Source organism: Adiantum capillus-veneris, chromosome 29 (assembly GCF_014529385.1).
Source record: "Adiantum capillus-veneris isolate H3 chromosome 29, ASM1452938v2, whole genome shotgun sequence".
NCBI lineage: Eukaryota > Viridiplantae > Streptophyta > Polypodiopsida > Polypodiales > Pteridaceae > Adiantum > Adiantum capillus-veneris.
The window spans coordinates 55317547-55389057 of NC_140959.1; the positions used below are offsets into that span (position 1 = coordinate 55317547).

General features: G+C 44.0%; 3 protein-coding genes across 12 annotated transcripts; 1 reads left to right on the plus strand and 2 right to left on the minus strand.

The window, feature by feature from the left end:
* Positions 1-901: 901 nt before the first annotated feature.
* LOC147419222 (uncharacterized) lies at positions 902-39686 on the plus strand. Of its 10 annotated transcripts, none has more exons than XM_086506281.1 (3): positions 902-2697; positions 3297-3342; positions 38499-39686. In XM_086506281.1, the coding sequence occupies exon 1, from the start codon at positions 1043-1045 to the stop codon at positions 2627-2629; it is 1587 nt and encodes a 528-aa protein (XP_086362407.1). In that variant the 5' UTR covers positions 902-1042; the 3' UTR covers positions 2630-2697; positions 3297-3342; positions 38499-39686. The 10 variants fall into 10 exon arrangements, with proteins under 10 accessions (XP_086362407.1, XP_086362409.1, XP_086362405.1 ...); XM_086506283.1 differs by having other exon boundaries at positions 38504-39686; XM_086506279.1 differs by having other exon boundaries at positions 3304-3342; positions 38504-39686.
* A 6376-nt stretch (positions 39687-46062) lies between these two features.
* Positions 46063-49962, minus strand: LOC147419223 (protein NARROW LEAF 1-like). The gene is made up of 6 exons (XM_086505379.1): positions 49480-49962; positions 48795-49368; positions 48232-48375; positions 47719-47959; positions 47135-47638; positions 46063-46720 (listed from the first exon to the last, which is right to left on the minus strand). Exons 2-6 carry the CDS (start codon positions 49296-49298, stop codon positions 46305-46307), a joined length of 1809 nt encoding a protein of 602 aa, XP_086361505.1. The 5' UTR covers positions 49299-49368; positions 49480-49962; the 3' UTR covers positions 46063-46304.
* On the minus strand, positions 49365-50031 carry LOC147419224 (uncharacterized). The gene is made up of 5 exons (XM_086505789.1): positions 49960-50031; positions 49862-49888; positions 49640-49733; positions 49480-49558; positions 49365-49368 (listed from the first exon to the last, which is right to left on the minus strand). Exons 1-5 carry the CDS (start codon positions 50029-50031, stop codon positions 49365-49367), a joined length of 276 nt encoding a protein of 91 aa, XP_086361915.1.
* Between the last annotated feature and the right edge of the window lie 21480 nt (positions 50032-71511).

Sequence of the window (71511 nt, forward strand, 5' to 3'; positions counted from 1 at the left end):
ACAGGCTTTTAGTCTCCTTTTGAGCGAGGAACCCTCATTTTGCATCTGGTTAAAACAGTTGGGAGCTTCCTTGCCACAACCATCTCTCGCATATCCTGCAATCAACACGCTCTAGAAGGCGACATCTCATCCATGACTTCTGTTGCTCTCATAAGGTCACCACATTTGGCATAAATATCAACCAAAGCATTGCCTACATGTTTCCCTGACTAGCAACCACATCGTGAATTCTCGCAACCATTTGAAGATCTTGTTTAAGGCCACACGCCTTCAAGGTGAAAGCATAGTTGATTGCAATTGGAGACATGCCTTCCCTTTGCATCTGGTAAAAACAGTCCATGGCTTCCTTGCCATGGCATAGGTGATTGCAATTGGAGAGAGGCCTTCCCTTCACAATTAGTGAGCAACATCACAAAGCTTCCATGGCATAGCCATGTCGGACATCGCATTCTTTTTGTGTTTTCATAAGGGCGCCACATTTAGCATACAAACCGACCAAGCTCATTGTAAATTCTCTGGCCCATATTGCAAGGCTTTCCATAACCATGCTGGGCTTATCCAACAATCAACCTGTTTTAAGAAATGACATTTTGGACAGAACACTCAACAAAAACTTTATGTGCTTACATGAAATTCATCAACCTTAAAAAGAAAATTGCAAACAATATTGTGGAGCTCAAAGTCCGTCCTACTGACGTGGTACAAATGTTTGTTTAGTCAGAAAAGAAAAATCGTTGCTTTTGACTCGTCATCAAGCTCTTCTTGTCTATGCTTGACTTGTGTAGCCATTTGTCAAAGGATCTGCCGCCGAAGCACTGTAGATACAAGGTTGAAACGCAGTGACACTTACAAGATATTTATCGCCTTTGAAAATTGAAAATCAGGACTGTGTTTGCGCGCGACTGTGTGTATGTGAGAGAGAGAGAGAGAGAGAGAGAGAGCGCATTAAAAATAGCTCTGACCACGTAGAGGCTTGAGAATTCGAGAATTCAAAAGAAGCTGCTACGCTAACGAAGTGAATATCTATCACCGATAAGCAGTGATGGCGTCCTCACTTACTGCAGATCGTCACCTCCTACCATGGAGTTCAAGTTCCCTCTTTCAGCAGGAAAGCAGTTTCACGAAGCTTCCACTGCTGCAGCTCAGCGCAATGCATACATATTCTAACAATGGACTCGGCACTTCCACTCACATCATCAGAAGCCAAACAGCTTTGCCCTCTTGGAAACATGGAACCCTTTTTCCTTACTTTTTGAAGCGTGAGGGCACGGGGCTCTGCTCCAGGGTTGTTGCACAAGCAGGAAGAAGCAAACCAAGAAACCCACAACCCATCCGACCTCGCAGACTCAGGCGTGTGAGGCGTCCAGGTGGGGACCAACCAGACCCGGGTGGAAATATACACAGAAGAAAACACACAGAGCCCGAAAAGCGAGATCCCTATGTAAGGCACCCCGATGACTACTACAAGTTTGGCCCCTTCGGCCCTTATGATTACAAGGCTGATGTAGAGGGCCCTATGATACCGGCAACCTCACACTGTCAAGACTATTATGTCATGTGGTCCTCTGTCAGGGATCTCAAGCATCAGGAAGAATTAGAGATTGAGGATGCCTGCATAAAGTACCACAACCGTGTCCGTTTATTTGATGGGAGCGTAGGGCTTAAGTTTTTCTATGTATTTGTGAGACTGCCTTATCATGTTGGGCAGGAGCCGCCATGGAGGCAATGGACACTTGTTGCGGAAATAACTGCAGAATCTGGAGAGGAGTTGGACAAGGATAAACTGATAGAAAAGCTAGATTACTCTATCAGAAACAAGATCACAAAGTTTACGGCGTGGTCCCGTCCGGATTTAATCTATGTAAGGCCAAAGAAAGTTGGCTACCAAGTTCGATTTGAGCCTGAAATAGAATTCATAAGGGAACTAAGTAGTCTCTTGATGAATTCTGTTGGAGAGCCTGATGAGGCAGCCAGTTATTATGGAGTGTTCCTCCGAATTTTAGGACTAGATGTGAATGCAAGGCATGAGGACATCACAGCCAAGTATGAAGCGTCTCCTTTAGAAATTCAGCTTGCATGCCTCGAGCATTTGTTATCAAATCATCCTGTTAAGCTCCTATATCCCATTCCTTATCCCAACCGCAACCTTTGGAGTCGCAAACAGTCACCAGAGAAGAGCACTAAGGCAAACACTTCAGAAACTTCCTCAGAAATGGATGTGGAGGTTGAAGCAGAAGGGTCTAATGATGTTGTTGATGTGGAGGAGTACTCAGAGATTGAAGAAGATGAGGGTGAGTATGAGGATGAGGATGATGGTGAGGAGGACGATGAGGATAAGGATTGGGACAACATGAATGAAAATGAATTCAAGGCCCATGTGAAGAAAGGTTTTTCTGACCGTAAAGATGAGGAACCCAAACCCCTTGATTTTAATGATTTCTCAAAAGATGATGAAGACTCTGATGATGAGGTGCTTGGAAGCAAGGGTAATGTGCGTTTATCTTTTATGCTTAACGCAGCTGCAAGGCCATACACATATGTCAATTTTATACGGGAGATGGTTATACTTCGTGGAGTGCTCTTGGAGAGAAAACAGCAAAGCAGGTCAAATACCGTTGCTTTGAAGTAACCACACACACTTCTTTGGAGAATTGGTGCAACGTCAAATGCTTTGAGATAAAGTGCAGACAAAGAAAGGTGCTTTCTTTTTACCTCTCCACTCCCTCTCTTTTTATTGCATTCACTTGGACTTGGCATATGGAGACACGGAAGCTTTTGTTTTGGCTCTCTATGGCACATGCACATACTTTAACTTGGTGTATATAGACACCGAAGCTGCGCCCCTAATTCCCCCCCCCCCCCCCCGCCCCCCCCCCTCCCACACCCCAAACCCAAATCCCAAAATCACAACTAGTAGAATTACATGATAGTAGATTTGTTTACATGTATGACATCATGTTGGTCCAACCAATTGTGGGTGAAAGAAATCTTCAGGGGGAAAGCATGTCTATGGATTAAGGCTTGAAGCACACATCGTTTATTTGCGCACTTTTGTTGTAAGGGATGGGTTGACACCACAATGGGGTCTGACCAACGCTGTCAAGGCCATTTACGTGGTTACGAGAGTGCTGTTCGCCTCTTCCTTACTGCACTATTGCACAAACTGGTTGTACAATTTTTTTTAAACTTATGCCCATGCAGTGAGCCTGCTTTCTCAATTGCTATAAATTATTTTCTTTTCGATTGTTCTAAGTCGTTCTTTTGAAGAGGTTTCTCTTGGGGTTGATGTGTGCAAGGATACAGGGCTTAAATACAATCTGGACTTGGCTGGTCCTCTATCAGGTTTCTCTTGCCTTCTCTTTATCTGGATCCTTGGATGAAAAGTATTGATCTCTTTTTGAATCTGCATTTTCCAGGCAGGATAGTGCAGAGACATTTGCATTTTTTGAGGTGATTAGCAGGAGGTCCTTTGTCTTCATTTCCTACAATACAGAGACGCCTTGTACTTGCATTTTTCAGCCTTGGAGAGGGAGTGTGTGGCTGCAGTGTCTTCCTTATAGAGGATGGGCTTTGGTGTGACCCTTGGTAGTCATAAGAGTGGACGTACTGCTGTGTTTTCAGACTCCCAGTAGACCCTTGTATGTGCGTTTTTAGTCCATAGAGAAGAGTCACACCTGTGTTTTTTCAATTGTGGCGAGAGGAGACTTGTTTGCCTCTGCTTTGCCACTCAGACGGGGGTCATATGGTGCTGTATTTGGACTCGTGCCATCTTGCAGAGATCTCAGTTCAGGATGTCTATTTGGTGTGTTTTCTGGCTTGACCCTGGTCATATTCTATTGTGACATTGCATACACTTGATATGTTGGAGGATAATAGCGAGAGTATGCATTTGAACAGCGAGGCAGATCTTGCATTGAGATTGCAGAAGGGGATGGTGGGTTGTGGTGTATAATGTTGCACCACAAGACATGTTCTCTTTGGGAGATGGTGAGAGCTATCCTATCAAGCTTTCGAACCCTCTTTAGTTTCTGATGGTGTATCCCTTGGGCAGGTGCTTTGCTTTGGATCTAGCTATGCTTGCCATCTTTTCCTTGTTATCTACCTATCCCCATGATGTTACTGAAGATTCGATATACCAAGGAGGATTATGTAACCGGCTTGGATACTCCAAGTGAGAAATCTAAAGCAACACACGTGAGAAACTGCAACAATCAAACTTGAAATATAAAGTGCGGTGCCCCTTTTGTTACTTCTTTCTTGATTGCTTCACAAGATTACAATTGCCGAGGAGGGTCCTCTCTCTCGCAATGCTCCAAAGCTAATTTGTCGGAAGAGAGGCCTTGGTCATCTAATTAATTTATTAAAGGCCCTTGGCCTAAAAGCATAGAACCCGAAAAGCTATTGCCCCAAAAGCCTCTGATATGAAAAGTTCATGCCCATGAGGCTGCTTTCGCAAATTGTGGACTGTCTGTACAATGCAACGTCAGCATCCGCATTTTGCGTTGCTAGTCGTATAGGTGTCACATCAGCAGGCTTTGCACAATTTCCTCGTTTAAGGGTTTTAGGCCCCTCGGGCGGTGTCTTGAAAGTTTGTCAGGGCTAGGGTTATTAACAGGCCTAATCCCTTAAATGTGATATATCACATGACCAACTTGTGACAAACTATCACTCACGGGAGCGCACACAAACAATTAATATGCCGAAAATAAATAGAATTGGATGGAGACAGAGAAGAGAGAGGATCGACACAATAAAGGGGAAAAGAAGATGGGTCGGTGTCACAAAGTGATGACGTGGCATGACCTAAAGGACGGACTCTGGACAGAGAGGGATCAAATCCCTAGGAAAAGATGTAGAAGAAGTTTTACCAACTTTCAAGTCTTGCCGAGGGCCTATTTTAAAAAGTTGAGTTCCTACTAACTCATGGGACCCCGTACAATGGGGCCTAAGGGACAAAAGAGGATTAAATATAAAGCAGGTCCCAAAAATTGCGTAAAAAGGCTGATGATGTGGCAGCTGTACAAATGCCCGCGAATCGCTCTTCTGACGTGTTAGGCCACACGAATTTCTGCAATTGTGCTTGCAGCTTCTAGCGCTAGCTTTCGGGCCAAGATGCTTTTAGACTTGGAGCTTTTCATGTACATTGCTTTTGGGAAGGCCAAGGAAATTAATTGCCAAGGCCCTAGTCTCAAGCAGATGAGCTTGGGAGCACTGTTGAGAAGAGGACCATTGGACATTGTACTTTGTGAGCATTAATAATAAAGAAATATTGAAAGGGGTGCTAGTCTTTGGGGCCAGTCTCTTTGGGCGCGGATTTTCGCCTTGCTGTGTTGTCTCTCTCTCTATTTTGTTCAGTTCTTTCAGTTTTCTCAAAGTGTCCAAGTCTATTATAGTGGTATCAGGGCTCAATCAATTCTCCTTCTACGAAGGACATGGATTCAGTTGACAAATCTTGCTAGGAGGAAACTGTGGTACTCGACCACTTTGGTTCGTGAGAGAATTTTTGAAGATTCGGAAGAACACGGCCTGTCTCCACTTGCCGAGTACGAAAGAATGGAGATGCAGCGTCAACAACAGGTTGATGCTTGTGCCCAACATATGCTTCAATACTCCAAGGATCCTCAATATGCGAAATTTCTGGTCAAGCACCCACTTGACGAGATGCATTCCCGATGTTCACCTCTGAAGTCAGCTTTGGAGAAGACAGATACACCAGGGACTTCCACTCAGAAGGTGTACTCGAAGGATGAACCCGAAGAAGCAGTTGAACCGCGAGTCAGCAGACTCATGAAGACCAAGGAGCAACCGCGGAAACAGAGTCGAGCAGCCGACTATCCAAGCTACCTGTGTCGGAGATCTACTTTTGTGAATGCCAGGAAGGCGAAGACGTGTAATATTTGAGGGTGTTTCCAGTTCATCCTTATCCTCTTCTGACAGCTCAGATAGTTCTTCCTCTGCGTCCAGTGAAGGCAAGAAGAAGGCAAAGAAGAGTCGATCCCACAGAAGTTGGGACGAGGATTCTTCCTCCTCGGATAGTTCGGATTTTGATGAGCCGATGTTTTCAACCAAGAGGAAGTACATTTACAGAGCCAACCAATGCGTCAAACTTGACCTTTTGGCATACTAAGCAACTGTGCACAAACTCTTCCACATCCTTTTTGAGTCTCGGCCAAAAGAAGTCTCTCTCTACCCCTTTCACGGTGGTAGCAATGCCGCGGTGACCCGTAAAAGGTGGACAGTGGCATTCAGTTATAACCTTTTCCCTCAACGGCTGTGTAACGCACAACATGGTTTTTCTCATCAAGTAGCCATCCCGAATGGAATATCCTGCTACTATCTTCCCATCCCGTATCTGTGTGAAAATATTTGCAAAATCTGTATCTGTGGCATACTGATCGACCATATCCTCGAAGCTCCTATGATATATCGCGGAAATAGCCAGAACCAACGGCTTCCGAGACAAAGCATTTGCCACCACATTCTTCTTTCCCTGCACATGGACAATCTGGAAGTGAAACTGTGACAAGATGTTTGCCCACCGCATCTGCTTTTCCGAAAGCTGCTTCTGTGACAAGAAGTAGCGCAAACTCTAATGGTCTGTAAAGACCGTAAAATCCACTGCGAGTAGGTAATGTCGCCACTGAGGAAGAGCATGGATCATTGCCAAAAGCTCTTTCTCATAAATCTGTGTTGTCATTTCCAGCCTTGAGAACAATCGGCTCTCGTAAGCAATGACATGGCCTTCTTGCATTAAGACCAGACTACGACCACAAGCATCACAATATACTTCAAATGACTTCTACAAGTCCGGCAAAGTCAAAACTGGTCCCGTAGTCAATTTCTCTTTCAATGTCTGAAAGGCAGCCACCTCTGTGGGTCCTCACGTGAAAAGGACTCCTTTCTATGTCAAGATATGCAAAGGGGAAGCAACCTCTGCAAACTTTCGAACGAACCGCCTGTAGTACGAACACAGTCCCAAGAAGCTTCTAACTTCATGGACATTCTTCAAATCGGGCCAATCACGGATAGTCTCTATCTTGGCCGGATCCATTTGCACTCCTGCTGTTGAGACAATGTGTCCCAAAAAGTGTATCTCTGGTAGGAAAAATTCACTTTTCTTTGCATTAATCACTAACTTGTGATCTCGTAATGCATGAAAGACCTGAAGTAGACGATCTCTGTGTTTTGCCTCATTCTTGGAGAAAACAATAGAAAGTGCCAACAAATAGCTTGTACTCTCGAAAAATCCTGTCCATCATCCGGTTAAATGTCGCAGGAGCATTGGTTAAGCCAAAAGGCATCACCAAAAACTCAAATAACCCAAAAGTCGTCTGAAAAGCTGCCTTGTAGACGTCTCCCGGTGTGATCCTGATCTGATGATATCCACTCAACAGGTCAATCTTGCTAAAGCACGAGGATCCCTGTAACCTGTCGAGTATATCATCGATCCTAGGAATGAGAAATGTGTTCCCGATGGTGATTTTGTTGAGAGCTCTATAATCGATGCACATTCTCCAAGATCCGTCTTTCTTCAAAACCAACACTGGAGAGCAATACGGTGAAGTACTAGGCTAGACAAGACCCTTTTCCAAGTGGTTCATAATCTCTTCATTCTGTGCTCGGCTCACACGGTAAGGTGACCGGTTCGGTGGTGTGCTTCCAGGTATCAGATCAATGGTACGATCTTCAGGACGAGCAGGTGGTAACTCGCCTGGTAGGCCTTCTGAGAAGCAATCGGCGTGATAGTGGAGAAAATCTTGGGCGGTCTTTATCAAGTTTTAGACATATTTGTCTTATCGTTATCATTCAGTTCTTTCATGAAAATCGAGTAAACAAACAGATTGGATTTCATTAATTTAAAAATGGCTGAAGTTGGTACAATAGGGACAGACTCGCCCTTCAGTTTAATATTAAGTACAATGGTTTTTGAAGGAGTACGAGCGGAAGTGTGACGCGAGAGAGAGTGCGAGAAGAAGAGCACGACGATATGGTGAACTCGCTCTACTGTAATGTGTAGAGCATAGTGAGTTCTTATTAGGTTTTTACAAAAGAATATGTGTACATACCTGGCGGCCCGCCCACTTACCTGGGCGACCACATTGGGCTTTATACTTCAACAACTTCCCACTTAAAGTCCAATGTGGTACTTTAAGTGTGAGAGAAGCTACTATACAAGCTAATATACAAGAGATGTAGAGTAGTGATGTACTACCCTACACCTAACTGTTGCGAAAATGCGCAAAGCTCTCTGAGGGAAGTCCTTTTGTAAGTAGATCAGCAAGATTTTTTGTGGTGTGAACTTTGACAAGCTGAAGTTGCTTATCCTCGAGCATTTCCCTGATGAAATGATACTTCACATCCACATGCTTTGTCTTTGAGTGATAAACTGGATTGCGAGCCAATTGTATAACACTTTGACTATCACAATATAACACAGGCATCTCTTCTTTGATTCCCAAATCTGTTACTAGTCGATTAAGCCAAATTGATTCTTTGCATGCCTCTGATGCTGCAACATATTCAGCCTCTGTAGTAGACTGAGTAACACAATCTTGTAATCTAGAACGCCATGATACTGCTCCACCAGCCAATGTAAAGACATACCCTGACGTAGACCTTCGGTTGTCTAAGTCACTTGCATAATCTGAGTCTGTAAAACCCTTTACACTTAGCTCCTGACTCCCATAGCATATACGCATACTCTTTGTAGCTTTCAGGTATCTCAATATTCCTTTCACTGCCTCCCAATGTTTCTTGCCTGGGTTTGACATGTATCGACTTACTACTCCCACTGCAAATGCAATGTCTGGGCGAGTAGCAATCATTGCATACATCAAACTACCCACTGCAGACGCATATGGAATCTTATCCATTTCAGCCTGTTCTTCCTCAGACATAGGTCAATCTTGTTTGCTAAGTTTCACATATGGTGGCAATGGAACACTCAGTGCCTTTCCCTTCTCCATATTGAAACGTTGCAAAACCTTGTCAATATACTCTGTTTGAGATAACCAAATCAACTTCTTTGATCTGTCTCTCTCAATGCGCATACCAAGTATATGACTTGCCTCACCCATGTCTTTCATGTCAAACGATTTTGCCATCTTTGACTTCAAAGATGAAATTTCTTCCAAGTGCTTGCCAGCAATCAACATGTCATCCACATACAAAATAAGGATCAGCCAACTGCCATCCTTAGCCTTCTTTGTATATAGACAGTGATCGAACTCACTACGTTTGTAGCCTTGAGAAAGCATAAACTTGTGGAACTTATGGTACCATGTCCTCGGTGATTGTTTTAAGCCATAAAGACTCTTTAACAACTGGCATACCAAGTCTTCCTTGCCTTTCTCAACAAACCCTTCTGGCTGCTGCATGTAAATTTCCACATCTAAATCACCATGCAAGAACGCTGTCTTGACATCCATTTGGTGCAACACCAAATCTAATATGGCAACCAATGCAAGAAAGCATCTCAATGTAGTCATCTTGACCACCGGAGAGAAGACTTCATCAAAGTCAATGCCTTGTTCTTGCTTAAAGCCCTTGGCAACAAGCCTTGCTTTGTACTTTGGCTGACTATCATGAGCGGTGATCTTATACCTGTAAACCCATTTACAAGGTAGAGCCTTTTTGCCCTGTGGTAATTTAACTAGCTTCCATGTCTTGTTTTTATGCAGAGTTGTCATCTCTGACTGCATGGCCAATTGCCAATTCTCGGAGTCCTTCATTTGCACTGCTTCCTTGTAACATGAAGGCTCATTGCAATCAGTCAACATGACATAGTTCATAGATGGAACAAACCTATCAGGAGGTTGCGTGACACATCCAGATCTACGCACAATAGGTGGCTCAGGCTCAGCCACAACCTGTGGTTCCACTCTATCCTGTCCTTGCTCCTCTTGAGCCCTGACATTTTGTCTTGCACGTGCAGGTCCATCTTCTTGGAAGACAACTCTTCTAATCTCCTCAACCCTCTCTGGTTTAGAATGATATTTGGATTCATTAGAGTGAACATCATTGCTGCGGACAACCTTTCTGGATTCGGGATCCCAAAGTCTGTACCCCATCTCACCAGAATTACCATAGCCTAGAAAGATGCACTTTCTACTCTTTGGCTCAAGTTTGTTCCTGAATTCCTTTGGAACGTGAGTATATGCCCACAGCCAAAGACTCTGAGATGCTTGTATGAGGGCATTTTGCCTGACCATACCATCTCTGGCACTGAATCCTTCTGCAAAACCTTGCTAGGAGATCTATTTACAAGATGAACAGCTGTTGATACAGCTTCAGCCCAAAACCCATTTGGCAGTTGTGCATTAGACAACATACTTCTGACCTTCTCTTGTATGGTCCTATTCATCCTCTCAGCAACACTATTTTGAGGAGGATTGTAAGGAGCAGTAAGTTGACGTTTTATACCTTTTGACTCACAGAAGTCTTGAAAGGCCTTTGAAACATACTCTCCACCATTGTCAGTGCGTAAGCATTTAAGCTTCTTGCCACTCTGATTCTCCACAAGTGTCATAAACGTTTTGAAAACACTCAACGCTTCATCCTTGTGCTTGAGAGAGTAAACTCATACTTTCCTCGAGTAATCATCTATAAATGTCATAAAGTAAGAAGCTCCCCCTAGAGATAGGTTAGGCATAGGTCCACACAAATCACTATGAACAAGTGCCAACTGTGTATCTCTTCTATTGCTTCTATGCTTATGTGGTTGCTGTGTTTGCTTACCATACATACAATGTTCACAGAATTCAAAATCATTAAATGAAAAGCCAGGCAAATAACCAGAACGAGACAAGATTTCCATTCCCTTCTTGGACATATGTCCTAACCGGCTATGCCACAAAGAAACGTTCGGCTGCTCGGTTACATTGATTACATTTTTAGAGACATTTGATACATAAATCATGTAAAGTTCTCCAGACTTTACTCCATGTGCTACTGTCATAGAACCCTTGGATATCTTCCACATGTTCTGTCCAAAAGTGGTGACGTAGCCAGCATCATCAAGTAAACCTGTGCTGATCAAGCTCTTTGTAATTGCGGGAACATGTCTCACATTCTTCAACGTGAAAGAAGAGCCATTCTGAAACTTCAATTGAACATCTCCAACACCTAAGATCTCACATGTCTGCCCATTGCCTTGCCGAACATGATCTTTAGTGGTCACATAAGAAGTAAACCACTCCTTGTTTGGAGACACATGAAGTGATGCCCTTGAGTCTATAATCCAGTCACTCAGTGCATTTCCATCAGATGCTGTAAGAAGAGCTGAGTCCATTGTATTCTTCAAGAAGTAGATGTCTCTTGACACTAGACTGTCATCCTCTGCAACAGTGTTTGTAACATTTATTTCTTGAATCTTCACTGAGGACTTGTTCTTCTCACCATGGTCTTCAGCTTTCTCTTTGCCTTTTTCTGCTTTCCATTCTCTGTAGTCTCTTTTCATGTGACCCTTCTTGCCACAATGGTAGCATTCTATGTCACTCTTGCCTTTAGCACTGCGGGACTTGCTACGAGACTGATTCCTCTTTCCACCTTTGTACTTTTCTTTGGTCCTTCCCCTGACAACTAAGGCTGTTCCTTTGCCTTTGTCCATTGTCTTTCTATTGGTTTCTTCAGTAAGCAGACTTCCTTCTACACCTGCTATGTTCAAACCATCTGGAGGTGCAGAATTACTCAAAGCTGTGCGAAAAGTGTCCCAACTTTTCGGCAATGTGATCAACAGGAACATAGCTCTAACAGGTTCATCAAACTTGACACCTTGAGCTGACAACTGACTGTAGATTGTGTTGAATTCATTCAGATGATTGGACATAGGTGTCCCTTCTTTCATCTTCAAGTCAACAAGCTTCTTAAGCCAGTATACCTGTGAAGCTGCACTCTGCTTCTCATAAAGATCACTCAGCTTTAACCATGCTTGATAAGCCGACATCTCGTCTGCTACATTGAAGTAAACGCTTTCTGCCAAAGTCAGCATAATGGTAGAAAGTGCCAATTCATCCATTTCGCTCCATTCATCTTCGTCCATATCTTCTGGTCTTATCCCCTTGAGCTTTATAGGTTTTATCTGCTTCTTTTGTACCAACACGTGCCAAATCTGCTTCTTCCACAATGGGAAATTGGTTCCATCTAGCTTCTTGATATTGTAAAGAGCAGTGTCCTGTGATCCAGCCATAGCTACGCTTCACAGTGGTTTACTTTCCTGGGAAAAATTCGGCAGAGTTTCCCCTGTAAACTGACAAATGAACCAATATCAACCTGTCCAATGAACCAAGAAAGCTTCAGATTCTGCATAAATTTCGGCAGAGTCTCCTTTGTAAAATGGCTCTGGTGTAATCAAAAACAGACCAAAAAACAGCTCAAAAAACACTGTCTCTCTGACACTGTAAGCTGTGGGTAAACCTGTCCTGCACCTGTACTGTCTCTGACTGTCCTGTCACTGTCCTGTAAGCATAGACTGCGACAATGCCTCAACGGCAGTAAAGCAAAGATGCAATCCCAACTGTCTAACTCACAGTCAATACATCCTAGCTGCCTATCTAAGGGTGCTCGAGGGATCGCTCCAAGACCTGTATCACCGAAAGGATCTCAACATTCGAGAATCCCTCAGCTCAATAAAACCTCACTCGACCCTCAACAAAGGCTGCAGCAAATCTGACAGTACATAGACTTTCCACAAAGTCATACATCCACAAATTTCCCACTATATGCTGTAACCGCTGCGGCGGTTGTTTGCTGCGTGACTCACAGCCAACAAACCCTCAACAGACATACATCATCTCTGACAATACATCCCATGTGGAAGTACTTGCAATGTCAGGATGAAATCTGGAATATCAAGCAGCAAACACAAGCTACCTGATGAACCAGTGGATGTCGCCTACAGTCTGTGTATAGATGTGCCCGTGTCGTATGTGACACGCCTCCAAGAACTGTGAGCCGTCCTTCAATGTGTAGACAGCCACAAATCAACACTCTGGGAGTGTCGATATCCTCAGCACCTGCAGTCGTAGGCCGAAAACCCCAAATTTGCAGAGTCGGATCTGCACCCATCGAGCCTGTCGAATTTCACTCCAATCTGAGCTGGTGACTCTAGCCTCCTGCAGTGCTGCCCCGAGCCTCGATCTGAGCTCTGATACCAGTTGAAGGAGTACGACCGGAAGTGCGACGCGAGAGAGAGTGCGAGAAGAAGAGCACGACGATATGGTGAACTCGCTCTACTGTAATGTGTAGAGCATAGTGAGTTCTTATTAGGTTTTTACAAAAGAATATGTTTACATACCTGGCAGCCCGCCCACTTACCTGGGCGACCACATTGTGCTTTATACCCCAACAGTTTTGCCCTTTTCTGTAGTCAATGTCGCTTTCCTCGCCCGATAATCGACCACGGCGTTGTTCTTGTGCTACCAGGGAATCCCTAAGAGAACATCACAACCTTCCAAAGGCATTATGTAAAAGTCCTCATGCCCAAATACCCCCGACAATGCAACCGAAGTTTGCCAATGACAGGTGTAATGGCTACGTCCCTGCCGGGTGCCGCTAGAACTGCCTCCGCAAGTGGTCCTATCCGATCGGGAGTGATCTCGAGCCGCACTGCCAATTCTGGTGAAATGAAGTTGGCCTTGGCTCCTCCATCAAAGAAGATCAGGGCCTCTTGATCTTTCACTTTGTCCCAAGCTCGACAAAGTTCTGTACTCTCGTCCATGGTGTTGGGATTGGTACCCACACAATCGGGGACCAGTCCTGTTTTCATCTTTCCTTTTCTTCCACGTTCCTCAGCTGCTCTCGAACTCTTAGGCCTGTCGTCGTCCTTATCATTTTGTTCTTTCTGTGCCTTTTTAGGGCACTTCGCGGAGATATGTCCATGTTCCCCGCATCCAAAGCACTTCCCCTCCCTGATGAAGCGAGCTCTCTCCTGAGGAGTAAGCTTGGGTCGTGCATCCTTCTTCTCTGGGTTGCTCTTTCTCTTTCTACTTTAATTCCCAGAAGTCTGTTCGGCTCGTTGTGTCATGACCTCATCGGTGGGGTAGGTCAGACTGCCAGAGTGAATGGCAAAGCCCCTCTTCGCATGACTCATCAACTCCTGAATAGAAGCTGACTTCTGTTCTAAGCAGTGATCTCGGATCTCTGTAGGTAGACCCAAGGTGAACCACTCGATCTGCTCTCTGAACGAGATCTTCTTGAATGAAGAGGCGGGTAGAAAAGAGTTTCAGAATCTCTCACAGTAAGCATCCACTGTATCTCTCTTGGTCATCCGAAGATGGTTCCAAGCAGCTCGTATATTGCGTTCATACTCTTGCGTCAACCAAGAAGAAATGAAAAGCTTCTTAAATTTCAGCCATTTAACTGGCGTAGTCTTGTTCAAAAGAAGCGTGGACCACCAAGTTCAAGCATTCCCCTTAAAATAAGAGGCAGCTCTCCGAATCTTGGAGTGCTCTGAGTTGCATCCTCCCACGAAAGCCATGTCAAACTGCTGTATAAAAGACAAAGCCTTCGAAGCATCTTTATATCCATAAAAAGTGTCATATTTAATTGACTGTCCACCTTCCTTAAACTCTCGGACTTTCTTGCTTTTATCTTCCAGAAAGTCATACTCGTTGGCTTTATAAAAATTCTTCTTGTTTGCATGAAAGTTGCCGTCATCAGAGTCTGAACTGTATGTAGACGAGTCCTTTGTAGAATTGTCACTCACTGGGCGAGATTTAGACTTCTTTGCCTTTCTCTTGCCCTTTCCGAAGCGTTGTTTCTTGCTTCGCTTTTTACCTTTTCTGTCTTCTTCGCTCGAATCAGAAGAGCTAGAAGAACTGTCAGAAGAAGAAGAATAAATGGGTACTCCTTCAAATCGAACACGCTTCTTCTGTTTCTTTGCCTTATCAAATGTTGATTGACGACCCAAATAACCCGGGAAGTCAGTGCCTTTCTTCTGCTTTTTGCCGTGCTTTTTGGCTTTCTTCTGCGCGTCAAAAAGTTGAGCAATCCGTGCATCAACCACCTCTTCTAATTCCTTCTCTGAATATTGCTTGTGAGAAGGTTTCTTGAGAGCGGGTTTCGGGGGTGGTGGTGTGGTTTTCTGCCACCACTGCTCATGCACTTCCTGAAAAGAAGTCTCGCTCATATATTTTGCAAATTTTGGGTCCTTCGCAAAATTGAGCATCATCTTTGTTGCATCGCCTATCAATTGACGACGCTACATCTCTTGTCTCTCTGCCTGAGTAGGCCAAGGCGGGCCATACTCTCTGCCGAAATCTTCGTTGTGATCCCAGCCCGCATCTCCAGATGCAGAGGGAGTCGACTGATCCTTGCGTGAAGCCATAAGTGCCGCGGAAAAAATTGGGGATCGGATTTCCCGTAGAAGAGAAATCGGCCGTGCTTTGATACCACTGTAACAGTGTCACGTGACACATCCCAACCCTATGTGTCCGTGGACAAGCTACACCACAGCAGTGTTCAGTCAGTCCAGTCAAGTCTAGATTAGCAGTGATCTAGCACTTTTGTGAGTCTATTCGTAGACCGTGCATGCCCAGTCACTTAGCATAGATGCATATTCTTCGGTTGCACACATCATGATCATCGGAATTCCCATCAGAATCCATTAGCATGAGTTAAGGGAATTTTCCAGTGCATTTAGCCTATTTTCCTATTCATTGGAATTTTCACTTATTATTTTTAAGTGACTTTCCTACAAAAGTAGGTAGGGCAATTTTGCTAAGTTAATATATAAGTAAACCCAAGTTAGCACTTTCTGGCAGAAGAGGCAGCAGGAGCACCTTGCTCAACAGGCAACTTCTCAACAAGACCAACCCCCGCGACTACTCTGGCGTTTTCTCCACAGAAGACCTAGCGTTTTTGCATCAGATCAGCCTTGGCGATTTGTGCACAGCAGATCAGCCCCGGCGTCATCACGACACAGCAGATCAGCCTAGCGTTTTTGAAGTTGCAGAACCCCGGCGACAGAAGGACCAATTTCAGCCCCTGGCGTTTTTGGATTTCAGCAGCAAATTAAGACCGGCATCATTTACCTAAAGTGTAGCAGCTTCAGCCCGTAAAGACCATCAGTTTTCAGCCCTAAGAAACCTCATTTTTCAGCCAAGAAAACGCAGCCAAAACAGTCATTTTCAGCCACCGAAACAGTCCCGAAATTCAGCGATTAGAAGATCTCAGATTTCAGCCATCGTCGTCGTCATCGTCATCGTCATTGGCATAGACCAAGTTGCATAGTCCATTGCATACGCATTGTACACCTTTGTGCAATCAAAGAATAGACCACTCTCGCCAACGAGAGTGGGGCCTTCGGAGGAGGGTTTTACAAACCTCTTGGGTGTCGTATCTCTTCTCTCTCCTTCTCTCAGTCTCATTCACTTGCACGCACAATATCCACTCACTTTGTTCATGACCACAGCACTCTACAAGATGGAAAGCTCTCTCTTTCCCTGAGAACTAAAAGGAACCTTGAGCAATAAAGATCACTAATCTTGAGAAAATACAACATTCATTCCGCTGCATTTAACATTGGTATCAGAGCTTTGGAAGTGTTCTGCATTACTCAAGGAAAGAACCACAAGAATTTTTTTGCTTGTTGAGGTCGCACGAACCCAAGTTTACTTGGGTGTGGCGATTCCTAATCGTGTTTTGTTGAAGAGTGACAGGAATCCCAAGAAAGAAGGGCTTGTCCAGCCTCCCCTTGTGTCTCTTTTCACTCATTGAGAGCGGACCGTGCACTTAGCGGCCGGCCAATCGACGTGAGGTGGGAAAAAGCAACCTTGGTGTGAGCGCAAGGCCGCCAAGGGGTGCGCCTCCAGAAAAGGGTAGAACTCGGGTGAAGAGAAGTTCCTTCTCCAACGCGATTTGCAAGCGAAAGAAAACCTCAAGAACCTCAAGAACCCAAGACCCTCAAGACTCAAGAACCTCAAGACCCCCAGTTCCTCGTGAACTTAAGAAACCAAGATCCGCAAGAACCCAAGTTCCTCGTGAACTTAAGAACCCACAAGAACCCACAAGAACCCACGAATGCAGAATGGTCATCACTCGAAGCGGAATGGATACTACGCTTGGAGGTGATGAGCATGAGAGAGGCGAAGAAGAATTTTCCCCACCAGGAGGTTTTTTCGACCCTCACCCTTTTCCATCTACGACAAAGATTGCACTAACTCCTATGGAGGCTTTGAACCAGATGTTTATGGAAAGGAAGTTAGAACGCGAAGCAAGAAATGCAGAAAGAATGACAGAATTTGATCGTGAATGCAAAGAAAGAAAAGCAGAAATGGAACGCAGACACGCAGAAAGAAAAGCAAAAATGGATCGCAGGTACGCAAAAGACAAAGCAGAAAGAGAAGCAGAAAGAAAAGCACTACAAGCACAGAGCGACCTACAAAACAAAGAGTTCTTGCGACTTTTTTCTCAAGTGCAGGCGTACTTTGCACAGAATCACGGAAAAGAGACTGTCTCTGTCTCTTCTTCTCCAAAGCATGACACACAGGATTTGCATGATTGTGTGAAGCATGATGATGATTTGATTGACAATGACTTGCATGATGTTTTGATTGACAATGATAAGCACAATGATTGCATGATGAATTGGATGCCAATGATAATCATGATGATTTGAATGATAAAGACAAGCATGATGATTTGCATGATGATCAAGATGTGATTTCTCACAAGCATGATGAGTTGCATGAAGATGATGTGATTGTTTACAAGGATGATGTAATCTGACAGTTTCTGCTCTCGGTAGCCACGTCATCACTTTGTGACAATAAGGGAAAGAAGCCCAAGGATTTCAAGGAGGGTGGACAAGCAATAAAGTTTGATACTTTTTGTGGCTTTAAGGATGCCCACAAGGTCCTCGCTTTTATCCAACAGTTTGACATAGCCTATTCTGGAGGGCGCTACTCAAAGCATTCCAAGGTCTAGAGGGCGGCATCTTACCTCAAGGGGAACACACAAACTTGGTGGTCTACCCTGCTCATACGGAGAGAGACACCAACGAAGTGGCTACAGTTCAAGATAGAGCAACGATGATAGAGAAAAAGACACCGTGTGCACACTCACACACCCTGACACCTTAACACAACACAAGGAATTCACTTAGTTCTTTCTTCTCTCACACAACCACTCAAAAGCTCAATATCCTCCCCCCAAGCTCGATTCAAACTCCAAACGCCTCGACCTACAAGCCCTTGCCTGTCCGCAGACACTTCAAGGTGAGTCGAGTTGATCAAAGATTGAAATCACACTTGATGGTGACCAAAAGATACAAGAAAAACCATCAAAAACTCCAAAACTCCAGTCTCAAAAGGCTTCTCTCAAACCATTGCAAAAGCTTCACCAAACTCCACTCTGTTGGACTATTTGAAGTAGCCTCAACCCTAATGACACCGATAGAGGGCCACACAGTCTTGTAGAAAGCCGCACCTTCTTCCCGCAATTCCTCGCGCACACACATCCATGGAACCTCAGAACTTCCATAGACTCTCCCAAGTGTAAAATTGAAGAGAAGAAGATACATTCACTCCACACACTCGAAAACAGGACGCAAACAAGTCAGGACTGCATAGGATCACTTGTAAAAACCATGCTTCCTCTCATACACAGAGAGGTGAAAGTGCTGATAATGAGCTTCACAAACTCTCCCTCAGCTTGAACACTCACGGCACTGTGAGTGATGTGGCAAATTTCAGCCTTTTCACACTATTTTTGACCATGTTTTGACTTTTTTGGGCATAGTTTTGGTCAGTTTTGATGATCCTCGATTGACATTTTTCTCAGGAAAAATACCATAACGGACTCTGAAATCCACCAATTTTTTCACGCTTGATCTTTAATACCTAAACTTGATTGCCACATACCCACATTCTATTTTTAACAACTCTCAAGGCGGTTTTCGCATCGTTGCATATCGGGTGCCATTTATAGACAATCACCGTACGTGTCAAACTTCCGAGGTGGGTTGAGAGTGCCTACACTTCCCACTCTTGCATTATTTACATTTTGGAAAGCTCAAAGACACTCCCTAGGTCTAAAAGAAGCCCCTTGGAACCACATCTAGTCTTCGACACCTTGTCCAAGTATGTACCCGATTGCTGCTGCACAAGCTCGACTATTTGCAATGTGTACTTGTTGCATCATGTTTGAAACTTAAAGCCACATAGTGAAGCTTCCAAATGCATGTATTTATATTTATTTGTACATATGGCCATGCATATACACACTACTTTGTACACTCCAAAAGTTGTTTATTATCATTGCCCACCCTCTAGGTCGAGCATTCATACTCAACCAAGAGACTATTTGCATTAGGAAAACCACATCCCTTGCAAAATATTTCTTCAATCTATAATCATTTATCCTGTAGCTCAAACGTTCACCAAAAGTTTTCCCAACTCATATGTGCCATCTGGAAAAACATGCTTCACTTTGTACGGCCCCAACCATTTGTCTCTCAAGTTCTTTTGAAAAGTGAAATCCAAGCGAGAATCATATTTCATTACAAGATCTGCCTCTTTAATTGTAAGGTGCAGCGGAAGTGAATGTTGAACTGTGCTCAAGATGAGTGCTCCGAATTGTGCTTAAGGTTCCTTTTACTTACGGAAGAGAGAGCCTTCCGTTCCTTTAGTGTGAGAGTGCAAGTGATCACAAACAAAGTGGATAAACACTGTGAATGAAGGTACTGAGACTGAGAGATAGAGAGAAGAATACGACACCAGAATGTTGTCAAACCCTCCTCCGAAGGCCCTACTCTCTATGGCAAGAGCGGTCTACTATTGATTGCACAAATCTCTACAATGCTTGGACTTGCCGACGATGTCGACGACGATGAGACGGGCTGAAATCTGAAAACGCTAATGGCTGAAATCTGCAAATCTTGTATCTGCTGAATTTTGACTCTCTGATGGTGACGACGGCAATGGCGACAATGCGACGACGACGCGCTGAAAACGCAGATGCTGAAATATGCGTTTTCCGGACCGAATCTACAAACATTGGCTGATCTGACCTTGTGGCGAGGATCTGATGCGGGAAGGTGAGATCTGTGAAGTTTGGGGACTACGTGTAACTAAGTCAGACTTTGTAAATAATTAATTTATTTACGAGAACAGAATCATCTAATTAGTTGTGTGTACACCAGAATAGACCTAGCAGTTCTAAGGCCTCAAGTGAGCCTAAATGCGGGCCACAACACCTCAGAGGGACCTTAGCAGAAATTACCTTGAAGCCCTAGTGATTGGGAAATCGGGTCTTCAGAAAGGGGTAAGCAGTAGCCTCATATTTTAGGCTCAGGAAAAATACGCGCGTCAGTACAAGCACATGAATGAGATGGGGTCCTTAGAACAGTGACCCTAAGGCTATAAAGCTAATAAAGCCTTAGGGTAAGTTTCGTTAAATTAAATTTAACGTTCCGTGCCCGGGCAGGCGGCCGGACAAGTGTGAATAGGTAAAGGCGGTGCAGTGCCAGTGCGGCATTGCGTCGGCAGACCTTTGGTGTTTTCATAAAAGAATCATTGGTAGCATTTGTTAGTTAGTTGCACATTTTTAATTAATGAGCTAGAAGTTTTTAAAGTCAAAAGTTGAATGGTTTTTAAGTTTTTAAAGTAAGTGTGCCAAGTGGCACACTTACCAATGCAAACTAACTCTCTCACTCTCACTCTCACCCTCTCTCTCTTCCTAGCGCCCCCTCTCCCTGATGGCTATTTAGGAGCCCCCCCTCCCCCATTTTCAGGGCTGGCAGTGCACCTACCCCCCCTAATGTGAGCGTGCTCTACGCGGTGGAGCCCTCCATTGAAGCTTGAGAGCAGCCCCTTGCGACATATGCGGTAGCCTTGTGCTCCCATTGTCAAGAACAAGGGATCTCACAGTCATAGACATCTTCTGGTGAAGTTTCATCGCGAGAAGCTTATCCTAAGTCTACATCAAGTTTGGCGCGATTCCATTGCGAAGAAGACCTATGTTTCGGCGTAGGGGTGTGCACAGGTAAGAATTTCAGGTTATGTGCAGAAAATTACAGCAAGCATGTGCGTGTGCATTTTGCTTGTTTCTCTTTTGTGTTCGAGGCATGAATGAATGAGCATGAAGGCAACACATAACGGAAGATGGACTCTCCTTTGTGAGAGCTTCCGATGAGCTGTTTTGGAAGATAGACTCTCTTTTCGAGAGCTTCCAACCAATCTCGCAGAAGAGGGGAAATCCCCTAAGCAGAAAGAAAGTGGAAACACTTTCTCAGTCAGTAGTCAGAACAGAACAGAAGAAAGAATAGAGGATGGGCGTATGCCCCGTTCCTGTGCTTGTGAAGATTCTCCCTTAGTAATAAAGATATTCTCTTTATGGGGGGGGACCAGCCCATCTTCTGGTCCCCAATGGAGTATCAAGTTTTCTCTCTCCCTCTAATTCTCTTGAGTATTTGAAGTGCAATTAAACGCCAGTTTACGCTTCCGTATTTTTGTGACAGTGGTATCAGAGCAAGGTCCTCTCTCTCTTCCTGAAGGGATTGACGACTCTTGACAGATTGCAGAAATGGGAGGACGCGAGATACAGTTCTCTCTCCTTCAACAGCAAGTGGAAGAGTTGCAGAAAGCTCTCTCCCATCCAGAAGTCCAAAAGATTCTCCATACTCTTGAAAAAGGGAAGGAGAAAATGCCGATGGGGTCGGGAGAAATCCCGTAGAATCCAAAGGCGCCACAACCAAGGAAAGATCCTTTGATTGGAACCTCCCGCATGCACGAGAGGCAGAAGAAACCTCCAGAACGTCATGTGCGGTTTAATCCAAAAGTTCAAGAGCAGGATCCCCCTGATTCCCCTCAGTTCTCTTTCATGAAGGATCTGGATGACATAGTTGCTTCGGAAGACATGTTTCTCGACGATCCGTCGCAGCAAGAAGTGCATTCAAGGGAAAGGACTCCTGTCCACAAGGAGTCTAAGCATAGAAAGAAGGAGCACCATAAGAAGAAACACCATAGGCAGAAAACATTCAAGTCGGGAGATAAAGATGTGAAATTCGACACCTACAATGGACGGCGTGATAATGACAAAGCTTTGGCTTTCATCCGCCGATTTGAAGTTGCATTTGCAGAAGGGAATTTCAAGGAAAGATCCAAGCTTCGCCATGTCAGTTTGTACCTGAAAGGCACCGCCAGCAATTGGTGATTAACCCTTATCCTGGAAGATCGCAAACCCCTAGATTGGATTGCCTTCAAGAAGGAGTTCTACGCACAGTTCCTTCCTCTAGACTATGAGGAAGAGGTAAAGAAAGAATGGGATTGACTTTCACAGTCAGAGAACGAAACTGTTCCACGCTATATGGATAGGTTTTGGGACGTTCTCTTGAAAGTCACTCCTTTCAAGAAGATTGACGATTCGGAGAAGATGCGCAAGTTTGAAGCAGGTTTGCATGAAGCCTTGCAAAAGGCTATGAAGCTTTACCCTCGAGGTAACTTGCAGATACTTATGGAATCAGCCCGCATAGCTGATGGAATACATGACAAGGGTACTCCCAGGAAGATGGAGCAAAGCACTTACCATGCCAAGTAGAAGGCTCTCCATGAGCAGCCTACCTCTTCTACTTCTTCTCAAAAGAAGAAAAGAACCGCCTCCGAAGCAGAAGCAAAGCCAAATCAGCTCGAGAAAGGGAGATATCTCTCTCCTGCTGAGTTGCGAACCTACATTAGTGAAGGAAGATGCTTCAAGTGCGGACAAGTTGGTCATATGAAGGGTGACTGTCCAACCAAACCTCCACAACCACCCTCTTCCAATGCAGTCCCAGATGTACAGGGAAATACAACCAAGGATGGAAAAGAAAGAGCTCTTCTCAAAGCATGGGGTAGTATCAACAACTAGCAGGCTCTTATTTTGTTTGACCCTGGTAGTACAGACAACTTCATCTCTACCAAGCTAGCTGACGACCTGAACTTGTAGCCCAATCGTTTTGGAGTCTCTATTCAAGCGCAATCTGCTTTCAAAGGGCAGAACTCAAACTCTACTCCAATCATAGGGAAGTTGAATCTAAAGGTCGACGACTACAAGGATCAAGAGTCTTTCTTACTAGCTTCACTTGAAGGATGCGATGTTATCTTGGGAATGCCTTGGCACTACAAGATGCATCCCATTCCTGACTATGTTCAGAAAACCTTATCTTTTGCTCATAAAGGAAAGGAGTATCTTGTACTTGCAGATGCAGGTGATTGGCGTATTCCTATCGCCAATCACATTGCCATCAAGAAAGAAATGAAAAAGTGTGTTTCAGCGTACTTGATTTTTGCAAGAGAGAGAGAGAGATGTGTCTGTTTCACAACTTTCTTCCTCTTTAGAGCAAAAAAGACTTAAGTTAATAGAAAGATTGTTTTGCAGATGAACTTCCAAATGAACTCCCACCTTCGTGACCTGAGGATCATACAATTGATTTGATCCCAGGAAGTTCTCCTCCAAATCAGCCCCCTTATCGAGTTAGTCTAATGCAGCAAGAGGAAATTCTCAAGCAGGTTAACGAACTTTTGGAGTCCTTTACTTGTGGGGATCCATAGAAGTGACTGCCATTTAGGAATTGAAACATAATTTGACTACAGGACCAGTTTTTGACTATGTCGAAGTCGTTTTGAAGTATATTTTGATACTTGTGGTCGTAGTCTGGATACGGTCTTAATGCAAGAAGGCCAATGTCATTGCCTATAAGAGCGGATTGTTTTCAAGGCCGAAATTGCCAGTACAGATATGTGAGAAAGAGCTTTTGGCGGCTATCCATGCTCTTACTCAGTGGTGACATTACCTACTCGGAGCCGATTTTACGGTTTTGACAAATGGTTGGAGTGCTACTTCTTGTCACAGAAGCAGCTATTGGAAAAGCAGATGCGGTGGGCAAATAGCTTGTCACAGTTTTACTTCCGGATTGTCCATGTGTAGGGACATACGAAATTGGTGGCTGATACTTTGTCCCGAGAGTCGTTGGTTCTGGCTATTTTCGCGATACGTCATAGAAGCTTCGATGGTCGATCAGTACGCGATAGATACAGATTTTTGCAGATGTATTCAATTGAATACAGAATGGGAAGGTAGTAGCGGACTATTCCATTCAGGATGGCTACTTGATGAAGAAAACCATGTTGTGCGTCACACAACCCTTGAGAGAAAAGGTTCTAACCGAATGTCACTGTCCACCTTTTGCGGTCACCGCGGCATTGCCACCACCTTGAAAGGGATAGAGAGATACTTCTTTTGGCCGAGACTCAAGAAGGTTGTGGACGAGTTTGTGCGTAGTTGCTTGGTATGCTAGAAGGTCAAGTTTGACAAGCATACAACACAGGGATTGTTATAGCCTTTACCCATACCCACCCGCCCCTAGGTAAGTATTGTAATGGATTTCATTTTTGATCTCCCGAGAACACAGCGTGGGCAGGATTGTTTATTGCCCAGATCTTCAAATTACATGGCATGCCACGATTGTCTTCGACAGGGACCCCAGGTTCACGAGTTTGTTTTGGACGGCTATTTGGGAGAACATAGGCACGCGGTTGCAGTTCTCGTCATCGTTCCACCTGCAGACTGACAGGAAATCAGAGATTGCTAATTCAGTGGTACTGGATTTGTTGAAGTCTTCTTCATTGCATTAGAAGACGACATGGGAAAGGTTTTTACCTTTGGTGGAATATGCCTACAGAAACACGATTAACTCTTTGATGGGGAAGGTGCCATTTGAGATAATTGAATTTGCTACGAAGGTTCCACCCTCCCTTAGCACGAAAGATAAGATTTTTCTTTGAAGCCGACCAGTTCACAAGGGACTTGGTCCGGAAGACTTTCGAGAAATCTCAGAAAAAGGCAGCAGATTGACTTTGTCGTGATTTGAAATTGTAGGAGAACTATTGGGTGCTCTTATATTTTGGGAAGGCACGCCCGAGAAAGAAAAAGGGAAAGGAGCGGCTTCTTTGAAAGCTTAGCATGAGATAGTGTGGATCTTTCCAGATTTTCCGAAAAGATAATGATGTCTCCTTTGGACTGAAGCTGCCAGAATACTTGGAGGATTCACAATGTTTTTCATGTGAGTCTCTTGAAGCCTTTTGAAGGCGATGTGCCTAACGATGAGCAACCCGAAATGGACGAAAACGAGCAGATACTCGTTCAAGAACAGAAATTGGCACAAAAAGAAAGAAGGTAAAGCGAAATGACGGTTCTTGGTTAAATTCAAGACCTACTCCGCATTGGATGCGAAGCGAATGGAGGAGGAGAACCTAGCAGATACTCCTCAGATTGTGAAACTTTACCTTGAAGCTTTTGGTTTAGCATAGTCTATTCAGCTTTGCCGGATATTTGGTGCACGGTGCACTGGGTATGCACAAGAGGGGAGTTACTCCGCTCCTTTGTCATCAGATGCCTCGATTTTTGAATACTAGAGTCACTGATGTCTCTTTGAGCTTCAGGGATACTGAGAGCTGACAATATTCTGCTGTATGACTTTGTAAAATGGAATTCCGGATAATATGATATTGATTTGTTCTTGACTTGTTTAAGTGCAGGAACTGATAGACAAAATGACTGCAGCATTTTGGTCTGAATAATCTTGACAGACATGGTTGCAATAGGGGTTAGTCAATCGGGCATCTATGAGGTCCTGAGTGGATCTTGATGCGATTGCTAATTGCATTGCCGATAAATCATGGTCTGAGATCCAAATGAATGTTGAATGTGATTTGTCATGTGATGTCCTGTGATGTCCTGTGATGATGTGTGATGTGACTGTCGATTGGTACATGTGCTAGATGTGTGTTCCTAGTGCGTCGGTACTAACAGTCAGTGTCTGCTATGACAGTTTATGGCTTCTGTCTGTTTTGCAGGAGGAGGGATGTCACAACTCAGTGACGTGGCTGCCTAGTATACACACACACACACCCTGGCAAGGACTCCCGGTTGCAGGCAGGAATGATAATGTGGTTGCCCTGTACGGATCCGGACGCTGAAATGTTGACGTGGCATGGCTGTATGGCAGCCCCTGGAAAACGCGGAATTGTTGACACGTGGCAAGCTGTACGGACGTCCGCTTTTTGTGGTGCAATTTACGGGAGCTTGAACCCAGATTTTTGTGGCAAGAGAAAGAGAGCTTTTGCTTTATTTTCCTAAGAGGGCTTGTGAGAAGAATGGCTATGCTTTATTTTTGAGATAGCTTTTGATTTACCAGCTTTTGGGGCTCTGTTTTTGGCATCCCTTGTAACCTCTTTATAAGAGTTGTTGGGCTTTCACTTCTCAGAGCATCTGGACGCAGAGTCTGAGAGTGAGTCCCGACTACTCGCTTGTACTTTGAGTTGCAGATTAATACAAAAAGAAATACCGAAAGGGGCGCCAGTCTTTGGGGCCAATATCTCTAGGCACAGAAATCCGCCGGGCCAGTGTCGAATCAATTGTGAATTGTGAACTGTTTTGAAGTGTATTTTTGTGGTGTTGCGGTAGATTCTCGACTTTGGAGTGTCCAAGTCTGTTACATTTGACTATCTTGGTTCCTGAACTGATCATGTAAGCGACGTATGGGGGATACTCTACTCACAAATTCGCTGGCATGACCTCCATGTGCTACTATAAATTGAGGTGAGGGAAGCTCTTCCCCTCACTTAGCCTTCGTATGCGTTTTGTGTGTGTTTTGGAAAGTTAGTTGAGAGAGGGTTGTGCATGCTTCACTAGTGATGTGCTGGGTTTTCCTTCCTAAAGCTCCACAAAATGGTGGAACAAATCCATCCATTGCAGGTTGGTGCTGCTATTGATTAATATCAGCTCGTTTTTTATTTCTGGAACTGACTGCAGCAAGGAAACTTTTTTGATATATACGTTGAGTTTCTGGTTTTCTAGTATTGTCGCTGGAATTATCTAATATTTGAATACTGTTGCTGAATACAATCTGGCAATAATAAAGTCTTTTGCTAACTTGTTTTGAGCTGTCGATCTCTAGTCCACTGTGATAATTCAAAGTTTAAAAAAAAATAAAAAATGCTCTTATGGTTGGTGAATTTATGGGGAATGATTGAGCAATATGTGCTCCTCCCCTTGATCTCTTGGCAATAAGGTTTCAGTTGTTTTACTCTGTGTACGTTTACTTGTCCAAATTCCTAGCTTAACTGGACTATCTGTTGTAAAACTTCTGAGACTGTAATAGTGGTAAGCTGAATATGACAAAGAAAAAAATCCTTACGTGGGTGATTTACTTGTTAAAGTTGGGCCTGCTTAAAAGTTTTTTTCGGTACTATTACCTTTCGAAATACTAGGCCTGTACTAGAATTGTATAGCAAAACCTGGTTTTGGGATTTAAAACTGGGAGTCTCATCTCAAACTCAGTTCTCCGGAAGAGCATACTTTTTTACTAGACTAGTGGTATTTTTTTATTCCCAGCATATAAAATAAGGGCTACTTATCTACCTAGCTTGTAATGCTGAATGATTTAACTTCTAAATTAGATCTTCTATAAATATTTAGCTCTATTTCTTATGGGCATTAAAGTTTGTAGTTAGATACTACTGCTTTTTGTGAGTACTAGGCACTTTCATGATATTTAGTAGGCTTACAAATGCTCGGACTTATTAAAAAAAAGAGATCGTTAAGAGGTTTTGATCATATCTCGTTGACAGCTAGACTTTGTCTATTATGATGACACTAATGAAATTGTTGCTCACTTATACCATACTTTTGAAAAGACAGTCGGAGAGCTTTTGGTTTCTTTAAAGAAGTTCTAGTACTACTTTGAGTTGTGATAAACAATGAGTCTTTTAGACATTCGAATCTGCTAATTGAGAATCTCCCACAGCTATAATGTCAACGTTGGTGGTTATTGAACACTTGTCACCTTGCTAGCACTAGTAGGTTAAGAGATTATGACTTCGTCACATCTCTTAAGATTTCATAGAAAAAATAATGGTGGTTTGGCCGAAAGAAACTTCATATCATAAACTTCCCTGGGACATAAGTTTGGGTTAAACACTTAGATCAAAAGGGGTAGTGGCCTTTTGATGAGAACTTAGTTTAATTAAATAAATATGAATAAATTCTTCAAAAATGGGGTAATTACTAACCTTATTTATAACCTATGATCTCATTTAGATCTGAAGTAGTGATGACCTTCTAACCACAATATAAAAAGAAATAAAAGGAAGAAAAAGAGACGGGTTTTTCATTTAAAGGAATAATGGCATTCCGTTACATAGTGATAGCTTCATTATTACTTGACTGGTAGGTTTAAGTTAAAAAGGTTTTAAGTAGGACATTGATAACAACTGATAGGGTTCTTTGACACCTGTAAAACGTATTCAAAGCTAATGAATCTGTTAACTTGCTTGTATGGCTGTAAGTGAGGACTCTTATCTTTACTTAGGATCTTTTTGGCTTTGCTACTATCCGTCAGCGTCAAATTTGGCCTTTTTCACTTTAGTATAAGTTGTTCTTGACTATCTTACGTACAAATCACTAGAATGATACCTCATTCTCACTTTGATGTGCAAAAACGAATCAAAGACTGAGTGGTGTTTATGCTAATCCTTGTCCTTTGTCTAAAGCCAGCTGTCTTTTGAACTGTTATGTTCTTTTGTGTATAAGTTTGAAAACAACAACACACATATGCATATACATATACACACACGTATACATCTACACATAGACATATACATATATACATACACATATACACATACACAAATACATATTCATATACATATACATATACATACGACATCTCCACTAACTTTGTGAGTGCCCATCAGTGGGTGTAGAACTAGGTACTAACATATGCTCCCAAACACAACACACACCACACGAACACATATATGAGCATACATTAATACAAAGTTCATCGAATTGAGTTTCTATGATGACTTTGGAGATCAAGGGCAAACTCGGCCATAATGAAGCCTAGGGCTAAAAGAAGCATTAGGTCAGAATATATGTGTGTATGTGTGTATATTAAACTGTGATTAAGTTTTGTGAAGTATTTCAAGTGATTCTCTCGTGTGTCGTGCCAAATTTTCGACTTGGGGTGTCCAAGTCTGTTACACGACTCCTCAGCCATGTGGGCAAGATCTTTGATGTGCAATTTCTTGGGAGAGGCTACTACCAGATAGAGTTCAATTCTCCAAAGATGGCAGCCAAAGTGATCTCGACGAGCCTGTTTGGCATTCGGGTGGCTTGAGCTTACTTTAGACAGTGGCACCATGGCTTTGACTCGACTATAGATGTGTTAGAGGAAGAGCCTATCTCAATTTGCTTTCCAGACTGAGGCGGGAGTATCTTCCCCTACTTTCCAGGATCGGCTTCATGATGGGGCAGTTTTGGAGACTGCGCACACTTGAGCGTCGATTGTGGCCAAGGCTGACCCATTGTGCGGTTTCTTGTTCGGGACACACACTAGACAAAGTGTGGAGTATTTGAGCCTCCCGAACAAGTGCTTCATTTGCAAACAGATGGGCCACCTTGCAAGGGCCTCACCACGCCGGCCAGCTCCACCGTCACAGGCCCCTAGGACTCGCCCTTCACCAGTTCCGAGGTCCTTCCAACTGGGGCTTTGGAGGCTCTTAAATATCCAGCTTCGCAAATGGCCAGATTGAGGAGGGATGGCACCACGTTCGGAGCCGTCGCCGCCCGGGCCAGGCTCCTCACATTGGGGGTTGTCCTATTGTTCCTCTACAGGAGTGGGTTCCTACGGGAAGCCGCTTTGGACCTTTGAGAAAAAGTTCGACTTAGACCCCTCCCCCTCCACTTCTTCTATGCAGGAGGATCCGCCCACGCCTCCCATCCCCCCCAATCCTCCTCCAGCCCACCTCCGCCGCCCCTTGTCCCCGTCGCCCCCCCCCCCCCCCCCCCCCCCCCCGCGGCCCCTGCTTGGTGCGGGCTTTGAGCACAATCTTGCTACGCGTTGATCCTTGGGTAGCTCTTTTGTCGCAAGTGGTTCAGGAGAGACAACCCTTCCTCCGTCCCCCTCACTCTTGGTCAAGGTGGAACCATGCGTAAAATACGGTACGTGTTCGGTATATAAGGTATGCAATCGTCCTTGAACATGCACAATCTGAAAGTGAAATTGTGACAAAATGTTTGTCCACCGCATTCGCTTTTCCGAAAGCTGTTTCTAAGACAAGAAATAGCGTAAACTGAGGACCATTATGAAATTGGCTCTGAGTAGAAAGTGTCGCCGCTGAGTAAGAGCATGGATGGCTGCCAACAGCTCCTTCTCATAAATCTGTGCAATCCGTTGTGGTCTAGAAAACATTCGGCTCTCATAGGCTACAACATGGCCTTCCTACATCAAGACCGCTCCCAGATTGCGGCCACAGGCATCACAATATACCTCAAATGGCCTTTGCAAGTCTGGCAAAACCAACACTAGGCCAATCGTCAACTTCTCCTTGAGAGTCTTGAACGCTGCAATCTCATATGGTCCCCATGTGAAAGAAACCCCTTTTTGTGTCAAAGTATGCAAAGGAGAAGCAATCTCTACAAACTTTCAAATGAACCGCCGATAGTAAGAGCACAAACCCAAAAAGCTTTGAACCTCATGAACATTCTTCGAATCTCGCCAATCTCCGACACCCTTCGCAGAGACGATGTGTCCCTAAAAGTGGATCTCTTGTAAGAAAAACTCACTTTTTTTCCATTCACATCCTTAGATAATTCCAAGCTGTAATCACATCTCGTTCATATTCTTGAGTGACCATGAGGAAGTAAATACTCGTTTGAACTGAAGCCACTTTGTTGGTGCCTCCCTCCGTAGAAGCAGGGTAAACTACCAAGCCTGTGCGTTCCCCTTGAGGTAGGATGCTGCCTTTCGGACTTTGGGATGCTCTAAAAAGCGTCCTCAGGTGTACGCAATATCGAATTGTTGAATAAAAGCGAGGGCCTTATTGTTAGAGTTCAGGTATCTCTCTTGGTTCATGCAATCGGTCCCAATTCCTCCCAGGGACAGGTGCTAGGGAGTGAGGGCTGTTTTGTGGCTGTGCCCGGCTAGTGTAAGGTAGGTTTCTCTTGCCAAGTTGTGTCTAGCCATGTTGAGCCTTATGATTTAGGTTTGGTTCCATGTTCGGTTGGCTTCTGGAGGCCTGGGGTATTTTTTCCCAAGCTCCCCCTATTTTTTCCCCATGCATCTGGTACCCATCTCCTATTTTCCTCCCTTTCCAAGGTCGTGGAGCTTTAGGGCTGGGTCGGGGAGGCTGTTGTCTTCCCTATATATGCAGAGGGGGGGACCATCACTCAATGTACAGACCAATCCCAAGGGGGGGCGCCCTCTCTTGGATGCCCCTGAGGGCATGCATAGGAGGCCATCCGACGGTAGGGAGAGCAGCCATACCAGCGTTTTTTGTACCACACTCATGAGCGTTTTTGGGCAGCCTAGGAGGTTTTGCAAATCTTCATCAACTATAGCCCTTTGCATCAAAGTTACCGGGGAACGCCCCCTAGCCCCCGTTCCGGCGTTCCGGCATTCTGGGGGGCAGTTTCCTCCCCGAACGTTTTGAAACGTCCCGGAACGTCTGACGTTCCAGGTGGCGAGTGCAAACCGGAACGGCCGTTTTGGAACGTTCTGGAATGCCCCTGGAATGGCCAACGGCTACAAACAAATTTCGCAAAAATTGAAAAAATTGAAGTAAATGTTTGGGCTTCTTTTTGAAGTGTGCAAGGCCTCAAGGACTCATAAAATGCACCCCCCTCCCCCTTTCTCTCCACAAGCTAATCCTCAAGGCTCAAGCTCTCCCCCTCTCACACTCTCAAGATCTCTCCCTCTCAAGACTCACTCTCTCAAGGCTCAAGGCTTCAAGCCTTCAAGCTCTCTTCCTCTCCCTCCCACTCTCTCAAATCTCTCTCCCTCTCTCTCTCTCTCTCTCTCTCATCATCTAGTCATAGCAAGGTTGAATGGTCTTCAAAACGAGTTTTTTGTGAGTATTAGAGTCAAAGCACTCTAATACTCCTTGTATTTAAACACAAGGAGCTAAAAAAATGCACTATTTGGGTGTTTTTTATACCTCCCGTTCCGCGCCGTTCCCGTTCCCCCTCCGGATCCCTAGCCGTTCCCCCGTTCCGCGGGGATCCCGTTGCTGTTCCCGTTCCGCGTTCCGGGTAACTATGCTTTGCATACCTTGTGGTGGTCAACAAATGGTTGCGATCCTAGTGTTTTCCTCAGGGCAGTAGGTGGAGGGCTTGGAGAGGAGAGATCCCATATCCCCTGGGGCCCGTCTCTCTCCCTCCATTCAAATCTGCCTTTCAGCCAAGAGGAGTTGTAGATTGCTTTGTTGCCAAAGCTTCTTGGGGTGCTGGCCAGTGTGATGGTTGAGCATGTGGTCTCGTGTGTGGGAGCAGTTGGCAGTGTCAGTAGCAGTCACAGTTGTCACGTGCTTGTTCTTCGAGCCGGTTTCTTTACTCTTCTATTGAGTATTAGAGTCATGTTGTGGATTGGATATCGATTCCACAGTTTAGGTGTCAGTATGTTTAGTTCAACACAACTACAAAGGACAGTTTTATGATGAAGATTTTAAGGAAGCAAGCTACAACAATGGGAGTATATGTGCTCTTCCGAGTTTGCATGCAGTTTGGCATATTGTATTGGATTGTACCTACAGTTTTGATCCTTGCAGATGCAGAGAAGTGGCGGATATTTGGTTTGATCTTAGGGAGTTTGCTTGAGTAGCTAGCTCTTGTTGGACCCGACAGCTTCTCTGTCAAACATGATCCTCCGGTGACGACCTTTCGTGTCTTCCTATTCTTAGCAGTCCGAGTTTACCGATGGTGTGATTCTCTTTGAGACTCGAGTTCCCCAATAAGAGTTCTCTTTTCTTTTTAATAGCCCGCCCACCCTGAAATCGGATCACCCGGAGATAGGGTCCAGCGGTTGGTAAAGCACCGCACGTCTTGCGGTGTCCGGTGCGCCCCGACGGCCCGTGAAAATCTGGAGGAGCAAATGCCGATCACGCCCGATGGTACTCATAACCGCATGAGGTTTCCAAGGTGAACAGCCTTTGGTCGATAGAACAATGTAGGTAAGGGAAGTCGGAAAAACGGATCCGTAACTTCGGGAAAAGGATTGGCTCTGAGGGCTGGGTCTAGGGATCTGCGGTCCGACATCGGAGGCTGTCCGGGGTCTGCCTGAGCTGCTCTAGTGGCGAGGGCGGGCCTCCGCGTGCCCACTAGCCAACGACTGTAGAATGTCGCCCCTCGCGGGGAGCCCTCCCTAGGCGGTGAACAACTGCCTCAAAACTGGTACGGACAAGGGGAATCTGATCGTTTAATTAAAACAAAGCATTACGATGGTCCTCACGGATGTTGACGCAATGTGATTTCTGCCTAGTGCTTTGAATGGCAAAGTGAAGAAATTCAACCAAGCGCGGGTAAACGGCGGGAGTAACTATGACTCTCTTAAGGTAGCCAAATGCCTCGTCATCTAATTAGTGACGTGCATGAATGGATTAACGAGATTCCCACTGTTCCTATCTACTATCTAGCGAAACCACAGCCAAGGGAACGGGCTTTGGAAAAATCAGCGGGGAAAGAAGACCCTGTTGAGCTTGACTCTAGTCCCGACTTTGTGAAATGACTTGAGAGGTGTAGAACAAGTGGGAGCCTTTGGCGCAAGTGAAATACCACTACTTTTAACGTTATTATACTTACTCTGTGAGGTGGAGGCGGGGCTCTGCCCCTGCTTCTGGTCGTGAGGCGCTCTCGCGTGCCGATCCAGGCGGAAGACATTGTCAGGTGGGGAGTTTGGCTGGGGCGGCACATCTGTTAAAAGATAACGTAGGTGTTCCAGCTTGGGAGTCCGTTTGTGCACACTACTTTCATACAGTTCTTGTGGTTCCATGTGCAATAGACAGGATTGACAGTCCATTTGGTGGCTTTCTATAGCACCTTGTTCTTTTCTTATAGAGCTTGGGTGCAGGGTCTCTTGATATTACCGTGTTAGCTGCAGTCTCAGTATTAATGTGTGTTCCTTTCTATTGGATGTTTGTTCCAGATTCACTTTGAGAGTGGGGTGATACTCCCTCAGGATGTCTTCCGGGAAAGTTGAAGATTAGTTACAGGTTCACTCTCAGTCATGATGCAGTTCCTTCAGATACAATTTGTAGTTCATCATGGTATATAATGGTTGGTGCCATAGTGACATAAAAACGCATTTCAGCTCTCCGAAACCCCAAAACGCGTTGATTTTTTTTTTGGCCCCCCCTTTTGACTAGTTAACCTCAAACCACCTGTTTGGGGATTTTTAAGCCATGTACAAAGGCGGCCTCAAAAAATCGATAGATGTTTTAGCCCTCACACACATCGAATAATTTGTGTGTGTGTGTGTGTGTGTGTGTGTGTGTGTGTGTGTGAACCTAACGCGTCAGCCTAGCCCCCTCGTCTTTGCCTGTACGTTCTTGTTGTTGTTGGCTGTCGACTTACCTTGTTCACTCGTGACTCAAGTCTCACATGTAGATTTTGGTATTTCACATGTCTTGATAGGTGAATTTGTATGTATATTCAATGTATAATTGTAGGTACATATATGTAAAACGAAATCTGTGTTCCGCTTTCTTTGAGCTCCGAAACGAAACGTTTTAGAAACTTCGAAACCCCAAACCGTTTCATGTCACACTAGTTGGTGTAGTCTTTGGTTCTGCATCATCAAACATATAAATCCTTAGCAGCCTCGGTTGTCCCTTTCCTTGGACTTCCCCTAGCATCTTGGAGATTCTCGCAAGTGGTGTATGACCAGAGGTGCGAATTCCCGACTCTTTCCTGGAGGGTGGAGCACTTCAGAATTGGGAAATGATTCGGATACCGGCAGTTTATGCCTTTACCCTGAGTTTTGATGCCTACTCTAGGAGCGGGCAACAATAGTACTTTCTGTAGATGTTGGTTGTGCGACTTTTGAGTGGGTTTGCTTGAGGAGATTCTTAATAGTGTTGGATTTACTTTCATCGGCGGACAACATTATACTTCCCGGACATCTTTCGGAGGTAGTGGTTGGGTTGATTTGACCTCGGAGTTCTGTAGCAGATATCCTCGTTCCACGAAATCCTCTATCTACAGTTGTAGATTGCTCACCATAGCTTCCTTTGTGGCTGTGTCCGGCCAATGTGAGGTAGGTTTCTCATGTCGGGTTGTGTCTAGCCATGTCTAGCCTTGGGTTTTAGGGTTTGTCCATATCCAGTTGGCTTCTCGAGGCCTAGGATATTTTATCCCAGGCTCCCCCTATTTTTTCCCCATGCATCTTGTACCCATCTCCTATTTTCCTTCCTTTTCCAAGGTCGTGGAGTTATAGGGCTGGATCGGGCAGGCTGATGTCTTCCCTATATATGTAGAGTGGGGGACCATATCCAGTCAGTGTACAGACCAGCCCTAGAGGGGGGGCGCCCTCTATTGGGTGCCCCTGAGGGCATGCAGAGGAGGCCATCCGAAGGTAGGGAGAGCAGCCATACCAGTGTTTTTGGTACCACACTCATGAGCGTTTTTGGGCAGCCTAGGAGGTGTTGCAGATCTTCATCAACGGCAGCCCTTTGTACACCTTGTGGTGGTCTGCAGATGGTTGCGATCCCTAGCGTTTTCCTTAGGGCAGTACGAGGAGGGCTTGGAGAGGAGAGATCCCAGATCCCCTAGTGGGAAGCCATGCTTTGATGGTTGCCTTATGGCACGTCTCTCTCCCTCCATTCAAATCTGCCTTCCAGCCAGGAGTTGTCGCAGATTGCTTCGTTCCCAGAGCTTCTTGGGGTGCTGGCCAGTGTGACGGTCGAGCATGTGGTCTCGTGTGCAAGAGCAATTGGTAGTCAGTAGCAGTCGCAGTCGTGTGCACCTCGGGTCTATGCAGTTGGCATGTCAGCTCTATGACGGACCACCCTTGGTCACTTATATGAGCAGATTGTTATCAGCATGGAGACTCGAGAGCCTTTCCCAGATCTCGATCTCTCTCTCTCTCTCTCTCTCTCTCTCTCAAATGTCCTGTCTCCCTCTACGTCAGTGATCTCTCTTCTCCACAGGTGTGCCTTGTTCATGTGTTTGGCATTGCAGGTGTTCTAGGTCAAATTCGAGGTGGCCACCTGATCATGAGGGAGTTCTTGTCTTCATTGCATCCTCCGCTGCCACCTTTGACACTTGTGAGTATCCTTAAAGCCAAAAAAAGTATCAAACTTTATTGCTTGCTTGCCCTCCTTATAATCTTTGGGTTTCTTCTTCGTGTCTTTGAGAAAATTATACTAGTTGGCTGTGTGAAAGTGCTTCCTCTTTGTTAACATCGGCTCATCAGACTCAAAATTGTCCGAGGAAGAGGAACCCTCATCTGAACCGTCAAAACACTTCCGAGATCTTCTATGCGATCGACTCTTCTTTGCCTTCTTCTTGCCTGTGCTGTGTCTCTGGATCTTTCTCCTCTTCTTGCCCTTTCTTCCCTCGTCACTCGATTCGGAGATCAAAGAGCGGTCAGAGCTATCAGAAGAAGATGAGGACGAACTGGAAACATCCTCGAATCTCACTCGTTTCTTTGCCTCCTTGGCGTTTTCAAAACTAGATCTTTGACCCAAGTAGCTTGGATAGTCTGCTGCTCAACTCTGCTTTCCCGGCAACTTCTCGGTCTTTTGAGTCTATTGACTCGCCGTTCTATTGCTTCCTCGAACTCATCCTCTGAGTACACCTTCTGAGCAAGAGTCCTAGGTGTAGTCGGCTTTTTCATTGCTGACTTCAGAGGTGATCCGATGGCAGAGCGCCATCTGAAATGCATCTCGTCAAGTGGGTACTTGGCGAAAAATTTTGCATACTGAGGATCCTTGGAGTAGTGAAACATCTGGTAGGCACAAGCGTCGACATGTTGTTGCCGTTACATCTCCATACTTTCGCACTCAGTAGGTGGAGACGGTCCGTACAGTTCCGAATCTTCAGAAGATGGACGATGTCCGTTGGAATCTTCATTGTTCTCACTTGAGATCCATGTGTGTTGTGAGTAAAGGCATTGGATCCTTGGTAGAAGAAGAATCGGCTAAACTCTGATACGGATGTAACATACTTGGACACTTCAAGTCGGGAATTTACCATAACACATGTGAGCAAACTGAACGAGTTGAATAAAATTGAGAGGGACAACACGACATGGCGTCCTTTAGGCCCTGTCAAACGGCAGCCCATATGTTGGAACAACTCATAAAATCCTTGGTCTTTATTTTCAAGTCTCTCGGCTAGGCTTTGCAAGTTGGTAGAACTTCTCTGCGTCTTTCAACGAGTTTTGACCTCTTTCTGTCCGGAGTTTGTCCTTTAGGTCATGCCACATCATCGCTTTGTGACACTTACCGCGTAGGGGCCGCATATGCTGGCCGGTAACCTTTGTGGGCATGAGCGTTTGCATATCTAACCATTTGCTCTACGAGCATCCATCGAGTTTGCAGTATGGTTCACACCATCCAAGTTGGGGCAGCCAAGGCTGACCTTCAACCAACAAGGGAATCGTTGATCTAGGAGGCAGTCCAATGTTGCGAGTAGATGTATCATCACCATCCCTTTCTCTTGGACATTTCCACATCGGCTGGGGGAGCCTCTCTCAAAAGTAGCCATGGAGGACATCATCAAGAAGGCCATTTATTCGAGATCATCTTATGGCCTGCATGGGTTTCGGTACCCGTACCTCACCTTAAGCAGGAGAGGATGTCATGTGCACATGGCTCTGTGTGCCATGTGGATGCTTCATCCATTGCAAAAGCCAATTCTGTACATATCTCTAGATAGGAGTGTCTAGAGTCCTAGGAGGATTAGTATTGGCAATTTTGTGAGCCTATGGTTCTAGAACCTGCGTGTGTAGATGAGTCCATTAGATTAGGTTTTTAGTTTTAGAACCCACTTGCATAAACTTACAAGTGTGATCTATTCCACTCTCCCTACCTCCATTTCTCTCTTCTTAAAGGTCAAAGAACATTCACAAAGAAGCAAGGGATGTCTGTGACATGTGGTAGCACGATATCAAATCTCTGTGTCATGTTTATATCCGTTGCACCTAACATTATGCTTCTTGCTTACTTGGCTAAAGCAAGCACTAGATTCTGTGCATTTACTAAGTTGGTTCTGGTAATATGATACTCCTACATTCTGCCAGGGTTTTGGCTCAACGTGGGCATTACCAGTGGCAGATCACAGATTTCATAACTACCCACTGCTTCTATCATTTGACATGGCCAAATGTTTGTCAATTGTATGCCACTTAGTTTGTCCATTTAAGTGCTTGGGGGACTTCTACTTTGTGAAACGTTTTAGTGTTATGATGCATGGCTACTTTTTTCAGGTGCTATTCATGGGATCACAGACTTGATTTTCTACGACAGTCTCTTGAAAAAGTGCTGTCTATTCTCTTATTATGACATGCATTGGTTTGTCTGACTTCAAAAATATGCTAATGTTGCTCACCTTTTGTGGAATTATATTGCCATGATCTTGCGTAAAACGTTCGACTATTTTGTAATAAACGCCTCTCTACTTAAGATCAACTGACAGTATCATAAAATGGCTCATTGTACATGAAGTTAAACTGGTGTTATTCTCAGTGCAGCTTTGCTAAATGCAAGAAAGCCAAGGCCCAATGCACCAAGGGTTGGAAATGTTGCACGGTTGTACGATGCATTGGCTTTGCTTGATTAGCCTGATGTCTCCCATTGAGAGCTTCTGCTGCTACAACATTATATTGACCTTTGCGATACCTTAGCAGAGCATCATACTCTTTGTAATTACTGGGGAAGGCTTGCATTTTGAGGGGTTGCAGAACCCAAGCACCCATTACACAAATGGCTGTAAAGGTTGGTTACAATTGTGTCCACAATCTGGTCATGAGGGCAAAATCATGTTTTCCTTCTGCTGGTACTGGCTCAGCAAGGCTAGGCATTACTTATGCTCTGTATTCATAAAAGCTGTCAGGGACTAATCATTCATCACTCACTATTGCATGTAATTAATGCCTCGTGGGGTTTTATACGTTTGAGCATCGGTGCATTTGTTGGCTCTGCCCTTATTGCCCTTGGTGAGGCTGCCTCTGCCTGGCATGCTTTGCTTAGTGAGTACTAAGCTTTGATGAGTATCTATCCCATTCCATTCCTATGGCTTCTTTTCTGTTCTTATGGTTGCTTGGCAGCAATGATGGGTTATTTCTTGAGGACACTCTTTTGCAATCCATAACTCGATAGTTGCAAAAAAAGCAATGATGCTTGTTGAAATTCTAGAAGCTCCTAATTCTTTGGAGTTAAATAATCATTGTCCACCTATTAGTCAAGCATTGAACTCTTGGCAGCAATTGTGGACCATTGCATAAAGCTTGTTGATCAGTGCCATATGGCACGTTTAAGATGGCAAAAAAATTTCTTTTCCTATTTCTTGTAAGAGGCATTCGTCTTTTGTACATGTTGGCCATTCTGAGAGAGAATTGACATTGACATTTGATCTCCTTTCTATAAAGAGGGACATTGAGTAGTAGGCCACATGGACTATTTCTCATCCTTGTAAGTTGGCCATTGGCAATTCGTTTTCCTATTTCTGTAAGGGGGACATCGAGTAGGCGGTCACACACTATTTTCCATCCTCTTATGTTGTTATTGGTGAATTTTCACCTTGTAGTTTCATTTGTCAACCTTGATCTTAGTAGGCCTTTGATTCATTTTGAAAAGTTAGCAGTTTTTTGTTATTTGCATGCTTCAAATAAGAAGTTTGGTGACCAACATTTTGTTGTCACTATGTTGAACTAATGCCTTGAATTCTTCAGTCGAGTTTTAGATAGTGTTTGGAATATAGTGATTAAGCTAGACAATTGTTTGGAATGTTGTGATTAAGGTAGAAAATGTGATCCATGTGAATATAACCTTTTCTCGACCTTTTGGGCAAGCTTAATCTAATGAGCCACAATTACTCATGTGAAGCTGTGAGAGGATCATACTAACTATTTGGATATTCACTAAAGAAAAGGTATTATGATTGTCAGTGAGGAGTTTCGGGTTGCCCGGACAACCCTTTCTGATGGTCTCTCTCAAGATTGGGTTTCATTAAATTGTCCAAAAAGTTTGTCTTTTTAACGTCGGTTGATAAGATATTCATCCATCCCATTATTGATATTGAGTTGGTTTCTTATTTGTTGTCAAACCAACTAAATCTTGCTCTTGGACTTGAGAAAGCTCGATGGTTTCTCGAGGTGAGGTTCTCACACAAAAGCCTAATGGATCAGCAACTTACCCACTTTTGTTTGTGGAATGGTAGATATTGGTAAACTTTTAAGGATGCCCAAATTGACATTTGCTTTTCGAATTTTACTTTACCTCATGTATGAGGTTGTTTTTCAACTCTCAGCCCAATATTTTCTCTAACTAGTCTTTGGATAGTGGGAATTTAGCTGCCTAGAGTGTCTTATTGGCTAGGCTTGCACACTCCTTGCACATAGCCGCTATTGATGTAGTATGTCTAGGTGGGTTAAATGAAGGCTTGCTTCTAGAGTGCTATGGAGGTTGAAGCATTGTTTTAAATGACTATTTGAGACATAGAGGTCTTGCAGATAGGCTCACACGTTAGATACCTTATAGGAGATTTTGATGCAGATTGTAGCATGTCCACTTGATACATTGTTCCATGAGAACCTTCACACAAATGTTCGGTGTCATTGGACAATGAGTTGCCTAACATCTTTTCCATGCAAAGTGACGTAGATAATGGTAGGACACATATGGAGGAAGGTGAAAGCAGTAAGCAATCAAAGGCAAGAGTGAGGGGAAGAAAGTTAGGCATGTATGACGCTGAGCTTGGTAAGAGTCAACCAACATATAAGGTCTTGGGAGACTTGAAAAATAAGAGGGATGACATATCATATGGGCAACTCTTACACTTAAGCTCAAGTATGAGGAGGTGCTGGAATACATTGGCTAGTGTTAGAAAGGTGAAGGTGAAGATGTATGACACATGGTGCAACTTCATAAAGTCACTGATGTTTTACATGTGGTTGAATCATGGATACAAGGAAGAAGGGTGAGCAAGGTTTACATGGATGGTGGAGTCCTAATATGTCTTATTATGTAGGAGATGATGCAACAATTGGGAATATAGCTCACAAGAAAATTTTTGATCAATGTGTAGATGGAAGATAGTCGTAGCTTCTCATTGTGATTTTCACTTCCTTGAAACTTTCCTTTATGAATATAGTCATATATGCCAAAAATGCCTTTTCTCTAATTAAGGGAATTGGGAAGATTTTGCTTATTGTTGCTTGTGGATGGTTTGTGTGTACTTAGGATCAAGAAGAAACTTTTTTTGTATTTGCACTTGTAAAACTTGGTCTTGTAGTCAAGTTTGTGTATGAAAAATGTATTCTGTATGATCTCAGTTTTAATTATAGTATTGTGGTATCTAGTACTTTATTTTGTGGATTGTATAAGCCCAATGCTTACAAGAAATGTGTAGAGATTCAACATTTGCAGTCTTTGAGATGTAAAACTTTGGCATTTACATTTTTGTTATGTAAGGTTTATAGTTTTTCTAGTTTTTCTAGTTTGCTACATTTTGGGCAAAATGCAATGTTCCAAGTTTTGTAAGTATGGTGCGGGCTACTTACAAAATTAGCTTGTCCATAGTGACCATTGTGGTCAAATGGATACATCTTTTGGGAATGACTTGTACTTCATAACTTTTATTAATGGTTGTTGTAGGCATGCATGGGTATGTCCGCTTTAGGCAAAGTTCAAAGTTTTATTATGCTTCAAGCAATTTCTTCGTATGGATAAAAATGTATCTGGTTACATTGTGGGTGTTGACCGTTTTGATTGAGGGTGAACTATATGCTTAAAGAACTTAATGCATATCTATGGATTCATGAGATAAAGTACCAATGTAGAGTTTCATATACCCCACAACAAAATAGCATTGCTAAGAGGAAAAACTTGTCACTTACGTAGATTGCATGATCAAAAGCCAAGCTTTGCCACACGTTTTGGCTTAAGGTTGATTGTGAACTTAACAACACATGATTATAGGGATGTGGTTAGACTTCTATTGTCAAATTTGATCCTACCACTAGTTCAAAGGAGCCAAGGAAGTTAGATTGGTAGTTATGAGAGTGAGAACTTTTGGTTGTTTGAAGCAAAAGACTTGATCTTGACTACTGATGAAGAAAACAAGATTGATAGGCAAGCTAGTAAAGACAAGACCTATGTGTTGGATCTGGTTTGTGAGGTGGTCACTGTTGACACATGTGCCATCTATTTACAATCTTTCTTTTGTGATGAGGATCAGTTAGACATAGTGGCTATAAGAGTTGTTATACCTATCAATAGTGAGGAGTCAAACATTGACACTTCAAAAAAGATTACATTGATAATTCCTACAATATAGGGAAGTAACCTCTCGTTGATGAAATGTTGGAGGCAAAAAGTAAAGTGGCATTGAGCAACACCCTCATCCCCACACCAACATGCTTATGTGTGTGTGCGTGTGTGTGTGTGTGTGTGTGTGTGTGTGTGAGAGAGAGAGAGAGAGAGAGAGAGAGAGAGCTTAGATAGTTGAGATGACCTTTGACCTTAGCTAACAAAAGGGTTTACATGTTCCATTTTTTAGCTTATGAATGTATAAAGGATCAAGTACAATGGAAACAATGTATGTGATGCAAGTCTAGTACGGAGATGGTAAGAAAAAGTAAGTGCAAAGAACGAGCCCAAAGAAGCAAAAGGGTATGAATAGAACAAAGATACAAATATAAAGGAACATAGTAAATCAAAAAATTAAAAGGCAGCAGTGAGCCTAAGAAGGAGAGAAAACAAACATAAACGAAGGACATAGAAAAGCCCAAATGCTAAGACCAAAGAGCCCACAAAGAAGGGAAGCAAGTTCAAGAAGTAGAATCCTAAGATGTCAAAGTTGGAAGCAAAGGAGTATTGTCGCTAGCACAAGGCTAACTTATGAAGAGCTTGGGAGAACTTCACAAGCTTGAGCAACAATGAGGGTCCTCTAAATGAGGTGTGTGATCATTACAAGAGGTATACTATTCAAGACAGATGGATCTGTTAGAGAAGCCCATGTCCAAATAGGTCGACTTAGTGAACCCAAGTGAGCAGCTATAAGAGTTTTGGATAGAAACTAACTTGGTTGTACAGAAAGAATCTTTACTTGTCGACACCTAAAGGAACACCCAAGGCATCTTTTCCTCATCTTACAAGGGTGGGAAAGGTGTGGATAATTTATTAGCACATGATACCTCAAGGCTGGACATGTACAATGACATTTTACTAAGAAGATCAACGTAAGAGATAACAAACTCCAAGATGCCAAGTTTACCTATGAGATAGAGTATACAAAGTGGGTCTCTCCAACTATGGGTGTTCCTAAAAAGAACAGAAAGCTTAGGTTAGTTTCTTTGTGAATCTAAAGCAAGTTAATGCAATCATAGTTAGAGAGAATTTCTCTTCCCAAGCATGTGCTAGAGAGAATAGGGGGGAAGATGTGAAAGTCGACGATGCGGAGGCGTAGAGACAGAGAGAGAGAGAGAGAGAGAGAGAGAGAGAGAGAGAGAGACTGATGAACCAATCAACCTTGGCAATGAATAATTGAATATTTATACAATGTAGGCAAGGGGTTGCTTATATAGCAACCTCAATAAATTGCCCTACCCATACTTTGACAAATAAGAAATAAATACCTAAAAGCCAAAGTAACTAATGAGACCACATTGGCTAGTTCACTTGAGATGCGAAAACTCTTAACACCCTCTCTGCAGCTCGTAGTGGACATCGATAGTGAGACTAAGTCGATGAAGAATCTAACATGGACACCCCAATAGAAGGCCTTGCACTACTAGATACACCTTGGTTTTGCTACTGTCAACTTTGTTCCTTAGAAGAATGCCATCTTGAGCATCGGTTTCCTTTTAAAAAATTGAAATGTAGACCACACTACGTCCAAGAATCCCCATTTGTGAGCTGTGAACACACCACATCCAAAATATAATACTCCAAGATAATAAACTATGGAACACATCTTGTCCATAATCCGACCAACAACAATGGATTGGTGCACGCATCCATAGTGTTTTAGATACGTCTGATTGGGTCTCTACCAAATGCATATGCCTTGAACTCCAACCTATTGGTTTAACTGATAACTTGAACTCAAACACAAGGGTTTAAATTAATTATATGGAGCACGGTTTTCCCCTCTCTGCCACTCACAAGCCTCTCTTTGGCTGAAGCTGAGAAGGCGAGAGTCCATGTCACTGCCACACCATGACCCTCTTTGTTGTCCTTCCCTAAGTCACTATCACTGCTTTCCTCCTTATGTTTGCTTTTACCTTTGTCCTTTTTAGAATCTCTGTCTTTGCCTTTGGATATGCAATCCTTAGCCAAATGACCACACTTTCCACAATTGTAACAACGGTTCTTGGTCCTCTTTCTAGGATCCATAGCGGCAAGTGCTTCTCACCTGTCTCAAAAATCTGAAATTTGCCTTGAGTTATCAACACGGCTTCCTTCTCAATGAAAAAAGAGCCGAGATCATCAAATTCTAACTTTTCCTTTGTACTTGTAGCCGAAGTGTCCTAGACTCGTTTCATATGCCTCACGTAACTTCGTGAGAACCAAAGCAGCTAACTCAGTACTCGTCAATGCACTTTTCATAGTTGATAGTTGATCATGAAAAACTCTAATCTTCATAAGAAATGATTGCATGGAACTTCCTTGTGAAAGTAGATGGCAAATAACTATCCAAGAAGGGTGACTGTTCGCATCGTAGAATCCCGATCAAACATTCCAACGAGCTTGAACTCCATATCGTTGGCAGTCTTCAAAGTCTAAATGGATGGAGAAAGGTCCTTTGTAAGAGATTCCACAAAGATCGACGTAGCCTTCACATTAGCCGCATCCCAATCGACATACGATTTGAGATATTCGTCATCTTGAAGGTGGGTATACTTGTTGTTGGGATCCCTCATGGGACAGGGCTCCGAGCCGTGGACAATATCCCATGAGCCTTTCCGTGAGAACCAGAGTCGCATGATTAAATTCCAATGAACGTAGTGCCTCCACCAAATCTCTTCAAGCACGGAGCTCCACCAAGGGCTCTGATACCATGTCAAAGTCAACGATGCGGAAGCGTAGAGACCAAGGAGAGAGAGAGAGAGAGAGAGAGAGAGAGAGAGAGAGAGAGAGAGAGAGACCATGGAGACAAGGGGTTGCTTATGTGGCAACCTCAATAAATTGCCCTACCCTAGACTTCGACAAATAAGTAAACTAAATACCTAAAAGCCAAAATAAACAATGGGACCACATTGGGCAATTCACTTGAGATGCCAAAACCCTGACAAAAGAAGCCTAGCATTCAGTTGGGCATATTTGCTTACAAAGTTATGCCATTTGGTTTGCGTAATGCTTTAGTCATATTGAAGCAATATTTGTGAGATTTATCGGGAGATCTTCATGGACAACTTATGTCGCCGCTCCGAGCTACAATAAGAACATGTAGATCACTTGTCCAAATTGTTTATCTATTGTCGTGTCTAAATTTATTTCCTATACCTCAAGTTTGACAATCCTTTTGTAGCAGAAAATTGGGACCTTATCATGACAAACAAGGGATAGGGTGAAAGTTCTGGAAAGGCCACCAATTGTCGTGACATGAACTATGTCTTGGCTAACAAAGATCTCATGAAGCAAGAAAAGATTGATCATACCTCCATAGGGGTTTACTTGGGCTCATGGGGATTCTTCCATTCTTTTAAGGACCTTGTATCCTGCCGAGAAGTTCGTCAATTATCAAGATTACGTCTCTTTCCAATGGATGGTTCCAACCTTGCCAAAAGTGTGCCCTCATTCTTCTAAATTGAACCAATTACACCAACCTTATTTCAACCTTTTATTACTACGAAGTCAACCACACCGCCTCCAGCTATGGACCTTTGTATCACCTTGTTTGCTCTAGGAGAATAGCATCAGCCTCCTCGAAATGATACCCCCCCCCCCCAAACTCACATGTGGGTAGGACTTGGCTGTTCAACTAACCTTTACAAAATTGATATTGCTTTGAAAGTTATCTTGAACGCTATGTCCAGAGTGGAAAGCCCTAACAATGCCAAGGTAATATCACAAGATTCCCATCGGAGAGCAAAGAAATGGATATTTCATTACAAAAAAAGAGATTTTGCTTGTATTTCAATTCGTAATTCGAAGGACATTTCATGTAAATCATGGAACCTGCCCGGAGTTCTTGTCAATCATGAATCACATGAATTGAAGAATTTTGTTTGAGGCTTGTGATACAAAAGGGTTTAAAGTGCAAGCATGACTCCAACCAGAGTGGGCCAGAGGCAGCTTCTAACTGAGCTTGTATGTGTGAGCGTATACTCAACTATCAGAGGGTCTTCTCTTTTTGGCGTGTCTATCAAATAACTGAAGACCGAAGGACAGGTCTTCGCTGGGGCCATCATTGTTGATGATGGCATGGCTTGTTTGCGCAGGTTGTGAGTCACATCGAGCAAATGCAAAATCTAAGAGCTCAAGCTCCACAGTTGCTGAGGTGCTAGGCAGCTCACTCACATATGGCTCTTCAACAAGAGTCTTGTCTATTTCTGTGGCTTCCGATTCTTGCTGTTGTTTGAGTGTGTGCAAATTTTCCAATGAGAACTCTTTGCAAGTAACTGGATGGCTTGCTCTCTCTTTTCCGAGTTCTGTGAATCCACCATGACAACCAATTGGCTTCTCTTCTACACGCTGCCTGGTAACCAATCGGGCAAGCCACTGTCTCTGTTCCCCAATCGCACCTATAAACATACCAAAGGGAGGACAGATTAGCCAGTTATTCCAAAATTTTGCATCACATGTATTGCAAAGGCCCACTGCAAACCTTCACATTCTTTACACGTGTTCTCTATTCTCTGTACATCTAAGGCCACTACAGAGCTTATGTGAGATGGGTCTTACACAAGCTCAAACAAAAAGAGGTTACATATTTGAAGGCATGACCCTTCATGCTTGAATGGACCAATCGGTCTCTAGATCCTTATTGAATCAACCGTAGACCCTATCTTTTTTTTAATATTTAGAATTGTCGTCTTTATGTCATAGCAAAGACTAAAATTGTAAGGTTATTGTTAAGTACCTCATAATCATGTCACTCGCAATATGCACTACACATCAATCAAGTGAAAAATGGAGCAAGTCAAAACAAGAAGCACCTGTAAGTTCATCACTGCTTTTGATAACCGTCAGCTGCAGCAAATCAAGAAGACGACCCAAATCAACTCCACTAGTCCAGTTCTCAGGACCGCAGCCATGTCGAAGCTTTAAACGACCGCGGTTCGCAGTGCCGCCCCATATGATACCCACTGGCGTTGGTTTTGTTTGGCCTTCCCCATCTACAATCAGTATGAGGCTTCCACTGTCACCTTCAAGATCAAAAGCCTGCCCATTTTCGCCCACAATGAGAAAATCTGTAAAAAAGCATATGCCTTTCTCGTCATTGTACTCCAAAGCATATGCCATTATGCTCCCTGTTGTTACACCTGAGCTCCTCCCAACTTTCACAACTTGCTTTCCAACGATGCTTCCTACAGGTGCTTGAAGATCTAAATCCACCACATCCCCCATCTCGCCCACTCCTTCGACGCTCGTCTTCACCCTTGAGATATCAAAGCACTCTCCGAAGGGAATGAATGCACCATCTGCCCTTACAAATGTCTCTGCAAAATAGAATGAAATTGATATGTCAGGGCACTCGACACTTGTGTATGGAACACCGCCATTGAGAACAGCACCAAACCTGGATTCATGCTCGCAAAAATGTTATACCACAAATCATCGGTGATGAATGACGTTGCCCTTTCCACAGCCCCCAGATAGACACCAGGACCTAGCATTGGGGGCAGAGGATGGAACATTTTTTGATTGGGATAATCCAGATCAACTGCTACATGTCGGTTGGTTAAAAAGCCAACTTGACGTAGCCCAATTCTACTTTGAACAATAGCTCCTAATGTCCCATAGGTTTCCTGACTCGCTACCTGAGCAAGCCATTGGGCAACCATAATTAGTTTAACAAGTACAAGCTGGTTGGACTCCCCGATGCTGTGAAAGATGCAAAGGTAATAAATAAAGGCCAAAGCCATGTCCCACTCACACTAACACATTAAGGTGTCATTGATTATGCCTAGAACCAATGCTAGGGAAAAACTATTTTTCTGATCATCACTGCCTAGAATATAAGAGAGCTGGCCCAAACACAGCATTGTCAAAGCACCAAACATAAGAAGTGGGAGATAAGAGTGTAGCACACCTGTGAACCAGGACCTATGTGCGGATCATTGCCTTGCAAACCTTCTACCAATTCAGTGTAGACTTGCTCTTTAGGAGCAACAGCTGAGGCCGCACAGTAAGAAAATTCTACAACATCCACATCACACCAGATACCTCCTGGTCCCTGCAAAAAGTATGATCAGCAATCAATCAACACTCAAGCTCAGCAGAAAATAACTCTCAGTGCATACATGACACAGAAATGAGCCCTTAAATGTGTTACAATTGGAAGTTATAAAGTGGCAAGTGAAGGGTGTTATTTTCACAACAATACGATGGCAACATCAATGTTCTCACATATGCTCTAATTCAATTAGTTCGCATGATTTTCCTGCATTCGGTTCATGCATAAGAGCCTTATAGCACTCAAAAGTAGGCCAAAGCTCATAGAAAAACATTTGATCATTTCCCTACATCGGGCCTTCACTTAATTTTTGGCAAACAAGCGCACCAGAGAAGCAATCCAATTTGATTTGCGCACAAACCAGATAACTATATTAAGACAATGATGGTTCAAAACAAAGCACTTTACAGAAGGAGCACCTCAAGGACAGGAGGAAGCCTTTGAAGATGATGGAGCCACTGCTTGTGCACTTTCCGAGCCACAAAAACAATTATAGCTGGAATGTCGGTGACAAGTCCACCGCGTGTCCTAAATCCTAATGCTGTCCCAAGGCTATACCTCCGCAATTCTTTACTATGAAAAGCCCTAATTGTCATGAGATCCAGAAGGGTGGTAGCCTGTTGCCCTCTCTCCTTGTTCTCAACAACAACATCCTTTTGAAGCCCGCTGAAATATGCAGCTCTCTCTTCCGCTGTACCATGTGCACGCGACAAAGGAGGCCACCGGAAATAAGCTGCACTCCTTTCTGCATGTTGCCCACTTGGTGCAACAGGCGGTATAGAGAGATTTTCTTGCCAAGACTGCATTGGCTGCTTATCTTCAGTAGAGGAGGGATGAACGTCATGGTCGACAAGGGCAGATTCTTCCGATACAAGGGGAGAAGCTCTTGAAGCTTCCGTGACATGGGTGTGGCTGGTATCCATGTCCGTCTCTGCCCTACGAGAAAATACCCATAATCCACCTGCAAAGTAAGCTACACATGTTGATCATCACCTGCAAAGCATGAGAGAAACACAGGGTATCATGAGCAAAACCATAACTTGGCATGTGTTATGCATGCTTTCAAGGAGAATCAAATGAAGTTTGTAGAAAGAGGCAAAATACCTTGAAATATCCTTTGCATGCAAGAGCACTAAAGTAACTCCAAGAGCTCCAGAAGGAAAAGCGATATCAAACACTGTAGCTACAGTCCATCAACCTCAAAGATGGAAAGCATGAGTGGGCCAGAAGGCTTGTAGCAGGTTTTTTGGTACTTCAGGGATACCAAAAGGCGAGCTGGTATGATTGCACATCACAGAAAGCATGGGGTCTTCTTCTGGAACATGGTATGTTCCACCATTGTGTACATGTAATGGAGACTACCAACAGAAAAGGGTCCGCTGAAAAACTGCAAATTAAGCTCTAATTAGGGCTTCAAATCTCCTGACTAATATAGAAGCCCTTGTAAATAAATGCTGCAAAAGGGCTCTGCTTCTCATCATCTCACTGTCACGAGGGTAAGGGGGTGCCCAACCTGTATTCAAAAAAGGGCTGTATAAGTGTACAGAAGCTGCCAATTGACCCAATAAGAAGGTGCCCTCTGACCTCTGTAGAGTTCTGTGTACCATCAAGCAAAGTACAAGCAAGGGGCCACCTCTCGCCCCAACATGGAATCATTGAGAAACCAAAAGAAGGGTTGGTCTTGTAGGGCTGTGAGGATGCTTTTTGATCCCAAAAGTTCTATATGGCAATCCTTTTAGCTTGTGTATAAACAGAGGGAAATGCTTTTTTAGCCTGAGTATAGGGCAGGAAGGAAGGGAGGGGGGGATCCTGCAGCTCTTTATTGAAATGGGTGATAATGGGGGTTGCAGAGAAGGGGTACTCTGCATCTCTTGGGATGATGATGCATTGGAGGGCCTGCAAAATGGGGCTAGGGATGGGAGCCCTGCCTCAGGCTGCCTGATGATCTCTCTCTCTCTCTCTCTCTCTCTCTCTCTCTGGGACGATGCAGAAGCTTTGTAAATTGTGTGTATGGGATAATTCAATTCACTGCCATAGTGGTGGACAGAGAGCGCTCACCCTCCTGCTCTTGCCCTTGGTCTTCTGACCCTGTGTGTTTGCCAGCTTGTTTGAAGAGACGGGCAGCTGCTAAAAGACCCCCTCCTGCACAGGAGCGCCACGAGGTAGGCTCTCTGTTTACCATCATGGGTTCTTTCTTCCCTGGTGATTGTCGAAGCTACAAAGGCCAACATACATCAGATACTTGCTGTACTCTCTCTCACACTCACACACACACACACACAACTCAGACAAGCTCACTAACTTTCTCCCTAAGCTCCATAAATAATATTAAAGTATGATATCGACTTTCTCTCTCTTGCCGGAAGGCCTCTCTTGAGTCTGTCAGATTCTCTTCCCTCCCACGACTCTCTCCTCTCTTTCCTCTCTCTAACACACACTCTGCATGACCAAGAACATAAACAGAAACCCATCTCACTTTCATGCTCTCATCGGAGAGCAATTGGTAATTTGGTGGCGCTTTCTTGCGCTCTCTCTCTCTCTCTCTCTCTCTCTCTCACGCGCACACACACACACACACCTCCATTCTTGTGCATGCACAGATGGGGTTTCATGAGAGCCCAATTCAGTGAATGACAGCCCAAGAGCGGATCATGCTGACACGTGCCTTATAGGGGCACACACGCATAGATGGTGATGGGGATGATGATGGTGGGAAGGAGGGCTGATGTGTAGGCATGTGTGATGGGGATGATGATGGTGGGAAGGAGGGCTGATGCGTATGCATGTGTAGGGCAAGAGAGATTGTGTGTGTGTGTGAGACTCAGTGTGACACTGTGAGAGGGGGAGAAGTGACCTGAGTGAGTGACTCATGGAAGTGACTGGGCCAGACAAGGACCAAGGTCTAGGAGGGTCTTGCAAGCTGCAATCATCAAAAGGAAGTCCATTGACATGACCGAGAGAGAGAGAGAGAGAAGAGAGGAGAGAGAGTAAGGGGGCACAAGAAACATGAGAGTAGAAACAACAAAAAGATAGCCTTTTATTATATTGAGTCCTGCTCCTGCTTCCCCAAGTTCCAGTTCTGTAGAAAATGGAGAAAGCCCCCAAAACCAACAAAAAAAGGTGCACATTCCAAGGAGAGAAGAGGAGGTATTCAAACAAGAAAATTTTGGCTTGAAGGTAGTCACTTTTGGAATGAAACTTTGTCCCATATGTTGGCTTCTGGGACTTAGGCCCCTGTCACACTGGGCCACTTGCCCAACAAATTTTTTTTGGGTGGGCACCTATTTCGTGTCACACGGGGACATTAATCTGCAGGTAGGCTTCCATTTCAATCAACGTGTGTAGGCCAGGTGGTAGACTCTCCGCGTCTCACGCTGATGGTCAGAGCTCAAAGCCTGTGACGTGCGTTCGTGGGTTACTTTTTGAGAGATGGCCACCACTTTGGAAAGTTGGCCGGGCTGGTGAGGCCGGCCATCTGACAGAGCTTCTAGTCCCGAAATCACTTTTTGCCGGACGAATAGGAGGGCGCCACCTCCGCTTGGCCATGTTTTGGGTGCCCCAGTGTGACAGGGGCCTTAGTGTGAGACATAGGTAGAGGATTGGTTTTTGATTTTATGTGTGAGGAAGTGTGTGCATCCAACGATAGTGTCATAGTTTAGCGATAACGAGGATTTGTATGTAGAGCCCAAGCTTGATTCTTAGAGACACTCGTGTGCATCCAACGATAGTGTTGTAGTTTATCGATAACGAGGATTTGTATGTAGAGCCCAAGCTTGATTCTTAGAGACACTCGAGTTTACAAGGATGTGTGTGACTTGCATACAAGTAATGTAGTATACACAATGCCAACAACAATCCTTCTAAGTGGGAGGGAGGTTTGCGTTGGAGGAGTTCAATCTCTATGTAAAATTTGAATTGAGGTTTCGTCCCCAACCCCAAACCTCCCTTCCCGCCCACCCCACAATTGCAAGATTTGCCTTGCCCCCTTACAACTAGTCCAAGAGTGCCCAAATCTTTTAGAGGGAAAGTTTCTCTGGGTATATAGATGTTTCACAGGAGCTAGGTTTATTGTAAATCGTAGCTTGCGAATCCTTGCATGCAGTTTGCAACTTTGCTAGTTCTATCGTACTTGAGGGCAAGGAAACTGTGCTAACCTACACAAAAGCCAAGATGGCTTCCTAGCGGAATTTAACCCTTGCTCATGTGAAAGGCCTCATCGTTTGAAGAGCTTTTTGTATGGAAGCATTGAGGAATTACAACCTTATGCATACATCAAAGAAGGTTGCCCCCTCTCTCCCACCACACCGTTTATGGAGGACTAAGAGGAGCGCTAGTCATAAGGAACTTTGGCGGATGATTGGAATTTGGGCAACATGACAATGAGAATGACAAAAGCGTGTCTGCCTTCGGTTTCTGGGTGCATAGTCCTGGTAGTTCTTCTTGTTCACTTTTATGGTGTATGAGGAGAGCGACCGGGCGTGCCCTACCCGACTCCGAAAACAAACAAAAATGTGTGTGTGTGTGTGTGTGTGTGTGTGTGTGTGAGAGAGAGAGAGAGAGAGAGAGAGAGAGGAAGGGAGGGAGCCTTAGACGGGGTTTATATTCTTTAGGGGATTCGAATTCAAGCTTATATAGCCGAGACACCAAAGCGATTCTGACGAAAGTGATGGCCGTTTTTGGAATTATAACTTTCACCTAGTGCAGCCCCTTCAAGGATTAACTACCTCTCAAGTGCGTCGACTCTCTTTTGGACCAATGAGACTTGAACACATAGCCTTTTGTTTGTGGGATTTGAAGTCGTGCTCATGTACCCAAGTGACAAACCCATTTCGATGACATGTCGATCATATGGCATTATGTATGAGTCTTCAGAGACATTGAGTGAAGTATTCAATGATTATAAGAGTCTCTGGTATGCAAGTGTTTCAAAGGTTCCTATTCTTTCAAAAGAGAGGCATTGAAAATTAGAGTCCTGCCCTTTGGGAAGGCATATTTTTATTTTACCCTTTTGATGATGATATATCATAAAAATTTCAAGCTTTTGTGTAGGCCAAAACAGTTTTCGCTAGAATTTTGACAATACATGAATGTTCTCTGTAGTAGCTAATAGCTAAATGCTGCTAAGGGCCTTTAGTTCTTCCATTATGGTCATGGAGAGCATTGTTTTGCAATGGTTACCAATAGGTGACAGTTCACAAACACATCATTGCAGGTCGCGATTGTCCCATGCTTCAGGTGTTCGAGGGTTATTCATTGCACAATAAAAATCCACAATTTGTTACAGGCTATGGCAAGCTAATGACCCGAATGTTGTGCAAAGCAAGATGATGAGCCTTTTGTTAAAATTGAGACTATATCAAAATTATCATAGTCACCATAGGCCTAAGGCGATGCATGGTTCTAAGCACCCAATGTGTGACCACAAAATCAAGCACATTTATCAGTGTCAACTATGTCTCATGTGACCATTGCCTAATGTACTATTCTTCCATAGATTGTACCCTATATTATTCATTCTCTACTAGTATTGTCGGCGGCCTTTGGCCGCCTGCCTTTCTCTTTCTTCGTGCAAGTTTTTTCTCTCTCTCGTTAAACGCACTGAGTTCAATGCACATTGGTTGGATTGAGAAAGGAGTGACACGCGTCCGAAGGAGAGAGCCGAAATCCCTCCCCCTTTTATAATAGTATAAATTTTTAGAGATGAGAAATTGGTACACAAGCTCTTCTAACGACAGACTCATGATAATTGTGACCTTCATAGGACGGGAAAATTTTGGGAAGATGGTGTCAAATCCTATTGCAGGTGTCGAGTAGCGTGTATGTTTTGAGAGAGATTGTAAATTGTGTAGCATATAGTGCATTCTAGGGATGTATGTCGTGTGAAATTGTGTGCATATGTTTTGGGACTTGGCTATGTACGTGGTTGGAAAAGAAAAGTTATGGAAAAGCTCAATACCTTTAGCCTCCGAGTAAAGCCTTTAATGACTAGTCTAGAAGGACAGAAAAGAGGCCTCAATAAAAAGTGGTAGGTCCTCTCCTTTTTTTCTTTTTTGTCTATCTGTATTCTAGCTTCCTTCTTTCTAGAAGAGATTCCAGAGCTTGAAAATTCTTAGTAGAGTCAACAGTCAAACTCTTATTCATGACTTGGTTTTAAGATGGTCCTCGTTCCCATGTCTAGGGGGTTGGTGATGGGGATGATACTATCGTCTTTTTACTTCAAATTTAGCAGATTCTTAGGGAATCGAATGGGTTAATTAATCGGTTTCGCTAGAATAGATCGATCACCTAGAAATTCCTCACAACTCATTCTCAAGGTCTCCCCATCTATACTATTATAAAAGGGGGAAGAATCCCCCCCCCCCCCACCAACAACCCCCACCCCCACCCCACCAACCCCCACACGTGGCGAAAGCAGGTTGCTCCGGTTGTGTGCCTTTCGCCTTCCAGTTGCACAGTGCGTGAGAGAGAGAGAGAGAGAGAGAGAGGCGGTCGGAGGTCGACGACCAGACTAGTTGTAATATAATTTAAAGAGTATCAAATATTGTGTATCCTCAAAGAACAATTATCATGACAATGGCTCATGGCACATTTGCATGACCTTGTTTTCGAGGACAAAAACACTTCTCCTAGGGGGAAATAATGTGAGGCCTACGGTGGGGCATGGCCCAATGGAGAACCAGTGCGGGGGTTGTCTATAAGACTAGGCAGGAAGGCTAGGTGGAGCATGGGGTTCTTTGGTCCTAAGCCTCTGAGGCACGCTTTATATGCAAACTTTAAGGTTTCAACAAATTCATTACCAAAGAGGGATGTCACTTGCATATAATTACTTAAGCACCCACATGGTACTTCCATATATTGTATTTCTACAAGTGGGGAGAGCGTATTCAAAGCTATACATATACTAGTACAACACCGTCGCCTCCGACGGTCTCTGACGGTGCCATCTGGACTTTCTTAACTTACACTATCTACATAAGCCCAACATTGAGAGAGAGAGAGAGAGAGAGAGAGAGAGAGAGAGAGAGCCTTGCAATTCTTAGCTTAGGCCTATGCCGCTTTTTTTTTGGCCGCTTCGTAAGCAAATTTGTGGCAATTTTACATCCACTCTGACTTGTTTGGGCCAATAGATGGTCAAAGTCACAAAATCAAAAGCAAGTGTCAATGCTACATTGTTTTTCCCACCCTTGGTGTGTTCTTTTGTCCCAAGTTCCACCAAGCTATGCAAGCTCAACGATCCCATTATGCTGCTTGCAGTTACCATGAGGTGCTTCAACCTTGACTCATTCAGGTTGGTTGCAGTCTCTCTCTCTCTCTCTCTCTCTCTCTCTCTCTCTCTCTCTCTCTCTCTCTCTCTCTCTCTCTCCTTCCTTACATTTTTGACATAAAAAGGCGGATAAAAAGGCATGTGTCCTTTTTCTCATTGGCTAGGAAAGTTTTATTGGTGAGCATTGGACTCTCTCTCTCTCTCTCTCTCTCTCTCACACACACACACACACACACACACACACACACACACACACACATTCCCGAGTGTGGTAGATTGGTTATCCCAATTCCCTCTTGAGCAATAGGTTCTGAGCTCAAGATCCATCGAATAGCTCTTTTGAGGTACCTTGGGATTGTTCCTATGACAATAAAAACTTATCTTCTCTTCTCTCTTCTTCTTCTTCTTCTTCTTCTTCTTCTCTCTCTCTCTCTCTCTCTCTCTCTTTCAGTACCTTATTTCTATGACATTAAAAAATTGTGAGGCCGAGCTGCAAACGAAATGTCTCCTTCTCCCTTTCCTATCATGCACACGTGTACACTTGCCTTACCATGGCCTTGCTCCATTGCCCATGTCATTGTCTGGTACACCTTCTTGCGTGAGCGTGTGTGCACGCGCGCGCACATACACACACACACACACACGCATGCATGCAACCGACTAAGTCGCTCTGTAGGTGTGAGTGCATCCAACCCTATATACACATACACACATGGAGGTGGTGCATCAATCTTAAATTCGTCCGGTTGAGAGTTAATGAGCTCTCTCTCTCTCTCTCTCTCTCTCTCTCTCTCTCTCTCTCTCTCTCTCTCTCTCTCTCTCTCTCTCTCGCGCGCGCGTGCAGGCAGGCTAAAGTTGGGGAGGTCTCCCTCTAAACTCCAATAATGTGGAAAATCTCGAAGTTGAGCAAGCCTTGCATTTAAAAAAGGCACATGTTTTTCCCCCCAGTTTCGGGTGGTTAGTCGACTCTACCATCCTCTGCCTGCAACCTCGCCCTTGGATTCATTGTGTGACAGTTTGTGACTTGTCTTGAGTAACGCCTATCCACTGTGTCATGTTGCACACACTGTTCTGAAGCTTTCCAGATCAAGCTCATGCCAACACATGTCCGGGGGGAGGGGCCGGAATCCCTTCCCGCCCTTGGATCCATGAGATGAGAGTTGAAGAGGAGAGCTCGTTAGCTTTGCATTTTAGTGGCGCTAGTCGTGTAAATGGAGCAAGATTGCAACTAAATTGCAACTTGGTCTCTTGGTAGATCATCTAACTCCACGTCATCGAGATCGTAGCAACAGCTGAGATAGAGGTTAGTAGAGGGTCTCTCTCTCTCTCTCTCTCTCTCTCTCTCTCTCTCTCTCTCTCTCTTTTGTCCTTGTGTTGTCGGGTGCACTGTCCTCTTGCTTGAAGAGAAGAGATTGGCAACTTATGAGGCGCTTTGTTTTGCTGACAAATCATCTTATTCCACGTCGTTGGGATCGTAACAGTTGAGACGGAGATCAGTAGAGGGTGCAACACAATGTGGCGGTGGGATAATATATTGATAAGTCGAAGTGTTAACCACCGGCATCCACTTCTAGTAGTCATGGGCCGGGCTTGTCGGTCCAATAGGAAAAGGGTAAGAGTGATTGCCAATGAGATGCGCACTCTAACTGGAACATTCAAGGGCTAGTTGGCTAAGCATGGGCGCCCAAGTGTGAATGGGCGAGCTCATATAAAAGTCACCTAAACCTAAAAATCACTCATTCTCTCATTTGTGCAATTGAAGAGTGCTCTTGCTCCATCTTCGTCTTCTTCTTCATCTCCTTGTGTGTGTGTGTGTGTGTATGCAAGAGAGAGAGAGAGAGAGAGGGAGAGAGAGAGAGAGAGACAGTGTGTGTGTGATCGAGCATTACGAAGGCACGACGGAGGCGAGGCTGTTAAGCGCGGCACGGCGATAGCTCCCTCTTCTTCGTGGCGAGGAATCCTCCACAAAGGCGAGCATAAGGTGGTGAGTGACACACCCTTACTCTCTTGAGCTTGCTAGATTAGTCTGGTTGTGTGCTTGGAGCCATTTGTGGCTCACACACAGTGTATGGCAAGTCCCTTGCATTGACACGTGCGATAGACGCGCACATTTTTGGCGCCGTTGCCGGGGAAATTCCCTGCATTAAGCTCGAATAGCACTCTATGCTGCTTTGTGGTGCAATATGAAAAGTAGGAAAGGTAGAGAAGGAAGGTGTGTGGCTTGTTGAGAAGGATTTGTGACCTTTGTTGTGCTGCAGTGTATTGTTTTTGTTGATAAGGTGTTGAAAGTGTTAACCCTTGCGGCTCACGGACACCCTATCGCGTACGACGGACACCGTATTATTTATTTGGTAGAGTCAGGTACCGGGCTTATCGGTCCAATAGGAAAAGGGTAGAGTGATCGCCGATGAGAGGTGCACTCTAACTGGAATATTCAAGGGTTAGTTGGCTAAGAATGGGCGCCCAAGTGTGAATGGGGCGAGCTCATATAAAAGTCAACTAAACCTAAAATTCATTCATTCTTTCATTTGTGCAATAGAAGAGTGCTCTTGCTCCAACTCCATCTCCATCTTCTTCTTCTTCACCTCCTTGTGTGTGTGTATATGTGTGTGTGTGTGTGAGAGAGAGAGAGAGAGAGTGTGTGTGTGATCGAGCATTGCGACGACGGCACGGCGGCGGCAAAGCGGTTGAGTGCGTCACGGCAGCGGCTCCTTCTTCTTCGCGGCGAGGAATCCTTCACGACAGAAAGCGTAGAGCGGTGAGTGACACACCAACGCCATCTTTGAGCTTACTAGTTTAGGCTTGTTGTGTGCTTGGAGCCATTTATGGCTCGCACACGGTGTATGGGCAAGTTCCTTGCATTGACACGTGCGACATACGCGCACTTTTTTGGCGCCGCTGCCGAGGAATGCCATACACTAAGCTTGAATGGCACTCTGTGCTTCTTTTGTGGTGCAATTTCAATTGTAGGAAAGTCAAGGAAGGAGGGTGTGTGTGTTGAGAAGAAGGATTTTGTGTTCTACTGTGTATTTTTTTTGTTAATGGAGTTTTCAAAGGTATTGTGTTTATTCTCTGTGTATTAATGTTGTTAGTTTTCTTTGTTAATGGAGTTTTCAAAGGTACTCTGTTTATTCTCTATGTATTAAGGTTGTTAGTTTTCTGTGTATAGTAAGTAGGAAGTAGATATGTGAGAGCTAATACAGTGTATTAGTGTGTAACAATAGGTGTATTAGTTAGAAGTAGGTAGATAGAGAGTGTGTGTGTGCTCTCGCGCAGGCCGCGGCGACCTTAAAAACGGACAAGTGAAAAACGGACGCTTAAAAAAGTAAGCGGTTAACCTTCGAGGTTATTCGCCAACACTTGTAGGGTGCCAAAGGCACATGCATCTGCGCTATGGTTGTGTGCTAGAGACGGAGCAACTAAAGAGAATTTCGACTTGCGCGAGTTCTCAATATCCACCTACTTTAGGTTCCGGGCCCTTTGCGGGGACCCAAGGCAGTACAAACCAAGACCCAAACATAGCGGCTAGTGACTCTTCCTCTGACTACGACGTCATGGAGGGTTTCCCAATGCCTAATCTCGATAGCTCAAGCCAAGACATGCATGCCATGGGCCCACGGTCCGGGCCAAGCGTGCTTAGCCACCTGAAGGAAACCTTTAGTAGAGCCACTCGCTCCGAACATGGAGCTAATGATGTAAATGAGGGGGGTGGGGAAGTGAATTCTCCATTCGTGACCAACATAGACCCTATGCCCTTAAAGAATGTGCATGTGAATACTTCATTCACTGCACCTGCTGACTCTTTAGAGTTATTTTCCTCCGAGGTCATATTACCCGATAAGAGAAGCCTTGCCGAAGTGCAAGAGGTTGAGCGGTATATCCTTGCAGCGAGAGAAAAGGAAATGGAGAGCCTACGCAAGGCGGAGCAACGAAGAGAGTTAAAAGCGAAAGCCCCTATGTCAATATCCTTGCTAAGAGAGCAATCGAGTGCTCCTGACTTAGCAACCGCTAAGGGCCAATCCCTAAGCAACATTGCATCTAGCTCAAAGGACACCCCTAGCACCTCAATCCTAGATGGAGTGTTCTTAAATGAGAACTGGGAGTACGAACTACAAAGAAAACCTCTGACCGACCTATACATAGGTCACACCTATCACGTGGGTTGGTTAGATGTCCTACAATCCACAACGGGCGCTACTAGCGTGGAGGATCAACAACAAAGAGTTTGTGAGGTCATCCATAGGGTCATTAAGTTAGAGAGACAGAACAAGGAGATCCACATCACTTCAACGGGTCTCATGAGATTCTTGGATATAGGAAAGGCTAAACAACCGACCTTATCGCAAATGGAGACTCCCTCGGTAAGTCCGATGGATCCTCCATATGCTGTTTCGCCAAGGGTCTCGGTCCAATCTGATCCCACAAGTGATAGCTTTACCTTTCCAAGTCTAGCTCATCTTTCTCTTGATGACACCACGGCTACCATGCCTACTCCAATGATGGGCATGCCGAGAAACACGCCATGGACCTCATTTGTTAGTAAAGCACCGCTACATAGTAGCACAATGCCAGCAACATTACCTACAAGTGTGTACCAATCGTATGCACCTATGGGTCTACATAATCATGTAGTTCCTACCCCTCCCATTGTTTCAACTACCTATGCTTCACAACCACAACACCCAAGTTCTTATTTCCATGGGACCATACCGGATAGCATTAGTATGTCACATCCGACGTATGCTATGTCTAGGGCCACACATACGAACTTTGGGCCACTACATGGCACAACACCGTACCAACCGTGGAACCCAAGGGCTTCCTATACGCCAAGCCCAATGCTAATACCTAGTCCATATGTAGTCTCTGGAGCGCCTTCACCCACGGTGTTGCTCACTTAGGTGACTTGGAAACATTTGCTCAAGCTATCGGTCGATCTATTGCTGAGAATATGCGTAACACGCCTGATAGAGAGTCTAGAAGTAAGGCAGTACAAATAGCCAAGCTCACACAAAAATTTAGTGGAGACGGGGATGTGCGAAAGCATATCGAAGTGTTTGAACAAATATGTGATTCTCTAGGAGAACACAATGATCTGCATAAGAGTAATGCTTTAAGCCTAACCTTAAGTGGGAAGGCAAGGGATTGGTATAGAACCCTAAGGGTGGAAGAAAAAACGATTTACCCTACTCTTAGGAGATTGTTTTTGAAAGAATACATACGAGAGGGAGTGCTTTGGGGTGTAGCCTCTCAGCTCCAGAAAGCCAAACGAGAGGAAGGAGAGTCGGTGAGAGACTTTATTAGTCGCTTAAAGCATTTGAATTCTCTTTGTAATCCAAATGAGCGCTTCAATAATAATCAATTGCTTGACAGATTCATTAGGGGATTACGACACGAGGATATCTACAATGGCCTAGTCATTAGAGGTATCACCACTTGGGAAGCAGTCACCACCAATGTGATCCAATTGGAGGATAATTTAATGATTCAAGAAGAAAGAGTGTTTGTTGAGCCTAAATATTTTAGCTCGCAAGCATCGGGGCATCAACCAATGACCCTAAAGCCTATTGCTAAGGAGCCAAAGATATCTGAGATGACTTTAGCATATCTCACCAAGGGTATTCAAGAGAGTCTTAGAGACAATCGTGCTCCACAAAACAATCATATGTATCCAAGAAGGGAGCAGTAATGGTGCTTGGTATGCTATGGTTTGCATAGTACCAGTGAATGCCCTACTTTTAGAGTGAAATTCAATGGGAATTGCAATGCCTGTGGGAGGTATGGTCATCAAGCTAAGGATTGCATAGTATTTAAGCGTGCGATGGCCAATAGACCAACCTTAGCATGGACAGACACACCTCGAGTGCCTGCATTGATGCCGGTCCCACCTCTTGAACAAACGTCACAACAGATGGTCCCTAGGGCCCAAAATGTTGTTCAAACAACACCCTTACCACCTTCAGTGCTAGGACCGCAACCACCACATCCGAGAATCACTTCTGTGAATCAAGTGGGTTGTGAGTCATCTATTGATTGTTTGGAAGGCTGTGAGGAAGATATAGACCCTAATATTGACTATTGGATGGATGCGCTTGAAGAAAGTCCACAATACTACATGGAGGACTATTGGGGACAAGTCAAACCTGTCTATCAAGTAGCTGCTCTTGCTGCAAGAGGCCAAAATATCAATTACACTGTCAAGAGACCACCTCTTCAATGCTCTGAGTGTGGAGGTCCACATCGTGTAGCCGAGTGTCCTATTAGGCAAAAGAACGCCACACTAATGCAAACCTATCAAGCGAGTAGGTCTACAATGCCAATACTCATGTGTAATCGATGTGGCATAGATCATTTGATTGCCCAATGTCCGAATAATCCAAATGCGCCGAAGATCACACCATTAAACTTGATTGAGGTTACCGAGGAGCCATCACAAAGTACACATGTGGTACCAGTGAACGTACTCACACGATCGATGCTCCAAAAACAAAATTATATTCTTGAAGAAAGAGACACAACATCAATTGCCCAATCTCAGAAGAAGAAGAAAACACGAAGGAAGAGATCGCAAAAAGCAACGAAGTCAGGCCCCAGTTCAAAGACCAACATAGGGATTGGTGACGACCCCGTATATATGAATGATGCTCTGATTCAGGTGAAACCATGGAGACCAAAACGACCACTTGGAAAGAAACTAACAAGGAAGATCGTCATGAGCCACAATGGCCAGGATCCAAGAAAAAGATAGGGACTTATCCAAACCCTACAGAGGAGATCGAGCGAGTCAAGCAATTAAGGAGTTTGGTAGAAGATACCCAAAGGGATCTAGAGCCAGCACCTAGGCAGATCCAGATTACAGACACAATGTTCCCTACGCAACAACAACCTCAAAAAGTCCATAGACCCTTAGCCATACCTAGTGTCATCCAAGAAGAAAGTGACTTAAAGTCATGGGAAAGTGAGCGTGCTCACTTCTTGATGGAAAGAATGTTTACAGAGGGACTACCTAACCCTATCGAAGAAATGGAGATCCCATCTTCCCCACGTCAAGGGACTGAGGCCCAAATGATGCCATTAAATATTGCCAAATTAATGGATTTCATGGCTTCCGAAGTTAGAACCACCATCATGTAACAAACTATATGAAGACCGTGAGCTATTCTTAGCTCTTCGAGCTTTCCTCAATCGAGAACTGAAGGTCGGGCTACCACAATTTGCACAGATGGATGGAGCTAGGGAGATGCCAATAGAGGAGGAACACTTAGATCCACAACCCAACCTAGATGAGAACCCTGTTGTAGTAATACCTCTTAACAATTTGGGACAATACTTTGAGGGAGATGAATCCAATGCAACCATACCAATCACTACCAAGGGATTAACTGTGAAGGGAATCCTTGATGGTGGCGCTGGGGTTTGCATTGTGACTAAAAATTGCTGGGAAACTATGGGAAGACCTCACCTTGCGACCACAACCATAGTAGTAAAGATGGCCAATGGCTCTATTGTTAAACCTATTGGGATGCTAGAAGATCTCAAGATCAAGGTCTTTGGACATAAAATACGAATTACCTTCATTGTTATGGATTTCTCCAAGCACACTATGGCATCTGAGATGATCTTAGGACGTCCTTTCATGACGGAAGCAAAAATGGTGCATGACTGGTCTAAAAACCATGTCTACTTGCAGTTCCAAGATTCTGTCATTCGAGTAGATCTTGTAACTGGTCGAGCACATCCTCTAGGAAACAGGTTTATAATTGATCATAGATCTGATACCATAGTTCACTCGGCCCCATTGAAATATTGCTACACGTGTAAAGTGGACATTGATGTTGGGAAAGATTCTCCTTATATGGATGTACTACCTGGGATGATTGAGTCGGACAATATGGATTGGGTCCACCTAGCAGCAACCATAGACACTTGGGGAAACAGGGGGACGACCTAGGTAACACCTGAGGGGGATGAAAAGCCACCACTTGTACCCTTAAATATGCTAGAAGCAATGCATATAGCTTCTGATGACCTACAAGATGAAGGTTTGACTGGCATTGGGACCAGTAGCGTCTCACAAGACTATATATAGCCCACATGATTTGGGGTGAGAATCATCAATTGAAATTGACTCTAAGGACAAAGAATCTGAGTTAAATCTTAGTGCAAATGTGGGGAAAAACCATTCAGGGCCCAATGGTACCCTAGATTACAATCTATCCAAGGGAGCAGAAGACACAAGAAGCGATTCATCTAGTGACTCTTCACTGGAGATCTGTTGTAATCAAAAATTAGACAAGAAGAGTAAGAAATATAAGAGGCGACGATATCGAGCAAATGTGCGTGCTAGAATAAATGAAAAGAAATCTACCGCAGAATGGCTTAATTATATAGGAGCGTGTGATGCTCATCGGAAGTTGGTAGATAACTGGGGTGAATACCTTCAAAGTGTTATCTGGTGTAGTCCACAACCCATTGACATCGCACAACTAGAGGCTACAGAGAAGCCAAAGTTGAGTTGTACCATAAGGAGACGACAAAATCGAGAGTTAGCTCAACAACAAAAGGAATCGGAAGTGAAATCACAGTCCACAGAACAACAGGACCCCACAGACTTACACCCTGCACCTGAACATTTCAAATCCTATACCACAGAGAAACGTAAGGTTGTGTATACAAAGGCTCAAAGAAAACCTATCGATGGAAGCAATGGATTCTATGACGGTCCAGTGATAGTTAAGGAAATAGAGTTAGCAGACCCAGGAGAAGAGTCCAAACCTGTCTTCATTGCCCAGGATCTGACAGAGACTGAGGAGTGTGTACTTAAAGAACTTCTCAAGGAATTGAGGGATATATTTTCTTGGACATATCATGATATGAAAGGTGTTCCACCTTCCGTGGTGCAGCACACAATCCCCATGAATAGCATGGCTAAACCAGTTCAGCAACGACCCTACCCAATGAATCCTAGATATGCAAAAATCGTTCAAGAAGAGATTGAAAAGCTTGTGGAATGCAGATTCATATACCCTATTGAGCACTCAGAATGGGTGTCTCCAATAGTGATTGTGCCAAAAAATAATGGGAAACTCAGTGTGTGCGTGGATCTCAAGAAGGTCAATGCCGCCACTAGGAGGGACCATTACCCCTTGCCATATTCAAAACATGTGCTTGAAAGAGTTGCAGGGAAGGAAGCTTATAGCTTTTTAGATGGGTACTCTGGCTACAATCAAATCACAATTGCGCTAGAGGACCAAGCTAAAACAACCTTTATAACCGAATTTGGAGTGTTTGCATTTCGTGTTATGGCTTTTGGCTTAACCAATTCCCCTGCTACCTTTCAAAGATTAATAAACACTGCTTTTAGAGAATATTTGAGGGAGTTTTGCGAAGCTTTCTTAGATGACCTTTGTGTTTATTCCTCTTGGAAAGAACATCTATCATGCTTAAGAAAAGTGTTTGAGAAGTGCAGATTGTATCGCATCTCCTTAAATCCTTTCAAATGCCAATTTTGGGTTAAACATGGAGTCATTTTAGGGCATATAGTGTCCAAAAATGGGATTTCCACAGATGAGAGAAAAATTAAAGCCATTGCTGAATTGCCACCACCTACAAACTATAAGGGAGTTCAAAGGTTCATGGGCCATGTCGGTTATTACCGACGGTTTATTTTAAACTTTGCCAAGATAGCTCGTCCTTTGTACAAGCTTCTTATTGAGTTCCAATGGACTGCGGAGTGTGACCATGTTTATGAGTCCTTGAAAAAGACCTTGACTAGCGCTCCTATTTTACGAGTGCCTGATTGGAATGTAATTTTCCATGTGCATATTGATGCATCTGTGCGCTTCTGTCGCACGTGTCAATGCAAGGAACTTGCTGATACACCGTGTGCGAACCACAAATGGCTCCAAGCACACAACAAGCCTAAACTAGTAAGCTCAAAGATGGCGTTGGTGTGTCACTCACCACTCTACGCTTCCTGTCGTGGAGGATTCCTCGCCGCGATGAAGAAGAAGCTGTAGTTGTGCCGCGCTCAACCGCTTCGCCGCCGCCGTGCCGTCGTCGCAATGCTCGATCACACACACTTGCTCCATCTCCATCTCCATCTTCTTCTTCTTCACCTCCTTGTGTGTGTGTGTAGCAAGCTCAAGAGAGAAAAGATGTGTCACTCACCGCTCTACGCTCGCCTTCGTGGTGGATTCCTCGCCACGATGAAGAAGAAGCTGCAGTCGGACGGGCCACGCTTAACTGCTTTGCCGCCGTCGTGCCGTCGTTGCAATGCTTGATCACACACACTCTCTCTCTCTCACACATACACACACACACACAAGGAGGTGAAGAAGAAGAAGATGGAGCAAGAGCACTCTTCTATTGCACAAATGAGAGAATGAGTGAATTTTAGGTTTAGTTGACTTTTATATGAGCTCGCTCCATTCACACTTGGGCACCCATGCTTAGCCAACTAACCCTTAAATGTTCCAGTTAGAGTGCGCCTCTTATCAGCGATCACTCGTAGGGTGATAGGGTGTCCGTGAGCCGTGAGGGTTAACATGCCCCCCTTCCTGATGTAGATTTCGTCCTCGGAAGCTATTGAGTTGCGGTGCGTTCGTCGAGGTGGAAGAGCATTTGAGATGAATGTCCTTAGCCTTCTTCAGTCACTGCAAAATCAAACAACATTGGCACAGTAATTGCATTCTCATATACAATTAAAAAGCATATGCAGTTTTAGGCAGACAAATTGATTGGTAACAGAATTTTAAACCATTTGTCAGCAATAAACATTAAATTGCGATATAATCAAATGCATAAACAATTGTAAAGGTAAAAAATTGAACAAGTCTGGGGTCGCTAATTCAACGGTCGAAAGGCACTAAAGATCGACTATTAATACCATGGGTAAGCTTCTTAATTTTCTCTGGTCAATTAAGTTGTTTAATCGCGAGAGCCAAGTATTTCATGTTCGAGGGCTGACAAGAGGCTATACCTAGAAGACCTTGTAGTTAAGCTACGATAAAAGAAATTTCTCATGAAATCATCGCCTGGCTGATTACTTTTTCTTTGACCCCCCAAAGTCTTTTCACAGTGATTCACTTTGATGTGTGTGCATATTTTGTATGCCTTGGGTTTTTTGCTTTTCAAGGAAAAACGCCCACACTGGGAACCTCTAGGGCTCTAGTATTATAGGCGATACATGTGAGTGAAGTACCAAATCAGGCTGAGATTTCTCTTCCAGCTTAAGATTTTACATTATGGCACTTTGATTTTTATTTTATTTTGTTAATTTTTTGCATTTTAATTTTGTAACTTTGGGGGGTCATATAACACTGTTACCCTCCCCAGGCTCATAACAATAGTAAACTCCCTTTATAATACTTAAGCTAAAGGTCAATAGGGACTAAGCCCACTAGAAAGCCCTAGTACATTTCACACAATGCTGCCTGGATCGGATTAAGAACCTAAGTAACCATTGATTATTATGAAGGCATTCCCCATGGTATTAAGAGAAGATCTCTAACACCTAGCTTGGTCAAACTAGCTTAGTCAGACTGCTTGATGTTTAAACCTAGACAAGTGATTATGACAAAAAATTACATTGAATTTAATGTTTGGTGTTAAACAAAGGCACTAAATATTATGCTACCTATCACAATCAAAGCAGACAAACATAGATGCAAAAAAGATAAGGGGCAATGCTAATGGACAAGAAACACCTGTTTGTGTTGATGGTTGTGCTTTATTTGAAGAGTGAGTCGAGATAAAGATTCCATGAAGGTCCAAATCCTAACAACAGCAACACGTTCCTGTACACACGAGGAAACACAAAGAATACTTCTAGGAGGCACATCAGTGGGAAAAAGGAACTTTGCTAATCACTCAACTCTAAAATAGAAACACTCCTATCGTACTAATCTTACCTACCCTCCATCACTCGAGTGATGAGGATCAATGGTGTCCTATGACATGGGTTTCTGTTTCAGTGTACCCGATGTGAATGTGTAGGTCTGGGTCAATGTTTTGACTTTTATTGTGCATACTCGTTTGCTAATTGCTCTTGCTCTTTATTATTTTTGTTTTTTGTGAGTATAAGTCTTTATATATACATTCCCTAAGATTGGGAGATTGAGAGGTCAGGGAGGAAGGTTGAGAGGGAAGCAAGTGAATGATGGATGTCAGCAAACACTCCCCCCTTCCTTGGGTAGATCATATCGTTTGAAATGAGCTCGTCACCCTGTGAAACCAATTGTTCCAGTTGGTAATAGGTAAGGATTTTTGCCAGTAGTTTTCTATTACCTTAGGTGCCTTGTCGAGTTGCAAGGGTGGTAAGGTACTCCCCCAGGATCGAACTTGAAGTGGTTCATCAGGTGATTCTTGAACATTGGGAGGTGTGGATTCCTTTGTAGCTTTATGGAGGTCCACTATTGTAGGTGGAGGCTGTGGAGAAGCTTTTACCTCTATGGATGCATTACATGAGGAGCTAGAAGCTTCATGGGACTCCCCCCTTCCTGAGCTATGTGGAACAAATCGTTCTTTCTTTGGTACCCAAACTAGCTCTAGAGCGGGTGTGTAGCATTCAGTGATTTTTTTCTTTCCACGATCTTCAATTCGTTTTGGAGCTACAGGATTGGGCTCACATGGGTCAGGTGACAAGTAAGAACACAATCTACGTTTTGGCACCCAGATTTGATCATTTCCTTCATAGTAGCCTTGGGCTTCCAATAGTCGTTTAGGAATCCAACGCCACGTTTCCTTACTTTTCTTGGAGCGAGTGGTACGCTTCTTACAAGGCTTCTGTTTTTTTAGCACTAGCTATGGTCGCTGAAGAAGCTTTAAGGACCCACTTGTATGTTTTCTTCGTTATATTAGGATGAGTCTTGTCAGAAGCTATATGCATTGCTTGTAGCATATTTAAGGGTACGTGTATTTCATCTCCCTCAGGTGTTACCCAGGTCGTCCCCCTATTTTCCCAAGTGTCTATGGTTGCTGCTAGGTGGACCCAATCCACATTGTCCGACTCAGTCATCCTAGGTAGTACATCCATATAAGGAGAATCTTTCCCAACATCAGTGTCCGCTTTACATGTGTAGCAATATTTCAATGGGGCCGAGTGAACTGTGGTGTCAGATCTATGATCAATTATAAACCTGTTTCCTAGAGGATGTGCTTGACCAGTTACAAGATCTACTTGAATAACAGAATCTTGGAACTGCAAGTAGACATGGTTTTTAGACCAGTCATGCACCATTTTTGCTTCCCTCATGAAACGACGTCCTAAGATCATCTCCAATGCCATAGTGTGCTTGGAGAAATCCATAACAATGAAGGTAACTCTTATTTTATGTCCGAAGACCTTGATCCTAAGCTCTTCTAGCATCCCAATAGGTTTAACAATAGACCCATTGGCCATCTTTACTACTATGGTTGTGATCACAAGGTGAGGTCTTCCCATAGTTTCCCAGCAATTTTTAGTCACAATGCTAACCCCAGCGCCACCATCAAGGATTCCCTTCACAGTTAATCCCTTGGTAGTGATTGGTATGGTTGCATTGGATTCATCTCCCTCAAAGTATTGTCCCAACTTGTTAAGAGATATTTCTACAACAGGGTTCTCATCTAGGTTGGGTTGTGGATCTAAGTGTTCCTTCTCTATTGGCATCTCCCTAGCTCCATCCATCTGTTCAAATTGTGGCCCGACCTTCAGTTCTCCATTGAGGAAAGCTCGAAGAGCTAAGAATAGCTCAGGGTCTCCATATAGTTTAGACATGATGGTGGTTCTAACTTCGGAAGCCATGAAATCCATCAATTTGCCAATATTTAACGGCATCTTTTGGGCTTCAGTCGCTTGACGTGGGGAAGATGGGATCTCCATTTCTTCGATAGGGTCAGGTAGTCTCTCTGTAAACATTATTTCCATCAAGAAGTGAGTATGTCCACTTTTCCATGACTTTAAGTCACTTTCTTCTTGGATGACACTAGGTATGGCTAAGGGTCTATGGACTTTCTGAGGTTGTTGTTGCGTAGGGAACATTGTGTCTGTAATATGGATCTCCCTAGGTGCTGGCTCTAGATCCCTTTGGGTATCTTCTACCAGACTCCTTAATTGCTTGACTCGCCCAATCTCCTCTGTAGGGTTTGGATAAGTTCCTATCTTTTTCTTGGATCCTGGCCATTGTGGCTCATGACGATCTTCCTTGTTAGTTTCTTTCCTAGTGGTCGTTTTGGTCACTATGGTTTCACCTGAATCAGAATCCTCTTCAGCATCGTTCATATATATGGGGTCGTCACCAGTTCCTATGTTGGTCTTTAAACTGGGGTCTGACTTAGCTGATTTTTGTGATCTCTTCCTTCGTGTTTTCTTCTTCTTCTGAGATTGGGCAATCGATGTTGTGTCTCTTTCTTCAAGAATATAAATTTTTTTTTGGAGCATCGATCGTGTGAGTACGTTCACTGGTACCACATGTGTACTTTGTGACGGCTCCTCGGTAACCTCAATCAAGTTTAATGGTGTGATCTTCGACGCATTTGGATTATTTGGACATTGGGGAATGAAATGATCTATGCCACATCGAGTACACATGAGTATTGGCATTGTAGACGTGTTCGCTTGATTGGTTTGGATTAGTGTGGTGTTCTTTTGTAGCCTAATAGGACACTCGGCTACACGATGTGGACCTCCACACTCATAGCAATTAAGAGGTGGTTTGTTGGCATTGTAATTGATATTTTTGCCTCTTCCAGCAAGAGCAGCTACTTGATAGACAGGTTTGACTTGTCCCCAATAGTCCTCCATGTAGTATTGTGGACTTTCTTCAAGCGCATCCATCCCATAGGCAATATTAGGGTCTATATCTTCCTCACAGCCTTCCAAAAAATCAATAGATGACTCACAACCCACTTGATTCACAGAAGTGATTCTCGGATGTGGTGGTTGATGTCCTAACACTGGAGGTGGTAAGGGTGTTGTTTGAACAACATTTTGGGCCCTAGGGACCATGTGTTGTGACGTTTGTTCAAGAGGTGGGTCCGGAATCAATGCAGGCACTCGAGGTGTGTCTGTCCATGCTAAGGTTGGTCTATTGGCCATTGCGCGCTTAAATACTATGCAATCCTTAGCTTGATGACCATACCTCCCACAAGCATTGAAATTCCCATTGAATTTCACTCTAAAAGTAGGGCATTCACTGGTACTATGCGGACCATAGCATACTGAGCACCATTGTTGCTCGCTTCTTGGATAGATATGAGTGTTTTGCGGAGCACATTTGTCTTTAAAACTCTCTTGAATAGCCTTGGTGAGATCTGCTAAAGTCATCTAAGATATCTTTGGCTGCTTAGCAATAGGCTTTAGGGTCATTGGTTGATGCCCTGATACTTGCGAGCTAAAAGATTTAGGCTCAACAGACACTCTTTCTCCTTGAATCATTAAATTATCCTCCAATTGGATCGCATTGGTGGTGACTTCTTCCCAAGTGGTGATACCTCTAATGACTACCCCTATTGAATCTGTCAAGCAATTGATTATTATTGAAGCGCTCATTTGAATTACAACAAGAATTCAAATGCTTCAAGCGACTTATAAAGTCTCTCACCGACTCTCCTTCCTCTCGTTGGGCTTTCTGGAGCTGAGAAGCTACACCCCAAAGCACTCCCTCTCGTATGTATTCTTTCAAAAACAGTCTCCTAAGAGTAGGGTAAATCATTTTTTCTTCCACCCTTAGGGTTCTATACCAATCTCCTACCTTCCCACTTAAGATTAGGCTTAAAGCATTACTCTTTTGCAAGTCATTGTGTTCTCCTAGAGAATCGCATATTTGTTCAAACACTTCGATATGATTTTGCACCTCCCCGTCTCCACTAAATTTTTGTTTGAGCTTGGC

Excerpts from the sequence above, each read along its gene's own strand:
- LOC147419223 (XM_086505379.1), bottom strand. The coding sequence starts at position 49,298 with ATGGATACCAGCCACACCCATGTCACGGAAGCTTCAAGAGCTTCTCCC. Across the intron at positions 47,960-48,231 it reads ACATAGGTCCTGGTTCACAG|GTAGCGAGTCAGGAAACCTA; the intron begins GTGTGCTACACT and ends TGGCTTGCTCAG. Across the intron at positions 47,639-47,718 it reads TTTTGCGAGCATGAATCCAG|AGACATTTGTAAGGGCAGAT; the intron begins GTTTGGTGCTGT and ends TCTATTTTGCAG.
- LOC147419222 (XM_086506281.1), top strand. The coding sequence starts at position 1,043 with ATGGCGTCCTCACTTACTGCAGATCGTCACCTCCTACCATGGAGTTCA.
- LOC147419224 (XM_086505789.1), bottom strand. The coding sequence starts at position 50,031 with ATGATTCCATGTTGGGGCGAGAGGTGGCCCCTTGCTTGTACTTTGCTT. Across the intron at positions 49,889-49,959 it reads GTACACAGAACTCTACAGAG|GTTGGGCACCCCCTTACCCT; the intron begins GTCAGAGGGCAC and ends TTTTGAATACAG. Across the intron at positions 49,734-49,861 it reads ACCCCCTTACCCTCGTGACA|TCTCCATTACATGTACACAA; the intron begins GTGAGATGATGA and ends TTCTGTTGGTAG.